Raw genomic sequence first — 72,089 nt, forward strand, 5'->3', positions numbered from 1 at the left:
GGCCATGTGCTCTGCACCTGTCCTGAAAAGCCCTTGTTACTCTAAAAACTTCTATGTCCAGACTGATGCATCTGAATTAGGAGTAGGGGCAGTCCTATCACAACTTAATTCTGAGGGCCAGGATCAACCTGTTGCTTTTATTAGTAGGAGGTTGACCCCTAGAGAAAAGCGTTGGTCTGCCATTGAGAGGGAGGCCTTTGCTGTGGTCTGGGCTCTGAAGAAGTTGAGGCCATACCTGTTTGGCACTCACTTCATTGTTCAGACAGACCACAAACCTCTACTTTGGCTAAAACAAATGAAAGGTGAAAATCCTAAATTGTTGAGGTGGTCCATATCCCTACAGGGAATGGACTATACAGTGGAACATAGACCTGGGAGTAGCCACTCCAATGCAGATGGACTCTCCAGATATTTCCACTTAGACAATGAAGACTCATCAGGTAATGGCTAGTCTTATTGTCCTTCGTTTGGGGGGGGGTTGTGTAGGAAAGTACCATCTTGCCTGGCATGTTACCCCCATTTTTTACTGTATATATGTTGTTTTAGTTGTATGTGTCAGTGGGACCCTGGTAACCCAGGGCCCCAGTGCTCATAAGTGTGCCTGAATGTGTTACCTGTGTAGTGACTAACTGTCTCACTGAGGCTCTGCTAATCAGAACCTCAGTGATTATGCTCTCTCATTTCTTTCCAAATTGTCACTGACAGGCTAGTGACCATTTTTACCAATTTACATTGGCTTACTGGAACACCCTTATAATTCCCTAGTATATGGTACTGAGGTACCCAGGGTATTGGGGTTCCAGGAGATCCCTATGGGCTGCAGCATTTCTTTTGCCACCCATAGGGAGCTCTGACAAATCTTACACAGGCCTGCCACTGCAGCCTGAGTGAAATAACGTCCACGTTCAAGTTCTAGGGGTAACTTACTTCCAGCTGCTTGGGATTTCCCATGCGTCTTGATGGATTGAGGTCACATGACATGAGAAGCAAAGTCTTATCCTTGCCAGAATACTATATAAATAAGTAAACCATTTCATTCCAAAACAACAAGATTTGTTTTGGAAAATAAGACCAGGTGGCATGTCTGGTTCAAAGAGCACAATATGAAACAGCCCAAAAGATTGTGAATTGAGGATGTTGAACCTTTTGAGGTTTAACTTTTACCAGAATAATTGGAATTCTCAATTGTGGGACTCCATTAATGTCGATGGCACCTTTCGAGACTATCCAGGAGGCCCATAATTTAAGTTTCACGGTCATAGTGTGGTTTCAGGTATCTCTTACATTCTGTCAGCCTAGACTTATGTTCATTTCCCTGAGAAATTCTCATCACTAACACTCCTTCTGGAATGTAAGTGAATAGTAGGATTTTGTGGTTGTTCAAAATGTAGTGCAACCAGGGAATCAGTTTTGTACACTGTGTTTACTAGAAGTGCAAGTTGTCCATCTTTAGTCCTTTCCTGCTGTTACACCTTTACATTTTACAATAGTGTTGTGATCAGTTTTCCAGTACTAATAAGATGTCCAGTTGTATATGGATGTGAATTGGTTGTCCTTTAACGTAGAAGAACTTAGATATTCACATTTGTTATTTATTTGCAGTGATAGATTGTTAAATAAATACTGCAGGCAAGCCATGTTTTGGTGGTTACTGTTACTGTCTCCAAATGGAAATCTGAGACTGGCTTAAATTCTTTGAAATCAAACATGTCACCAAATGAAATGAATCAAATCCCTTCAAATGGTGCTCTCTATCCATCACCCCTAAAACCTAAATTAAATGTAGAGCCCCTTGCAACATTACCAAAGTCATTCAAAGTTCCTCCTCCAGCTCCTGCTAGAACGTCCTCCATTGTACCACAAGAAAAAAAGGATATCTCATATGATGAGCCAGACAGTGAATCCAAGAAATCATTGGCCAGGTCCCCGGTTCCCTCAAGTTTTAATCCAAAAGCAGAGGCTAAACTTCTCTTTCCCGCTGGCCCAGATCATATCTCTTTTAAGGAAGCAATAAGCAAAAGAAGATCCATGATTATGATGGAGGAGCCCTCCAGCCCCACTAGCCTGGAGCCTAATGAAACACCTAAACCTGTGATAAAGGGCCCTCCTGCACCTTCTGTGGAACATGAGAAAAACCTGGACTTAAAAATAAACTCCCTTACCATGGATACAATAAAAACAACAGGAAAACCTCAAAATAATAATAAAACTGAAGTTCCCAATTCAAGTAATGATCAGTGGCTCACTGCACACACCAATAGCAAGCAGCCCAGGTCAAGAACGACCTTGAAAATCTTATGTCTAATAAGGGAGAACATTTTTCAACACAACAAAAAAGAATAGATGTCAAGGCTGATGTGCAGAGATCAGATAATTTTAACTCTCCTAAATTAATGGAGCGAGCCATCCCACCATTGCCATTAATGGGAGCAAATGGGAAAATATCACATGATCTTAAAACCATAGTTCCTAGCCCACCTGATTTGTTTAAGGACAAAAGTCAAAATCCACAAGAGGATGTTAGTTTATTAAAAGACAACCTTAACCGTGTATTGTTGATGCCCAAAAATGAGGATAAATTAAGGGACTCATCCACAAATGCAAGGCAAAGATTAGATGTAAATAAAGAATCTGACAATTTTGGTAGCTGTCTGGTAAATAAAGGAGAACCCAAAATACCCAAGCCTCCATTAAAGATTGCTCCACTCCCGCCATTACCCAGGGACAATGAGAACAAAGATGGGGTCTACAGGACATCGAATTTGATTGCTAGTAATAAGATAGGGGACATTGTCCTTCCACCCCCAGATTACGTGCAATCTAGTAGTCACCCAGCCTCCCCTACACTCACTTCAATACCAAAAAGTCAGGTTTCTGCCCTAGTGTCCCTTCCTAGTTCCACAGAGGTCTTCACACCCACAAAGGTGCCTCCAAATTCAAATGAGACTTCATTACAGCAGTACAAGCCACATCATGGAAGGCTAGTATCTGTTAATAGCATGCCTTCTATGACCACTTTGACACAAGCTCATGAGGAACCTGCAAGTCCAAGTATATCCTGGGACAGTGTGTCAACATCTTCAGAAACGTCTCATTTTTATTCGATATCTGATGAGCCACAGAAATCTCAAAATGAAAGCATAGAACTTAAGCATCCAGTTACAGGAGAGACGGTAGAAGCTGGATCACCCATGGCTCTACTACTGGCTGCAAAGGAGCGAGCACAAAAAGCAAAACTCTCAAAATGCAGGGAGCACAGAAATCTTTCTGAATCTTCAAGCTCTGTCAAGCCTGAGGCAAAGGCTGCAATATTTCGGCCTAGCAATTCCACTACAAATTCTTTTGTTGTCATGCCTAAATCTGCCCCACTGATGTTAGATAAAAAAGACAATACTATTTCAGACACATACAGTGGTAGAATGCCCACCTCTATGGAGCAACCGCAAGCAGATCCTAAGCCCTTGATTAGTCCATCAGAAAAACTTTTGAACAGACTGAGTTTAAGGAATGATGAATCCTTATCTCAGAAGGATGACAACAGAGGACAAGTGTTAGGACTTCAGCAGCAAACTGTGAGTTCCAGTAATGCCCATCTCAATAACACCTCTGATGTTCAGATATCTTCTTTTACTTCACCTACACCGTTTACAGTGATGGGAAACAAAAACTGGAGAGATCCAGGTCAACTAGACTTGGGAAGAAACAGTCAGATTCAGAGCTTTCCACAGTCATCTGGTGATCTACATCAAAAAGAGACCAAAGATTTACAAGTCTCCTCCTTTGCTTCACCCACTCCATATTCAGTTGTCAATGATTACAGTGACCAAGACTGTAATGTAGATGTGATCCCACCTCCTCCTGAATTTAGAAATGACCATTTTGTCACATCCTGCCAGAAATCGGAAGCATCCCAAAATGACTTTAATCCTATGAGTCACACACCAGTCAGAGTGCAAGCATTTACCATGAACGCAGAGTCTAATCGTTCGAGGTTTGACCATAATTCCTTACCACAAGCACCTCTTGTTTCACAAACTACTTCAAATCAAAGGAACTATACTCCCTATTCAAGTTACAATTCCACCAGCTTCCCCAATGAACTTCAAAACCGATCACTGATTAAGAAGCGGTTGTATATGCCCGAGCCTGAGAATCCACAAAGCTATGGAAGGGCTCCTGGGACGAGCCGATTTCAAATGTCGAATATTCCTTACAACTCTAACATCGGACATTACAGCTCCACATATGATTCAGATGCTCGGCGATTCAACACCGCATCCAGGACTTCTATGCAGAGAAGAACATCCATGGAGGTTCCAGGGCGATCAATGCTGCCTACCTCTGTTGTGAAGGAGGTCACACAGATAGCACAGAATCGGGATTATTCCCACGGTCAAACAGCAGCACGGTAGGTTTAAGCACAGACATATAAACAAATACCTGAACTGCATATAGAATTCTCGCTGTTTCAGTAATGTGTATATTGTTTATGTCACAATAACTTTTTCTGACATGGAATAGAGGCCTTGTACTATTAGAGATGAGACAGCCTTGTTTGCAGTACTAACGTTGTTACGGTCACAGTATCATTTTATGAATTAAGATATAGTTTTGTCCCAGTAAGGTGACATAGCAGAAGCTAGCTTGCATGTAGACAAAAAACCTGTACACCCTATAGTTCATATAATGAGTTTTCCATAATTGTGGATTTCTAATTCGAAGGCCCTGGGTGTCAGTCTTACCTTCAAGCAGGCTATAATTTTTCACTTGGAAGCTTGTCATTCTGAAGTTCCTTAACTCTACTGCTGCTGCCATTCTGCTGCACCTTCCTCATGTCACCTTTTGAGAAGGTTGATCAGGGAGGCTGCATCCTCTGTTAGCAACAAAGGTGACTGCCCTGCTTATTCCACAGAAGACCCTAAACATAGAGATAGTTGTTACAGTGCAATCACTCGAAACCCGAGGTCACTTTGACTCCCAGAATTATGCAAATAAGGCACTATTTCAGGACTGAATATATGTTTCTGGAGAGTGGGCAGTATTTGAGAAACAGATACAGAGAGTGATGACATGATAACTGAGAGCCCGTCGGTGATCGCAGATCGGCTGTCTCGCGGATCTGGGTCCTAGCCCATGCTCACTTATTTTAGATAGTTACATTTTCTTACTAGTGTTATCTAGCATGAACTGCACTGGGAATGAATGTATAAAAGCACTTTGCAGATATTTTCAAATCCAGAAGATCACATTTTACACAGTAAATGTTGACATATTGTATTACCCAAAATCAAGTTTAAATGGGGGTCTTATTGACCGTTTCTTGGCTTCCATTTCCTGTATTTGGTTATCTAGAACCTTAAATTCGGAATACTTTGTTTTCTCATAACAACTGAGGTTTTCAGTATTTTGGGAGTTAAATAATGGTAGCAAAATGAATCGCTATACGCACAAGGGATTCCATTTAACTTCTAGAGGAATCCAAGCTGGATATTTAAGAGTCAGGGCAATATAGGGCCACATGTTATAGCTTCCCATGAAAGACTAGAGGTAACCTACAAAATTTCAATGAGGTGTACCAATTGAAATCAGGAATTGCTACCTGTTCAGCATTTCCTCAGTGCCCAAAATGAAGCATTTCTTTCCAGAACTGTACGAAAATTCATTTCTTGTAGAAAAGTGTCGGTGTACTAGAATTAGAACAGTGGAAATGTGTAAATAGTTGCAGTAACATGCTGAAGATTGTGAATCACTGAAGGTGGCTCCCTTGATGCAGTCATACCTGTCTTTTGAGCTGGTTGTTGAAAACCAAAATCTATAAATTGGACAGTAGTTTGAGTGTTGCAATGGAATGGTTGTATGAAGTATATTGGAGAGGAACAGTAGCTTCTCTTTAGTGCGGTCAAGTTGATTTAACAAAGCTATGTTTTTTTAATGACTTTGACCTAGTTTTATTAGATTGCATGAACTATTAAGAGTACATATCTTCCCACCTCTCTTTTCCACAATTTTTGTATACATTGGTTTGGGAAAGTCAACATTACAGATGGCCCCAAAAGTTGCATTTTACCATTATATTTATAGAAGGATTATTTGAGCAAGCTCAGAGCAAATTATTTGTATGATTGCTATAAACTCAAAATTAATCTTATAACAAATTTGAAATCTTTTTCTTTCTTGGTGTGAATGTTATCTCTATGTTTTATGAAATTTAGAGTAGAAAATGCAGGATAATGTGCAAAAGAAAAAAAACTGGCAAAAGTAGCCATTTCCATGCTGTTGGGTTTCAGAACGAAAAAGAACTGCTAAATACATTTTTATATATAATTTCAAACGTATTTGTCCAAGAGCTTTGAATGAAGCCTGATACGCCAGTGTTGATTCAAGAATCACAAAGCATCTGAATAGCCAAAGGTATAAGATATTCTGACATTTTACGCTTTCTGCGATTACATCAGCCATTTGTTACTTTAACTGGTATAAATAGCATATGAACTTTTACCATTCCATTGACACTATGGCGTATGACCAGGTCATTGATGCAGCAGTGATATGAGTCCACATAGGAACGGTACAGTCTTCATTTGAGTCTTAACTTTTTAGGCTGTGTGTGTGTGTTGGGGTTTTCTAGAGCTAGTTATGTGTGATCTGTGATCAAACGTTTCTCTTAAATAGGGCTCATGATCGGTCCATTCTCCACTACTACCTTAATCAATATCCAGGCTAGGGCAGACTGTGTAGAGGTGGGATGGGTTGGTGGAGCAGACAGTAGTAGTAGTTTCACTTCTAGCCTCTTAAAGGTTGGTAGGACTCGAGAGCTGACATGCAGTGGTAAGGCTGACTAGGCAGCCCTGGGCTCCATCAGCTTTCCGAATGCATAAGTCAGCTCCTCTGTTTCAAATCTGCCAGTAAGCTTAAAACGTTTTAGGGGACAGGCAGGAAACTATCATCCGAGTGTTGTGTGGGGTGGTAAGTGCCCTGGCAGTGCATATTCCAACGATTTTCTTTGGTCAAGGGGCTGTTTGGCACAGTAACACTTTCCCTAGGATCACCAGCCCTCACTTGGTTGCATCATGTTACTGACAGCTTTTAAAGTACTCCTTGTGACTAATCCTTTGGCTCCAGCCACACACCACAGAGAGGGGGTAATACAAAGTATTAGAGGACCTTCTGCATGGAAGAATTCCACATTTAAAACTGTGTTTCTCACCTTTCAAACTCTTTAGACTATGTCTGATCCATTGACTTTGTTGTAACACAGATGTTCCTTACCTCTTCCTCGGCTTTTTCCACCCTTAAACTGGTTACTTGAATACTTGGGATTCCTCTCCGCTAAAAATCCTTCACATTTCCCCGTGTTGCTCATCTACTTATCTTCCCACTTTTTCCCTTTACACACTCAGTGCTCCACTCTCTGACTTCTCTTTATCCCTCTCCCCTTCCCGCCCTGCTCCTCCATCCCCTTCTTTCTCGTCCCCCTCCCTTCATCTTCCACCACTTCTCCACTCACACCGCGTCCTTCCCCACATCTCCTTCTCTTACTCTTCTGAATACTTTTCCACTTACTTCTCCCTGCTGCCTCCCATCCCTCTTCACGCACCTGTCCCGCCCTTCCCTCATCTTCAAACGCTCCCTCGTCCTCTTCTCCCTCACTGTTACCTCCATACATTCTCTTGCCCCGACCCTCACAACCCTCACAACCTTCACAACCTTCACTTCCCGTCTGTTGTTTCCCCACTTTCCTGACCATTCCCCTTGTCCCTCCTTATGCTGTTCTTCCACCCAACACTCGAGCCTCCCCACTATTTACCTCTCTTCCTCTAATTTGTTTGTCTTTAGTTCATTGTAAAACCCTGTCATAGTGACTGTTCTTTGAAAAGCACAACTATACCTTTTCGATGCTCTTGTGCTGTATAAAACTGTTAAATAAATAGGATGTCATTGGCTACTTGAAGGCTCACAGTGAAACAATCGAAATGCATTTTATATCAGGAGAAGGGGAGAACAGTTGAAAACATCAATGGTTCCCTGTTTTCACCTGGAACGCAGGACAAAAGTACACCTCTTTCCTCCATACACTTTTTATGTTTCAAAGTGGAAATAAATCAACGTGCCCGGGGCCCTCCTTTGTGTCTGCTCATCCAATCCCAGCCACGGTTGGCAAACGTGCATCTGTTTCGGATATTTGCATTCCTAAAAATTATTTGTGCCGATGAAGCTAGTCACATTTTTCTGTTACTGGAAAGTGGGGCAGCGTACTCTAATTCTACATCCATTATTTCCATATGCAAATCTACTCATTTTAAACGTGGAGCCTGGCTCCTTCTTTTAATTTCTGCACTTTGTGTGATTGTATGCAAGTCAGTGTGCCTCCATGTGACTCGGACAATAAGTATACCTAATGTAAAAATGTGTGATGCTAAACCTGGCTGTACTTGTGCTTTCTAGTAATGGCCTCCACCGTGTTGCTATCTGACACCTCTTCTGCTCATTCTTTATTTTCTGTAATCTGGTTTTAACTAAACTCTAACTCAGGGTATTGTACCATGTGCAGCAAAAACAGGTTTGAGATGCCCCAGATGATGTAAAGCCTTTCACCGTTCCTTGCAGTTAGGTTCACACTTTTTAAATAACTAGAAATATATTGTTTTAAGAAACCTCTGAACCGCTCTCTCGCGCTGACTTTGTGCAGGGGGCAGTTTTACTGCCATTGAAACTTGTAACAAGCAGGCTACTCACGGAAAAAAAAATCTCCTAAGCTACCTCGTTGGATATGGAGTGTGTATCCAACAATTGTCACACTTTCCATGGCATATACTCAACTCAGAATTCTACTACTCGCCAGTTCGTGTTATACAACATAGAGAGACCTCAATGCTTGAATAGGCTAGATGGATTTCAAGAATGTTTTTTACTTTTCATAGTATTGTGCTCCCTCCCACGGACACCGATACAACCCACCGAGGGCCTCTTTATATCCCATTTGCCACACACATTCTTGTTATTTGGGTAGACTCTTGTGTTTGTTGGGAATTCAAATACTTGCACACCCTCATCGACGACAGACAGCTAGGAATAGGTAAAGGGGCAGCGTAGGTTGGCAAACCGCAGAAGAGGGCTTTGATAGAAAATGAGGCAGGATGAGGAGGAGCGCAGTGTCGGTAGAGGTGGGCATTTGCCTGACTTAACAAGCTATAATTGGCCGGGCACCGGTGGCAAATGGGGAAGTCCCAGTAGAGAGACATAAACTTGGAGGTGTCTTACCAGGCCTCGTGATGCTCCTGGTAAAACCCAGTGAAGAGGCAATTTAAACGAGACTCGGGATAAGCAATATTGCTCTTTCAGTACAGTACCGTGAATCTTAAATTGAATCTGTTGGATATAGTTGACCGGGAGGGGTCCAGGCCAAGTACTATTGATTGGAATAAACAACAGTAGAGCTGTCCCTTTGTATTCAGCAACATTGTGTTAGAATCCTGTAAGAAGCATCCACTCACAGCAGGGAGATTGTGTAAACAGAGGCACTTAGACTTCCTAAACCTCCCCTTCAGGCTGAGCACCTCCCCAGAAAATCCATTCTTGTTGTGGGATAGTGTGTGCAGGGGAAGGGTCCTCTGTTGGTTCCTCGAGACTAAAGATGCACAAAACTGCCCCTCCATGGGAGTGAGTATTGTAGGATGATCTTCATCATTGGCTTGTAATCACTGGTCTAGTTCTGTTAGGAATGCAAGAGACGTCTAACCTGTGCATTAAATATTCATTAAAGCGAGTCTCTGAGTACTTGTAGTTATTTCATTTGAAGCTAAGTGAACTGGCCCTTCATCTATGGGATGCAATTGGAGAAAACAGGCACTTCATAACAGGAAGAAACTGCCCAGGGGTGGCGAAGGCTCTTAAATTCATGCACTAGCTTAAGAAGCTGATACAGACGTTGTCAGGGTCGGACTAAGAACCAAAACCAGCCTTGGCAAAAATGTTGAAACCAGCCCTGCTCATTTCCTTTCTGTTCCTATTCATTCTCATTCTCTCTAGTCTTCTCATTTCTCTTTCTCTCTCTCGTTTTGCCTCTGGGGTGGCTGTTGCCATAATTCCCTGGAAGATGGAGGCAGGGGCTATTGAACTTCAATTGCTCAACCCCTGGAGAAATGTCTGATGGGATAAATGGCCTGTCCGGCCATGGGAGATGCCTCTTCACGAGGCAGAACGCGCCTAGCATATAAGACTCTTCACATAGGACTGTGATTATAGAAGTGGCTTTGTCATTAACTGAAGTACACACAACACAGTTAATTAGCATTTGGTAATTAGCTCAGCAACATGCAGAAGCAGCTCCTGAGGTGTAGAATGGGGATCAGTGTGCAACCACTAAGTCACTGGCTCAAAGCATGGCTGTCAAAGTTCTTGCTAGATCTAAATAACATTAACGAAGCAGCCTCCCCTTTGTCCAGGAATATGATAATATTCTGCACATCTAATAGAACTGCATCTGTCCCTTGATGTGTTCAAAAGCCTGCCTGTAAATCTCAGTCTTTTATGTTGTTTCAGAAGGGCCAATATTGTATTGTAGTGGCCTTCTCAAGTACTTTTAACAGAAAAGCTATATTAGAGACAGGGTTGATAGTTGTTGACGTATTGTGGATCCTGGCCAGATTTTGTTATTCAAAGGGGGTGGTCAGACTCCACTTTGAACGGCTTATTAACAAAATGTGCAAGAACAGTGACATTGCTTGACCTTAAGACGTAATGAAACTATATGGACAAAGATCCCGGGACAGACAGATGGATTCAGTCTGAAGACACTATTAGACTGTTTTATTGATTTTGATTGGGGTTACTTCCTTAACTAAGAACTGATCAAAATATCCTAGAGGCTAACTCAAAGACAATGGTGTTAGTGTCTTGCCGGATGATCCTAGCTTAAGACCACTAACAAAGGTCTGCCTAGTAATTAAGAGTTTATTGTCAGAATATTCGTGTATCTTTTGTCTACAATAATTTGAGTTGGGAGCTTCATTACTTTTGGAGACCGGATTACCAATGCTGTTATATATCCTACACAGTTCATGTGCATAAATACTTAATCAGAATTTTTAAGTTTTTTTCTATAAGTTTTCATATAGTAAACCAGGATTTTGCTAACCTGTGTTTTGGCACAAAAGCATGGTGTGCAGAAAGTTTTGGTAGGCTCACCTGGTTTGTCTGATCATTCAGTAATAAATCACAACTTGGAAGATCTGGTCATGTTTTGGAAAGATTGTGAAAGCCTGTGTTAATCCCTCCAACTTTAGGAGTTGTGTTGCCGATTTCAGAATTTTCCTGTTGTTGCTCGTTCAATAGTTTTATGTTGTCGTCTTTTAATTTCCTTCCAGAACTTCACTTGGTGGCTCAGGCACGACTTTCACAGTGAGGCCTGGGACAAGACAGCCAATTTCTTACATGCAACAGGGGGGCACTCGCTAAAGGGTCTTACTTCACCTTCCAGCCTGAAGCGAGGAGCTCTGTAGGAATCTACATTCAACTGTCTGCTACCGGGCCAGAAGACCATCCAATGCCACAAGGACTTCTGGAAACAGGAGGTTTCTGCTCTGCAAGATCCCTTTACCCTGGTCTGAGTCTAATTCACCTGAACTCCAGGGTGCCCGATGGTATTGCTAAAAATGGTGACAGTGAATTCCTTTCTAAGTGCCATTTTATGTTTTGTGTTACCCTTTATGTTCGTTGTACTCGCCGGCTAACAAATGAACAGTATCAATTACCATAGTGTGTTTGCTAAATGCTAAATAATGAACAGTTCCCCTTGTTTTAAAGCCGCTAGAAAACCACACGGTACAACTCCCAACATGGTATCAAAAGCACTCCTGTTTTCTGCAGATGTGCTTCTCTCCAGCTTGTTCTCCTAATCTTTTCTACTAAGCTTTCTTTGGTTTGTTACATTTGACAGTGTAGATTTTTTATACTGTCCTAGTACCATGGTGCCTGAGTTGAGGTTAGAGGAATAAGATGTGCGCTTTAGGTTGCTTTTCACAAACTCTATGTCGAGCTTTTCTAGGCCATTCTAGCCGCCAGAGTTATTGCACGGAGCTGCCACATTTGGATCTAGGGTGTTATTCCAGGCCTCCCCCTGGAGCCTCAAAAAACGTGGAAGGAAAAGCCGATGTGGTGTGTCCGACACTCACGCAGCGCTGTCACGAGGCCAAGCTCTGAACTGTCTCTAATTACAACTTGCGACCGTGCAACTTCAATAAATGTCCTCCGAGTTGGCCTCTACGCTAGTGTACACGATTAAAAAACCTGTCAAAATTCATTAGTTTGACAGCTAACCCCACAACTTTGACCGTTCAGTCACCGTAGACTTAGAACTCTGCATAATTTCTGAACTTTATAGAAATTACAGTGAAAGAAGATTGTTTTTGTTCTAGACGGGGAAACCGGTTTGTCAGATTTCAGAAAGGTGGCTGCTCGCTCTGTCACCAGCAGGCCTTTGAAAAAGTGTGTTTAGGCATGTTAGCCTCGTTCTGCTGTAATCATTCTAGTTTTTTTTCTTTCCAAGCCCAGTAAAAACATAATTTCTAAGCAACAATATGTACTACGCCCAAAAGCACACACTTAGAACAAGGTGAGAAACTAACATTTAACTTCTTCGATATACCGGCTAATACTTCACCCGAACGTACATACATACATACATATATATATATCTTATATGAAAATGTAAAAAAAAAATCTGAACATGTGTAAAATACATAATTATATTTGACGTGTGCAAGGGCTAAACAGCATGCTTTACATAAAGCACTATGCAGATATTCTCACATCTTTATATGTTTTATTCAAAGCACTTTTTTCAATGTGTTATGTAAAAATAAAGTCTTAGGAAGATACCTATTAAATATTCCTTAAGTTGTATATATTTTAACATTAATTCTATATTATTTATGAATAAACTGGGAACTTTCCTGCAGCATGGTGCATTTTCTTTATTATCTGAATGTGTTAAAGTGCTCCTGCTTTCAAAAAGAAAGCATAGATATTATGCCTTTATTTTTTAGATGGGCTCGCTGCTAAACTGGTAAGATTGGAGGTGTGATTTCATAGTTTGGAGTTATTTGGCTTAGAGTTAGTGTTTCAAGTATTTTGATCGAGGCAACACCATAGACTGCCTGTGATCTACCAGAGCCTCCGTTTCTGTTTAGAAATGTTTTAGAACACTGAGAAGTACATACACGGTAGCCAATAACGGCCTGATTACGACCTTGGCAGATGGGATACTCCATCACAAACGTGGGATACCCTGTTTGTCGTTTTACAAGTTCTATAGGATATAATGGAACTTTTAATATGGCCGACGGGACAACCGTCACATTTGTGGCAGCGTCCGTCAAGGTCGTATTCAGACCCTAAATGTTTTTTCCAGTTTTGTCTGTTGACCTAAAAAGAGGCTGACTTCACTTATGAATCTTAACAGTGGAGTCATAAAATGATGATGAATCTCCAGTACAGGGATCCGACACCTAAAGCATACTGGTGTCACTCATTTCATCACTGTCCCAGCAACGTAGACTAGACATCAATGCTTTTCTCAGCTCCTGTGAACTTTCATGCCCTGCTCCTGCCTTCCGTTTACTTCTAAGCCAAGGTGCTCTGGGGGCTACTAGAGGTGATGAAGTTTACCTTGACTAATATGTGTCATAAGCTGCCACTATACAGTTTACGCCAACCTAAACCTTAAATTGAATTTGACTCTGGTTAATATGGACTTATCAAAATTTGCAGCAGGCCTACATCAGTCATATGTTTGACTCTTCTACAGTAAGCACTATCCTTTCTGACTATTCAAGGCACTGTTCTGTGTTTCCTACTTCCCCATGAGGCACTCCGTCTCAGACACAGATTGGGAGGGAAGGTTAAAACCTAAGGGCACATAAGCACACTTGTACTCTGAAGCCCCATTATGGGAACATTGTTGTTTTGCCAATATTTGCAGAATAGGAACAGGCTTCGTAGGTTGAACTTCATGAGGTAAATAATGGAATGAAACACTAGTTTGCTGTTTATCAAATGAGAGTATTGGCCAGTAAGTGTTGAATGTGAGCTTTATCTTGAATTGTGCACTTTTAATAACATGACACCAGTGCCTTGAGACACGGTTTTATTTTGGACCGCCTGATAGCAAGAAAAAGTTAACATTCCAGAAATCCCAGAAAGAGTTAAAACCTCAAGGTCTTGAGAGAGGCTGCAGGTCTTCAGATAGTGCAAGCTGCCATGGCGATTTAAACATGTCAAGGAGTTTATTAATGTTTTGAACTGGGCATATTGGGTGTTATTTACTGCAAATGCTTTAGTGGACACAGATCGCCATCCTGACCAATAATAAGGTAAGAAGGAAATTCGTCAGCAACTAAGATAATCTGCCTCAAGAACTGCACATGACTGGTTTAAATTCATTCTCCTGGAAGGGAAGGAATAGCAAATACAACCAAGGAAGACTGTGTTAGAAATCTGTTGTTAAAAACTGCCTTTAATCTGTCCAATTAGAACCTTATTGTTGCTTGGTGCAGTGACATTTTATGTGGACAATTACCGTTGTCTTAAAACTATCCATAAATAAAATCAACTGACACCCCTCTCAATTTGGTATTAAATTGCTCAAGTTTTATGCAGTTGCATCTAATCTCCAGCCTGGCCCTCTCTATGTATGTCGTCCTAAACTTCTGGGCATTTTTTGTTTTCATCAAATGATTAGATTCAGCTTTTGATGTTCTAGTTATAACGTCCCCGATGACTTGACTGGGCGTAAGGGGGGTAACCTTCTCTTTCAATGAAACCAACATTGTTGTTCACTTCCACCCCGCCAATCTTGGTTTAGCGCATTACACACAATTTAATAGCTGGTATGGTCACGCCAATCGGTAATGTCTTTGCAAGGTACATTGGCTTCATTAACATGTGACACCCTTGCTTTGATTAAACAAAAGGTAAAAACAATTGCCTCAATGAAAAGTCGTTGGTATCAGTTTGAAGTCTTTATTGATAGCTTTATTATTCTACACGCTGTAGGCAACCAGTGTTACTGCTCATAATACAAAGTTTAAAGGATGTATTTTGTATTGAATTCATATATTTTTACAAATAGCTGGTATGCCATTGTCTTTTAATGCAGCCCGCATACAGCTGAAATTATTTTCTGTATTCTGTGTGGCAGACTTTGTAGACTCTTCAAATGCCTGTTTATCACACTGAGCAATTTTCTGTTCCCAATAAAATATAAAGAAAGTTGTACATAAAACGGTTAAAGAAGATATTTGGTTATTTACAAATAAAATAGCTCAGAATGTTTATTTTTGGTATATTATTTCAAAACATTTGAATAATTTTATCTTGACGTTATGTAAACTTAGTTTGTATATTTATGAATGTAGCCTGGACAGAGCATTTTCGTAGGAGGATCTGGACGGGACATTTGGGAAAATATACGTTTGTCATCTGCTCCACTCGATAAACTGCAGTATGAATAAAGTGCTGCATGAAAAAGAATTACGAGTTCCGTCTCTCATTGGATTTAATTTATGTGTCTCAGCTGGCTGGGAGTAGAAAACTAATTATTTGATTTAATTTCCAGAATAATTTGAAGTCTCGAACACATGAGTTACTAAGTCAAAACGTTTTGAAATCATCTTTCTTTGCGATTGCAGTCATTTTAAAGCATATGTCTTGTTCGGACTTTTTTGTCTTCTAAAGGGACTACTTTTGACTGAGTGCGGAATTGGAGACATTATTCAGTTCCAAGCAAAGTGGAGGTTTGCTACTGGAACAAGAACAGGGTCACGTTTTAGTGTCGAACTGAAGAAATATGGTTGACATTTGTGTAGCGAATTTAGTAGCTTTGTAAATGAGTTCTATATGATATTTAAATACATGGAAAATTCTCTTATCGAACTTCAAATGTTTGGCTTGCTGATAAAGGATCTGCTCCCATCACAATAACTGATATTACGGTTGAAATGTTACAATATTTGTTAGACAGACATGGACTGTAACACCAATTCCATTTGTTTTTTATTTTCCTCCGACCATATCGGGCTTGAAATTGTGTTCTTTATGCACCACTTTTCATATTTGACCTTTCAGAGTTTAGCAATCTTAATGTAATAAATTATTGAAAATAGAACTACCAGCAAAGCAGACAGGGCCAGCTCCTTCACAATGGTGAAGGAGCGTCACCGCCCCCCCCCCCCACCCCCCCCACCTTTTGCTAAGCCAGCACCTGAAAAATAAAAGGATATTTACTGTCCTTATATTTTTCAACCTCTGGCTGAGCAAGTAGCATGTGCAGGGAGGGGCGGGCTGGGCCATGGGTGGGGGGGAGAGGGAGGTGGAGTGGAGTGCACTTAGGTGCGCATGTGTGTTCGGCCGGCTGTCTTGTGGCGGCCAAACACACATGCACACTTAGATTTCTCCAACACAGCCAGTTTGGAGATATTGCACTGACTCCGATGCAGTGTCTGAGCGACAGACCAATCCTGACACTGCTCTCATGCTATGTTTAGCATGAGAGCAGCACCTGCATTGCATGGGGATCCTGTGCTGGTGTCCCAGCAACTGCTGATACACCAACATCATTAAGAGGGAACAGGAGTGAGGCTGTTGGCGTTGGTAATGTAAGCTGTTTTTTTAAAAATATATATATTTTTTTAAACTTCACTCTGCCCCCTGCCCCTCCACTTGTGATTTGCGTCGGCCGATGAAAGCAGACCACAAAAACTAACACAACACATGAAATGATCCCCTGCGATCTATAACTGTCACCACATCAGTTTGAATGTATCCAAATCTCCATTTTAAAATCACCATGAAATACCCCCCAAAAGTGCAAGGTGTTGATAAGAAAATGTAGCGGTAGTGTCACCATAAAATACCTAGAATATCCGCACCGAGTTCTAAAAATATAATGCCCCCTAAAAACATTAACATAATGTATTTTTAATAAAGCTCTACACTAAAGGATACTCTCCAGTGGCTACTGATTTTTCATTAAATAAGTTATCTAAATAACCTTTTCCCAGTCCTCAGTGGTTGCCTTCAAATATTTGGCAGGTATGGCAACTGAAAGGAAGAGTGGTAGATGTAGTGATAGATGGTCTTAGATGATATAGTTTTTCTCCAGCTTCACAAGAGGTCACTCTACTAACTCACTGTAGTAAAACACTGCCCTGCACAATACATTCTATGTACGACTAATACGATTATTGTGCACAGGCATGCATACCAGTCTACTCACCTTACGTGAAGCAATGAGAGTCTCTGGATCAAAAACCAATTATAAGAAAATACCTGAAATTAAAATGATAGCCTACAAAAATTACTTCATTGTGCTCCAGTGGTCACATTCTCGTAAAAAGGAAAGCTGTAATGAGAACTCTTGAAACAAGAAATAATCCTACTCTTTGGAAATACGTATGTATATCTGTAGATGGGACTACGGGGATTAGCAGGTTTTATGAATTCCGTACTTGACCACCCCAATAGTGTAGCTTGCTTCTGTAAGCACATGCTCAATTATTTCAATGTGTTGTGAGGGGGAAGCAAATCATCATTGCATCCAACACAGTACAAAAGGTAACTTCTTTTTAACGATTTTACTGGTAAGGAATTCAGGTTTGTTGTGTTAATAGCTTTATAGGTTAAAGGTAAGATGCGCAAAATATATAAAGTAAATGTAAAGAACCGATAGAAATGTTCTCGAGAAAATGTTTTAACCTAGAACCCTACATAATATAAGTTGCATACAACAAGAATATTGTGTAGGCCTCTTTCCATGCAGTATTCATTGTTTACCATTCTGTCCTTTTGATATAAAAAAAGTAAGAGAGCTTCTGCAGTACATTGAAAAAGGCAACTGAGAAGCGTGATTGTGGAGAGGCTTACAGCTGTGTGTGTAAAAAACTTCATCATAATTAGCACATTGCTCCCTGATGCAGGAGACGGGTCAATGGATGCTGGCCAAATAGAGGCACTTGGAATGATTTTCTCAAAAGATGTTCTTCAATGAGCTTCGAATGGCAGGTGTTGCTGTACCCGCTCGTCTGGGCTCCATCAGACGTCATTTTTAAAGTCCTCATTGATATTACTGTTATAAAAGTTACATTAATCTCTGTGTTTTTCTCACTATCTTTTTTTTTCTCTCTTATATATATTACCTAGTGGTTGTCGCCACTAGGTGGTTATAGTTAGGACCATGTTTCCATAGAAAAAGTATTTTTTGACTTACCTATACTTTTGGTGCCTTTCACGAATCTTCTTGAAAATTTCCCCAAAAAAGTGTTGCAGTGATTTTTTTTTTTTACGCAGGGAAAGTTTTAGGGTGATCCGTCAAGCGGGGGCCAAGAAAAAGAGGGAGTGAAAAAAGTTGCATTTCCGATGTTAATTCCCATAGGACCTTTAGACACGTCTACAGCCCGAACCACTGTACAGAATTGCACCAAATTTGGCAGAAAGCTAGCTTTTGGTACTCAGATTGATCTTTTGCTTATTTGAATTGAATCAGTTCAGTAGTTCTTGAGATATTAAAGGGAAAATAAATTTCTATATCTCTGGCCGTGAATATTTTGCGAATGTATTGCAAATATTTTGCAGAAATTCAAGAATTTTTGTGAATACGCATGCAAAAAGAGGCGCTGTAATTGGATGACCACAGCCTAACTGGAAAGTTGCAGCCACCATTTTATTTCATGGGACATGGTCCGCGGGGGTAAAATTCAAAATTTAAAGTGGCATAAGGGGCCAGGGTGAAGGTACCCTGATCCCAGGGGTGTGATATAGGTGGGTTTTAGGGATAACTTAAGGGTGTGAAATAATATTTCTTTGCCATGCACGGTATTTGTGGAAATTCATGGATTTATACGCGAATTTCCAAGATTTATACGCGAATATGAAAAAAAAATTGAAAGAAAAAGCACACTCATACACTGATCCATTCACTCATACATACACTCAGAGACTCAGGTGTGCACTCACACACCCACTCAGACACTCGTGCACTTACTCATAGACTGACACACTCACTTTCAGACCCACTCAAACACTCACGCACCCACTCAAAGATTAACTGACAGACTGGCCCAGTGGAGAACCTGCTCTGTGTACGGCCAAAGGACGTGGGTGGTGCGGGGTTGGGTGGTTATAAGTGCCTGTAAGCCAGGCCTTGCGATCAACTCTCCGCTGTGGATAGCCGAAGTCTGTGCGCCGGGGGGTTGTGAAAACATATAGGGGGTGATTCTAACTTCGGCGGGCGGCGGAGGCCGCCCGCCAAAGTTCCCCCACCAAAATACCGCTCCGCGGTCGAAAGACCGCTGAGGGTATTTTGGGATTTGCCCTGGGCTGGCGGGCGGCCGCCAAAAGGCCGCCCGCCAGCCCAGGGCAAATCAACCTTCCCACGAGGACGCCGGCTCAGAATTGAGCCGGCGTAGTGGGAAGGTGCGACGGGTGCAGTGGCACCCGTCGCGTATTTGAGTGTCTGCATAGCAGACACTGAAATACTTTGTGGGGCCCTCTTACGGGGGCCCCTGCAGTGCCCATGCCATTGGCATGGGCACTGCAGGGGCCCCCAGGGGCCCCGCGGCACCCCCTACCGCCATCCTGTTCCTGGCGGGAGACCCGCCAGGAACAGGATGGCGGTAGGGGGTGTCAGAATCCCCATGGCGGCGGAGCGCGCTCCGCCGCCATGGAGGATTCTGCAGGGCAGCGGGAAACCGGCGGGAAACCGGCGGGAGACCGCCGGTTTCCCGCATCTGACCGCGGCCGAACCGCCGCGGTCAGAATGCCCTGCGGGGCACCGCCGGTCTGTCGGCGGTGCTCCCGCCGACCCTGGCCCCGGCGGTCAGAGACCGCCGGGGTCAGAATGACCCCCATAGTAATTAAAATGACTTTACATAAAAAAATATAGAAATTTGCTGAAAAAAACAAAGTTTACGAGGAGGTTATAGTTAGGTTCTGAATTTACTCATAAAAAACCCATAGAAATTCAACAGTTATAGTTGGAGTTCTTTCAAGTAACTATAACTCGCCCCCTAAGGTAATTATAACTCATGCCAAATTTGGCAGAAAGCTAGGGCCTGGTCCTGAAAGCGACCTTTTTGTGATTTGGTGTAAATCTGTTCAGTAGTTTTAGAAAAATGAAGGAAAATCCAAACTTGTATATATATAAGGACATGAAGGGTCCACGAACCATGCTGATCTCGTGTTAAGATCTGATTGGCGGCCAACCGCAAGGAAGTGTTGGCAGTCATTTTGGAATTTGGCTTCAGCCGATACCCAGAAAAAAGGTTAAAAATAAAGAAAAGGAGCCATGGTATGGACACCCTAACGCCTTAGATCTAGTGCTGTGGGCCCAGAAGCACCGCCCACCCCCGGCAAAAAAGCATTAAAAAAAAATCAGTGAATCTGGCAAAAATTATTTTCAAAACAAAGTTTGGGCTCCTGTGCTTGCTTCGTTATTCTCAAGCCCCTGGGTGGGTAAGCCCGGGGGCATTGTTAATTTTAATTTTGGGAGCCAACCCGCCCCACCCGCTGCAGTCCCAGGGACCACGACCTCCCCCGGGCTATATTGTGATTCAGTGTGGGGGGGTCGCATGCCCCCCTCCCGCTGCAACCCTAAGGACTACCACCTATCGGGGGCTACCTGGTCCACCCACCAACCTGGGGACCACCACCAATGCAGGGAAGCCATGCCCTCCCAACCCCCTGCAGCCCCAGGGACTGCCACCCTCCTGTGGCAGTAAACAGTGCAGGGGCGCATGGTCCCCCCCCCTCCAACAGCCCCGGGAACCACCACCAGTGTGGGGGGCTGCGCCCCCCCCTGCATCCCTGGGGACTACCACCGCCCCAGGGCTACAAAAAAAAGTCAAAGGGTCTATTTCAGACTCCCACAGCCCCAGGTACCACTACCTCCTCTGGGCTATATTTGTGGGAGGGGGCCTGCACCACCCCCTCAAGGAGCCACTGATAGGCCTGGGGACCATCCCCCACAGGATGGGCTCCTTCTGTGTCCCAGGTGCCCACCCCCAGGAGATAGCTGTTGCTTTTGCTTGGTGGGAGCTGACGGCACCCACAAAACAAAAGAAAAGTCCGCTTTCTGACAGCGAGAGCTGTCAAACAGCCACTGCTGTCAGTAATCAGAGTTTTCAACTGTCTTCCCTGCATTCAAATATGAGTGCAGGGAAGGCAGATGAAAACCATGCTCCTACAAGCAGGAAGCTGCTATAAAAAGAAGCTCTCTGCTTCTGGAAACAATGCCAACTCTTGAGGACGTGGGAAGCCGGCTAGGACCGCGGGGCATTGAGGCTCCCCCCTGCAGTTAGGGTTTTGTTTTGTCACACACACACAGACACAGACACAGACACTTTTAAGAATGACTTGACCTCATTGCTAACCCAGTTTGAACTCCTTCTTTCAAAAATGTATTCATGCCTTCACCCGGACCATTGGATGATGGTGAGTAAAGTGCAACCTTTATGTGTGTCATTTGATGCTCAAATTCAAACTCATTCATTTTGTGTGACACAAAATGAGTTCCACTGTCTGCCATAATCTCTTGAGGCGCACCTTCAATAGAAAATTTGCAACAATTTAATAATTGAATCTGTGTCTGGATTTGGATTCGGAGTAAAACCAATATACAACCATTTGGAATACTAGCCTATTAACACTGTCATGTACTTTTATGAAGATGGAAGAAGTTCAAAAGGTCCCGTAAAATGTAATGCCACTTTTTGCTAAGTCATTTCAGGATATGGTACATTATGAAGAGGTGTCTGATGGAGTCTCCAGTGTTTACTAAACACCAAACAAGTGGAACAGTCACCAATAGAACTAGCTACCTGAGTCTCCATAGCCGGCCACCAATAAAATTCTGTAAGAGTTTTACATGTACTGATTATTCCTAAGTGTCCTTTACATGCTTCCTCAACTAGTAGTTTTTTTTAAAGACCATAGAGTTACACATAGATCAGTGCGTAACAACACTCCATTCACTAATGACAATTCATTTGAGACTTGTACGTATGAGTGTAACATGGCTTCCACACTCCTCTCTCTGGGCTGTTCATTCTTTATGTATGAAGTAACTTTTGTTAAAATGTGATCTTTGCTTGTAGCTTCTACACACACTTTGTGTGAGTGTGTGCCAGAATCATGTAAAATGTCACCTACCAACACTTCAACACATTCTTCTTAGGCCCATCTATAAATGTCTCATCGGGAATAGGTAACCTTGACAGGCAATCAGCTCAGATACTCTTTCCCCCCCAGGAATATATTTCATAATAAAATAAAATTCTTGTTATTTGGAAGCAATCTGACAAGATGTGCAGATTCCTTACTCTGTCCCATTACCATTAAGCAGGTGGTTTACTGGTTTGTGATCATGATCAGTATATATGTCAAACTGGGTACCCCAGATGTCGTTTTTAAATCTCTCCACTGCCCATGAACACTCCAATGCCTCACGTTCAGTTTTACTGTAATGTAATTCAGTAGTATTGAGGGATCGCGAAGCAAAAGCACTGCTGTTTTCCTCACCTCTAACCCACTGTGAAAGCACTGCTCCTAAACTCACTTGCTTAGCATCCACAGTGACTTAACACCTTTTACCAGCCACAAAATATGGTAATGCAGGGACAGAAATGATTAAATCCCTCAGTTTTTAAATGCCTTATCAACTTCATCTGACCAAATGTATTTGGTGCCTTGCTTTAAAAGGTTTCTTAACAGTGTACGACATATCCTTACCCTTTGACAAAACGTGAATAGTATTTTCCTAGGCCAAGGAATGACCTAAGAGTGTCTTTATCTCTGGGAGGTTGTGGATCCTGAATGGCTCTTACCAAAGATATTTTTGGGGAGATGCCATTCAGACTGATGGTGTGGCCCAAGTAATCGAAGTACATTAAATCTGAATTTTTCAGCACACTTGTTAATGCCAAAACCTTTATATCTTTCAAACACCACAGATAACATTTTCTTATGTTTCGTCAACGTCTCTGCAAAGTTGAGAACATCATCCTGGAAGGCCTGTACACCCAAAATGCCCTCCAAGACAGTGTCCATCAATCTCTGAAAATCACTCTCTGCCAAAGCCAAACCAAATGATAGCCTTGTAAATTTAAAGCCACCAAATGGTGTGATAAATGTAGTGAGCTTTTGAGATGCGTGATCCATAGGAATTTGACCCCTATTGACACTGATTTGAGATCTAGAAGAGAAAAGTAATTTACATGTCTAATACTGGCTAAAAGGTCTTGCACCTTAGGTAGGGAATGACATTCAACAATAATATTTTTGTTAAGACTGCAAAGATCAGCACAGAGTATTATATCACCATATTTATTTCGAACAATAACTGTGGGGATCACATATCTGATGAGCCAGCCTCCTTAATAATCCCCTCTTTAACAATCTGCTCAAGTAATTTTTTTTCAACTCTGTTCTGACACTGAAAGGTAGTTACAGGGTGGACTTTGAGTTACTTGAATAGAATAGTTTTTTTTTATTTGATTGAATGAATATCGTTTTTTTTATGCACCCAATGGTGTTATCAAGGATTTTAGGATATGCCTCATGAATGCCCCATACAGTTAATTTATCCAGAACCTGAACAAGTGAAATAGGAATATTAGACACTCTCACCAGAGGTTCTTCACCTGGAACCAGCATAAGTCCCAATTTAGCCAGATCTCACCATCCAATAATGTGTCTACCTTTAATGACCACATAAACTTTGGTAAATGCAGTCCTGCCCATTTGATTTCTTTAAATCTACTGTACCTTTCAAATGGGAACTAAACAGTCTGTCTGAAATATTAGTGACTGGTGTGCCCGAATCACACATCATATCAAAGGTAAGTGCGTTACCTACAAGCACTTGACAAACCATGTCTTTGATTCTTTAGTCAAGCTGAGGCAAGTATCAATTTCTAAGTTGAGAACCATATTTGAAAAATCCAATAAATCTTCATTATCCGTTAGTTCAATACTGTCTACTTTTATATTTTTGCCCATCTTAAAGACACTATAAAAATGACCTTGTTTTTTACTTTTGGTTCAGCGTTTGCCCAAAGCAGGACACTGGAAAATTGCTTAAATGTGATTTTGAGCCACACCTGAGACAAACCTGATTAGTTTTCATAGAATTAAAGTTAAAATTTCTCTCTTTAACGTGAACTAAATCTATATGTTCACTCTCATTAACTGCATTCACCTGTTTCTGCATTCACAGAAACAGGTGAAGAAATAGCATATTCCTGTGACATAGCACATGTAGAGACAATTGAGTGCTCAATGCTTTTAGCCAAAATCAATACTTAACAAAAGACCCCTACAGCTCAATTCCTGCTCTTGATGTTTTTTTTTTAATAGCAACTGAAAAACACATTGATCACGTAAGTACGTATCAAATGCTGCACCAAATTTGCAAGTAGCTGCTAGTGATCTTATTGCAGAAATAGTCTTCTACAGATTCATCTTTTTGAAGAAATCAAATCTCTCTAGCAGAAGACTTGGTACTTAAGAAAACTTTCATTCCAGATGTGCAACTCGTCCGCAAAATCATTCCAGTGACCTGATGCACCTGTTGGAGGGATTACTTTAAGTAAGTTATCAAATACCTGTTGACCTTCGTGACCCAGATGGCTGAAAAGAATAGCAGCTTTGTGTTTGGGTTCAAAATCATCAGCACCGGGGAGAAAATGGCAGCCCGCATGGAGGCAGGTCACTAGAGCGCATCTTCGACTGGGGAATCTGGTGACCTGAGGAGCAGTAGATGTGCCAATTTACAGAGTGTGGTTCGGCGAGGCAGGAGGCTCGATCTTGCAGGGCCCTGGCATGGTTCTGGGACCTGCGGAAGAGCTGCAGAGCAGCTGCACGCTTTCCTCTCCTGGGAAACGGGGGCAGCATCATTACAGTACAGGCGATTGCCTCCGGCTCAAAGGTGTAGGCGGGCTGGCAGTGAGTGGAGTCTTTGCCATTAGACACACAGAGCTGCGGCGGGACCTAGGAGAGGCACTGAGGACCCGGCAGGGATTGCAGACACTGTATGGAAGGGGAAAGGGATGGCAACGAAAGGTAGGCTCTCTGCAGGAGGGCAGAAAAAGTCTCATTTCGACAGAGGTCAGTGCAGAAAAGGGGAAGGATTGGAGAGCATCTACCTCCGGTGGGGGAACTGGAAAACGTTTTGTTTTGAATTCAGTAAAAAATCTGAGGATAAGTGAAGACAATATTATCTACCAAATAAGTTAGGTAAAACAGGAAAAAGGATTGCCCCTATTCCCACTGGTAAACCTAAAATAACAACTTTGCTAAGGTCCTATTTAAGGGTCCTTCCATTGATAGGTGTGTTTAGTGGGCCCCGAAATATAGTTGAGGAGGAAGTGAAAAAGGAGGTTTCCCCCTCGTATATTATGGAAAATGGTTCAGGAGTGGCGATGAATGGAGGAATAGCGGGGAGGCCGAGACTGTGAGGAGTGCGGAGACTGGATATGAAGATGAGAGCGGGGCGCCCTCTGATTGTCAGCTAACTGGCTGTAAGGTAGATGCCTCAAGAGGGGTTACTCTCAGTCAGGCAGAGCGGCAGGGGTCCATGCAGGTTTCTCCGGAGTCCATTACTGGTCCTGTTTACCTTAGTGCCCCCCTGAAGTCGATCTTGGCATTGTCGGATGAAATTAAAAAATGATTTGCAGTCTCTGAGGTAAATCAAGGGGAAAAAAGAAGTTCGATTCAATGGTTACAAGAATCCAGGTTCTAGAAGAAACTGAAAGTTGTGAAAGAGGATGTAAGGAAAAATAAAGAGGAAATACGACTGTTGAAAAACAGGGAACAAGAAATACAGGACAATTTAGAACGGCTGGAAAATTCTGCAAGAAGAAATAATCTGAGAATTCTAAACGTCCCGGAAGGGGCAAAAGGGGACGATTTAAAGGCTTATGTAGCCACCCTGATCAAGGATGCTGTGCAGATAGAGGAGAATGCAGAGATTATAATAACAGATATTTAGAGGGTTCATAGAGATCCTTTTAGGAGAGACACTAGTAGAAAGAGGCTGAGAAAAGTTGTGTTGAATTTTCAGACGCATGTTTTAAATGAGAAGATCCTGGTTAAAGCATTAAAAATAAAGTCACTGAACGGAAAGGATTTCTCTTTTGAGATCAGATCTGTCCAGAACAACTATAAGCAAACAGTGGGAATTGGGGAGACATCTGGAAGAGTTTTAAAAATTGGGCATCCCAGCTCAACTCAAATTTCCTGCCTTACTCTGAGTTATGTACAATAATACAATGTGTAATTTGAGAGATCATAGGGCAGCAGACGAGTTGCTAGGTGATTTCAAGGGAAAAAGTCTGGAAGGGTGAAGTTGGAAGGTTGAAGATCTGTTCCTTCTTTAGGCTGGGCTCCCAAGAGGCGCTCTAAAATCTAAAATTGGGCTAACATTCAGCCCAAGCAGATGCAGGATGGTTTCTGCAAGGGGGGTGGAGAGCACAGGGTGGGAAGCATGTGGGGAAAAAAACATAAAAATCCTCATTCATCTTATAGTTCGAAGTTGGGCTAGGTGTGGTTGCGTAAATGGATAGCGCTGTCAAAGATCAGGGGGCGGATAACAGCGTGATTAAGATTATATTGTGGAGTGAGAGGATCCTGCAGTATTTGAGGGATGCCCCAGCTCATATAATAATCCTGCAGGAAAATCATGTATCCAGAATGTATGGAATTGTTTAAGACTAAAAAATGGGCCCAATTCTGTGTATGTACAAATCATAATTTCTCTACTAAAGGTGCGGTTATTTTTAGTCAAACAGAAGGTAAGACTGGTGCTGTTGGGGGCAATATCTGACAAATCAGGGAGGTGAATCACAGCTAAACTCCAATTAGTCAACACTGTGTTTAATGTAGTTGGATTTTATGGCCCAAATTGTGACGATATTGACCCTTTCAGTATGGTATTTCTTCGCTTATTGGACTCAGTAATAATGGCAGGAGATTTTAATGTGATTTTGGACAGTAAAATCAGTGAGATGCAGATCAGTAGGTATGCTGAAGTCACTGGCATATCTTAAAAAGATGATGAAAGATTTGGGTCTGTGTGATCTTTGGAGACAAAGAGTAGGGAGACAGCAGGTTTTCTCATTTAATAATAAAAAGTATGGGCATGCTTCACGGACAGATAATTTTCTTGTGTACCAGACATTAGCGGAGGCAGTCGTTGATGTATTATATTGTCCAGCCCATATATCGGACCATGAGGTGGTGGTGTTAACAATTAAATTACTCTCCTAAGAGGAAGCAAGGAGGTGGACTTTCGAACAGTCGCTGCTGCTAGATAATGACATAGTATTGCAACTGTGTAAGGAGACAGAATAATTTTTTTAAGTCAATCTGGGACCCCTATTCATGTAGTTTGGGTTGTTTTTAAAGCATTTACAAGAGGTAAAATTATTTGTCTTAAAAGCTTTAGAAATAAGAAGTATAGGGCAGAAGTAAGCTCTGTAGAAGCAGAAATGTTAGGACGCGATAAACTAATAAGAGGTGGAGTGGAGGAGTGGAGGTGGAAGGAAAGCTCAAGGAAAGATTGAGGGGGTTATTCTAACTTTGGAAGAGGTGTTAATCCGTCCCAAAAGTGACGGAAAAGTGACGGATTTACCACCAGCCGTATTATGAGTCCATTATATCCTATGGAACTCGTAATACGGCTGGTGGTATATCCGTCACTTTACAGTCAGTTTTGGGACAGATTAACACTCCTCCAAAGTTAGAATAACCCCCTGAGTCAGCTGAGATTCCAGCTTCAAGAAGTACTGCAAGCCAGACTGAGAAAGAGATGGGAAGCAAGTAAGCTGGCCAATTTTGAATATGAAGAGAGTGCAGGGAAGCTGCTGGCATGGACATCTAAGGCAGAGCAAGTTCGAAATACCATTAGGTAGATCACTTGTGTGCAACGAGAAGAGTAGTGGACAAGTAGTGCTGATATTAAGAAGGCCTTTTAGAAAACAATTTCTGAGCTTTATACAGAGGAGAAGACAGTAGCAGAGGAAGAGGTGAGGGAGTGGTTGGGGGAAGATGTCATACGTAATTTACTGTCTAAATAGCAGGCTCAATTGAATAAAAACATTTGACAGGGAGAAATAAGGGCAGTTTTGAGATTAAGCTAGAGGGATAAAGCTGCAGGGCCGGACGGCATCCCGATGGAGCTGTATAAAGTATTGGGGGAGTCTGGTTCCTGCTATGGCAGCTCTGCTTGTAGAGATTTTTTATGAGGGGGGTGCAGGTGCCAGCATCTTGGAACAATGCAATTATTACTCTGATTCTGATGCCAGAAAAAAACCTGTCATGTTGTGAGTCATATAACCAATTTAACTCTTGAATAATGATTATAAAATCTTTGCAAAGGTATTGACCGATGGGTTAAGCGGGGTGATGGCAGGACTCCTGCATCAGGACCACAAGGGTTTCATTAGGGGTTTCATTCCTTCATGAATTACCTTTTAACCTAATTGGTGTTTAGCGATTTGGGTACTATGTATGACCCACCTCTTGCAGTCATTACGTTGGATGCCATGAAGGCTTTCTGTAGAGTCAACTGGGTCTATTTGGGCACAATCCTAAAACAGTATAATCTGGGTGAAAAGTTTTGTAGGATGATTAAGCAGATCTATCAGTCCCCATCTGCAACAGTACTGGTCAATGGGGGCCTAACTGCCCCCTTTAAAAGAACCAGAGGCACAAGGCAGGGGTGTCCGCTATCTCCAAAATTGTTTAGTCTTTATATCAAACCTTTTGACAGGAGGATTAGGCATGACCTGTTGATTTCCCCCTTTAGTTGTTGCGGGTGGGAGAAAAAAGTCTCCCTCTACGCGGATGACCTTATGGTGTATTCGTCGGATGTTAATCCAGCCCTCCTGGTTGTGTTGGATATTGCAATTGCATTTGGGTGAGTGTCAGGTTACCACGTAAATGCAGGGAAAACAGATGTCATGGTCTGGAATCAGAGGAAGGATGGATTACAAACTAAAAATGAAATTAGATATTTGGATCTAAAGATCCTACAGGATATCGAACAGATCCCTGTGGTGAATATGAAAAAAGTTTTGACGGACTGCAACAAATTGACCTCCCCTTTACAATTGGGGGGAGAGTAAGCTTGGTTAAGATGGTGATCCCACCCTCAGTGAGTTTTTTGTTTAATACAGTTCCATTACAAATTAAGAAGATGGAGGTAGAGAAGTTGCAAAAATCAATCAACTCGTTTATATGGGCTTATAAAGGGCCCAGGATCTCCTGGAAAAAGCTGTGCAGAAGTGTAGAGAAGGGGAGGTCTTGCACTACCGGATCAACAATACTACGCTTGGGCTTTCCAGCTTATGAATGCGAGAATGCTTTTTGTCTCACCATATCTCTCTGAGACTGGGCTCATGTTTAAGGCTATGCTAAGAGATATAAGAGGTGCAGGGGTGTATTTCATGCTTAAATTTGGAAATCCAAAATTCTTCAAAAAAAGTGAAGCTGAAAGTACTGCAAGACATGTTAAAATTGTGGTATAGTATAAGGGGAATAATGAAAGCTGAGAACTGCAGTCTTTGGGCACCTATCTGGGATTCTCCAGGTACTCAGCTACGTTATGAATATGGACATGGCTGGTGGAGCTTCTAGAGCAAAACGATTTTGGACACCTTTGGCCAAGTGGCTGAGAAACCACCCTGGTAAAGCAACAAATAAAAAAAAGCGATGAGAGATTGTGGTTTTTCTTTTTTTTTTCTCTGTCCAATGATTACACCTTCTTCCTGCTCTCTTAGCTGAGATGGCAATGCGGCGCCTCAATTGGGGATTGGTGAGAGAGGGTAAGGCCTCCCTTGTCAGGATCTGTCTATGCATATGAGATGGTGCCAATAAAGATGGCTCAAAGACGATCTGGAGCCTGAGGTGAATGAGGACTAAACCAAAAAAAAAAAAAAAACAATTATCAGCACCTAGAGCAACCAAGTAATTTTCAAACGACCATAAACAGATGTGCCATTTAATGGGAGGTTTACCTGGTTGCACAAATGGAGTAATATGAACCAAACAAATAGCCGTTAAGGATGTCCTACTAAAACATAAATTTGTTACTCAGTAGGATGAATACAAGTCAGATAATACAAATGTACATTTCAAAATATTAGTAATGCAAAAGGTGTGCCTGTCAGCAATGTGTAAGTATGACAAGGTAATTACCTTGAACTGTAGGTAGGTGTGACTATCACAGAATAAACAGCCAAATGTGAAGGCAGCCAGTAAAAGATTTAGTAGCGACTAGCAGAAATTTAAAAAGGCGAAGGGTGTGCCTATCACCAATGTGTAGACACCATCAAATTAATTCAGAAGCACTAGCAGTTTGTAGCATGCAATAGCTGAACAGCCGTTACTCCATAAACACCCCATAATCCTCAGCAGTATCGTGTTGATGGGAGGAGCTTCACTTATAACCTAACCGGGATTAAAGAAAAGGCTTGTACGCAAGGGCACCAAGTACCACATTGAGGAGCCAGGACTCAAAGAAGAAGCTGACTTTGGAAACAGCTCCTATGCTGATACACAGAGGACACTCCACACATCTGAAGAAGCACCGCCGGTGAGCAGCGAGCCTCCAGACAATGTGCTGGCCATCACTGCCCTCCTGAAACAGCGGTCCGAAATAATCCAGTGTAAGCCAGTGCGGACAGAACGGCAGAGTAACATAAGAATAAGGTGAGTCGGCTGTGGGCTCCAAATTTTAAAAATCCTCAAAAGTGTTGACATTTTCTTTAATCTTGTCACCAAATGTTTCAAAGTGGAAATCTCCAATAAAGCGATGCTTGGCAGGCAGATAAAGTGTAAAGTTTCTTTATTAAGATTGGAAGAAGAGAGCTCACAGCACTCTAGCTTTCTGCCAAATTTGGTGTAATTCCACCCAGCAGTCTGGGCTGTAGTCGTGTTCAAATCCCCTATGGGAATTAACATGGGAAACCCATGTTTTTGAACCCCCACTTCCCACGTTTTTTTTTGTTTTTTTTTGCAGCACCCGCTTGATGGATCACCCTGAAACTTCCCATGCAAAACAAGAATCATCAGCATACTTTTTTCTGGAAAACTTTGTGAAGACTTGTCAAACTGTGCCAAAGATATAGGCAAGTGCTTTTTCTATGGAAACATGGTCCTAACTATAACTACCTAATCTACCTAAAAAGGTCATATATATATATATATGTTAAACATCAAAAAACAACTTCCAAAGTTACGGCATCAGGAGATCAAATGTAGAAAAACTTTATTTTAACACAACGCGTTTTGGCTGACAAGCAGCCTTCCTCACGCGTATAATCAAACCAATACATCCAAACCTTAAATACCCTGTGATCACAGCCATAGAAACAGGACTAACACATTTTTTTTCCTTTTTTTCTTTCTTTTCTCTCCTTTCTACCAAACTGAATTTTGTTCTTTTTTCTGTTTCATTTTACTTCTATACTTTCCTTCCCTTTTCCTTTATATAAATACAGATACAAATATAATTATACATGTAAACAAAATGATATAAAACTAAATAAATAAGTAGAAAATGCCAAACTAATATGTATATACCTATATGTGCAAATCCATCAAATTCGAAATAAATTGCTCAAATAGAATATCAGGGAACATTCATATAACAGTAAAAAATGTCAATATAAATATATATATTTATAAATATGGCTATAGATATAGATATAAATATAAGTATAAATACATCTCATTTCTACATCCCATAAAGAAGAGAGATGAAGGAAGTATTTATTTGTGGCTCCTTCTGGCCGGCCGTTTACACGGTGAAGAGTACATGACGTGGATTGAGACATTCTCGTATTTTTAACCGATTACGAGAACATCCGTGATACTGAGATTATCTTTTTATTTTTATTTTTGTATTTTTGAAGTGTTCGCTTTTGGACTGGTGGCCCCGTGTAATTTGGACGGTGTAAAGTTCTGAGAGCGCGAGCGGGACCTTTGTTTGCATACTTGACGTATGGCGGAAGTACAGGGTTTTGCCCGGTGAAGCCGATATCAAGACGTTGAGGGCTGCGCAATTGGGAACGCACGGCGTGGATGGTAATGTTTTGGATATAAACAGTGATACAGCAACTAAGTAGCAGCGGAAGGAACCCGCCATATTATCCTTCAAATTACCGGTATTTGTGTTTGAACACAATTATTGGAGTGTTTGGGTAAATGCGAGGATTTATTAAGTATGCAACTTTGGGATATAAACAACGGTTCTAATTGACGTGGGGTTAATAGTTTGAACTTTTAGTGCAGATCGAATAGCAGGATAACAATGTAACAACGGATTGAATTTCTGCAGTAATCCCCCGATTCCCGCTTCCTTTGGAACTCGATTAATACCCAGGATTGGGTTTGATTTTGGAAGGTTTCTATAATTGGGGAAATACGAGGAATTACTCATCTCGTGATAATAACGAAATATAATAATTCTAATCTGCACTTTGATTTTTTTGGAACACACTTCTTGGATCGAATCTCAGTATATAAAGCACGTGTTGATTTATTAGAACTAGTCTGTCTCTCCAAAAGATATGACAAAGTATTTAAGACGGCATACAATATCTATTGTGGTCTGATGTGTTGAGGCAAGGGGAACTGGGTACTTTACCCAGGGGATTTCATTTGTTAGATTGAGTTTTATTTTTGTTTTTTTTCTATTAGTGTTTGTATAATTTTGTTTTTTACATTCAGATTTTGTTAATTAAAATGGATGATGATGATGTTGAGAACCATAGGAAAATGGCTGCTCAGGCACTGTTTTCTAAGACTACTATAAGAGGAAAAGTGTTTGGGAATGATGCAGGTCACAACAATGATCTGAATACACTACTATATAAGTTGGAAAAAATGTGTAAACAAGAAATATCTAAATGGTGGGAAGCTACTTCCTTACAGAACTATATTGATCAAGATATGGTCCTGAGAGGATTGAGAATTTTTATTACACCAGCATATGAGTCATCAAACCCTGAGATGTTGAAAGAATGGGCGGAGAATTCAGCAACAAGTTCTAAACACATGCTTGAAATTTTGGTAAAATATGCGTGGCGTGACAGGGAGATTTTATTTGCAGATATTAACAGAATAAAAGAAGATCTTGCCTCTAGACCTGAGAAATAATTCATCGCTAGTTTCTTTGAAACCATGAAGACAAAATTGAAAAAATATGAAGATGATATAAAGATTAAAAAACAACAAAAACTTCATAGGGACATAGGTGATTATGAAAGAGGAAGGATCTTGACATTTAGCAGGAAATATGATCACCTTTACAAACCAGGATTAAATTATTCTACACCTGTGGGCCAGCCCTTAACCTCTGAAAGTGAGCTGGAAAGTGCAAGAGAGATTGATTCTCTGAGTTCAACAGATAGTGAGATCTCTAATGTTGAAATTACCAATAAGCCGGCTACTTTTTTAGACGAGTATCGCCTGCTGCGACATGGCAGGCAAGTTCAGTACACACAGAAAGGAGAGGGACAGAGATACAGAGGCAGATCAATGGGACGAAGAGGAAGGCGAGTCGGAGCCAAAAGAGGAGAGAGAGATCAAGAAACCGTATTAAGAAGAGATCTAAATCTGGAGCAAGTGGGGAAAACAACAAGAGGCTCCAATGTGTCGACATAATGGATAGTGAAACGGTGAATAAGACCATCATTAATATATCAAATCATCAGTTAACAGAGGAAGATAAAGAAACATTATGTCTAGGTCTTTCTTTCTGTCCCAATGTGCGATTTAATTATGCTGAAACCCGTATTGATCTGTTTAAGTTCATAAGAAAATTGAAACTAAAAAAATGGTTTAAATTGAAAGGAAATATTGGAAATGGTTTAGACCTTCCTATGTCTAGTGATAATGGTGAACATGTTCTATCTATTGGTGATGTTGACACTTTTCTAACCCTCCATGAACAAGAACAAGGAGTAGAGATTAATGGAAAAGATTTATATCAGACCTTAGATGATTTGGGCATTGTATATGATCTGGCAGCCCTGTCTGGTTTTAAACCGAAGTCGACATTTTTCCCGAATATGAATCATGACAACATTGATACCTTTTATGATATGACAGTTCAAAGTCTGACACATTTTCAACATCAAACATGGTCTAAACCTAGGTGTAATAACAATATGACACAAAGACAAAGTGAAACTATTAGATTGTTAGCAGAGGATAGCGATACTATTATCTGCCCTGCTGACAAGGGAGGCAATATAGTGCTTTGGAAGAAACAAAGATATATCGATGAGGTTATGCGCCAATTGAGTAACACGCAATTTTATAAGGTGGTAACTAAAGATGTATACATGAATAGTGTTACGGGAATCTGGCACCTCTTGACTGAGTGGAAGGACAAGGGCCTCCTATTATGGGAAGAATATTGTTTCTTGATAAAGGATTATCCTAAGTTACCTATACTATATATCCTTCCTAAAATTCACAAAGACAGAGACAACCCTCCGGGGAGACCAATTGTTTCCTCATGTGGGAATGTTTTGGAAAATGTGTCTAAATATGTAGACTTTTTCCTGAGGGAATTTGTTACTAGCTTACCCTCTTATGTTCGAGATACCAAAGATTTTTTAGGTAAACTAGAAGGCATTATCTGGAAAGATGAGTTCTTGCTGATCTCTTTAGATGTCAATTCTCTGTATACCATCATTGATCATGAGATAGGCATACAAGCATGTAGACATTTTCTGCAGACAAGATCTTTAAGATATCTGGCACACACTGATATGCTCCTTGAGATGATAAGATATTGCCTGACCAACAATAACTTTTTATTCAATGGTGAGCTTTATAAACAAGTTCTTGGGACTGCAATGGGAACTTGCTTTGCTCCCAGTTTTGCCTGCTTGTTTATGGGTCTGTAGGAAGAAGAGATTTTCAAAGATGAAGAGAAATATCCAGAAATCAATCAAGCTATACTATGGCTTAGATATATTGATGACCTTTTTATAATTTGGAAAGGATCAAAGAATGAGGCTATAGGGTTTATTGAGAAACTTAATGAAAATGAGTATAATATCAGATTGACATAGAACATTATTTGCTCTTCGATTGATTTTTTGGATACTAGGATTACGATTAAGGATAAGAAGATCCACACTGAACTTTTTCGTAAAACTACAGCAGGTAACAGTTTATTGCATGCTACCAGTGGTCATCCTGATAAACTTAAATGGAGTATCCCTTATGGAGGATTACTAAGGGCCAAAAGAGTCAGCAATACAGATGAGGCATTTGCACGAGAACAAAAAGATATGATTGTAAGGTTCAAACAAAGGGGCTACCCGGATTGGGTGATTAAAAAGGCCACAGATAAAATCAAGGAAGTAGACAGAATTGAGACACTTTTTGACAATACTAGGAAGGTTGAGAATGAGAAGAACGAGGGCATCAGATTGGTCCTAACCTATAATGAGGATATCATTCAGATCAAAAAGATTATCTCTAAACACTGGAATATTTTGAAATGTGATCCTATTATTGGCAAAGAGATTCAGAAGTGGTCCCTAATTACTTATAGAAGAGGGCGCAATCTTCATGATAAACTGAGATCAAATGATGTCACGTCTACTTCTCAATTAAAGCAACATAACTTACAGGGATTTTTTCCTTGTGGCCATTGTAAAGCATGTCGTAATAGTGTGGCTAGGAAACAGTACCTTACAAGTAAACCAGGAATGAACAGACAAATTAAGCAGTTCCTGACATGCAGTACTCCCTTTACTATTTATGTACTGGATGCCCTTGTCATCTTGGGTATGTGGGGAGTACTAAACATGCAGTGAAAAAACGTATTCTTGAACATATGCGGGCCATCACAACAAAGGATCCACACTATCCTGTAGCCAGACATTTTCAGGACAGTCACAATTCTGATATTACCTTGTTATCTTATTTTGGTATTCATCATGTGCCTTCACATCATAGAGGGGGTAACAGAGAGTTGACTCTACGTAAAAAAGAATCCCGATATATTGTGGATCTAGAGACTAAAACACTGAGAGGATTGAATATGGGTGAAGAGCTGAATACCCACTTATTTGATGATTAATATGATGAATTTTCTGACATAGGGAATTGTTGTAACTGCATCTTACATTTTGGAGTACTCTATTATGATTAATAGTGGTTTTTAACTAGTTCTTATCTCTCTAATTAGTTCTTAACTTTAATTCATCTATTTTTATTATGTCTTTTCAGAATGGTGGGGTCCGGATGGTTCTCCTGATTCCTGAATTGATTATTGTTTGTTTCTTCACATGGTGAAGGGTATTGGCTATATAGAAACAGTGTTGGGTTCTTTTTTCTAGAAATGTTGTAATAATTTATAAAAGGAGAATGAATTTTAATTTTCCTAGATATGGAATAACATTGATATTATTTAATAATTGAAGGATTTTGACCTAAAGAAGAGATCTTAGATAATATGTATATAGTAGGTGAAATTTGGGTACCTTGAGTAGAAGGGAATGAGATTTAAAATCATAATATTGGTTTTATGTATAATTATAGTAAATAATGTCTTTAAGAAAATTCTTCTTTATGGGATGTAGAAATGAGATGTATTTATACTTATATTTATATCTATATCTATAGCCATATTTATATATATATATATATATATTGACATTTTTTACTGTTATATGAATGTTCCCTGATATTCTATTTGAGCAATGTATTTCGAATTTGATGGATTTGCACATATAGGTATATACATATTAGTTTGGCATTTTCTACTTATTTATTTAGTTTTATATCATTTTGTTTACATCTATAATTATATTTGTATCTGTATTTATATAAAGGAAAAGGGAAGGAAAGTATAGAAGTAAAATGAAAGAGAAAAAAGAACAAAATTCAGTTTGGTAGAAAGGAGAGAAAAGAAAGAAAAAAAGGAAAAATAAAATGTTAGTCCTGTTTCTATGGCTGTGATCACAGGGTATTTAATGTTTGGATGTATTGGTTTAATTATACACGTGAGCAAGGCTGCTTGTCAACCGAAACGCGTTGTGTTAAAAGAAACTTTTTCTACATTTGATCTCCTGAGTGTGCGGTAACTTTGGAAGTTGTTTTTTGATGTTTAATTCAGATTAACCGGAGTGCTCTGCCGGTTGCCGCCGCACCACCCCTCTAGGGCCGTCTGGAGCCCGTTTACGAGCACGTTTTGATGAAGATATATATATATATCTATAAGCCTAAGGTTACAGGGATGTTATAGTTAGGATCTGAATTTACATACACAAAACCAAAGAAATTCAGAAATTATATTTATGGGTAACTCAAGTAACTAGAAGTCGTGCCCTCGTCATACACAGTTTTTTCCTCAATAGTTTGACTGCTAATGTTTCATTGATAGTTTTAATGATGTAAAAAAGTTGTCATGAGTACTGCAAAAGTTACAGTAATATTATCAATGATTACATAGAAGATGTCATGTGTGATGTGATATCTGGGGTAATTACTAGTGCATGGCGAGGGTGCGAGTTTCAGTTATCTTGGGCATGAGTTACAGTTACTTGAAATAACTTAAACTATAACAGCTAAATTTCTATGGTTTTGTGCATGTAAAATCAGAACCTAACTATAATGGTTCTGTAACCTTTGTTTTTTTATTGAATTTCTAAGTTGAAAAAAAATGATATTTCCTAACTATAACATCTATGTAACCGTTTGTTTTTTAAAGTGAATTTCTAGGTTCTTGTTTTAACCTTAAGTAAGATGCCCATCACAATGCACGGTGGAGGTGAGGATTGGATGCAGGGCCTGGCCTGCCATTGTGTTGCCCCCACCCAAGCTTGCTGCTCCTGCCCTCACCCCCTCTGTGCCATCCATTGTTCAAGTCCATGCCCTTGCTCCTTCATTATTACCCTGTGTGGCCGTTGTTCTGCCACTGCTCCTCCCGCCTACCTTCAACAGTTAGCTTGCTGCCCATCCACCTCCCCCAACCCTCTGTTGGCCAGGTTCATGCATCAGTCACTCCCTCCTGCCCTGCGTGGTTCGCTGTGCTGTCAATACCCCCTCCCTCCTATCCTTCATGGTCCGTTATGCTGCAGCTGTCCCTCCTGTCTGTTCTGTAAGGTCAGCTTGCTGCCTTTGCCTCTTTCCGCTCTGTTCTCTGTTGTCCATGTGCATGGCCCTGTCCCCTCCCTATTGGTTCCCATGGTCTCATTTGCTGCACTGCCATTCTGCTTGCCCTGTGTGGTGTATTATGTTGTTGTGACCCCTGATGCTTCCCTGTAGGGTCAGTTTGGTGTCCCAGTCCATCTCCTTCATGCCCTCTGTTATCGAAGTCCTTGTACCCTACCCCATTCTTCCTGCCCTCTGTGATCCAATGTACCAAACTTGCCAGCATTTTGAACTTGGTAAGAGGGACATTTTGAAGAAGAAAAAAACCTTGAGGACTTATTTTCCCCATTGACTTATAATAACAAAGCAGTAGATTTTAGACAGGAGGCAGCCCTTTTGGGCTTGAAAACTTCTGTCATCTCCTGCTTGAATCGTGCCTGTTGGCCTGTATGGTTGTACTGCCACAGCCTCTTCCTTCTGCCCTCAATGGTCTGTTATCTTGCCACAGCCTCTCTTGCTTTTCCTGCATGGTTGTTTTGTTGCCCCTGCTCCCCTTTCCCCTGCCCTTAATGGTTCGTTGTGCTGCCACTGCCCCTCCCGCCTGCCCAGCTTTGTTGCCTCTGAACCCTACTCTGTGTCGCTGACATCTTCCTTCCCACAGGATTCTAATGAGCAACTAGATTGCTAACATTTTATATTTATTACAAAAGTGTGGCACGCCTGACGTCATCTTGATGTAATCAAAACTGTAATACCTAAAGCATTAGAAATTACAAAAATGAGAGGGCCCCACTCCTATTGAAATTATGGTTGGTGCTCTAAAAAAACTAAAATGAGGACATATTTTTCTGAGTCAAATAGTGACTGCACTTTTAAATTATTTACTATTGTTATGTTTTTTATCCAGTTATCACTTGATAATTTTGTTACACTTAGGGGAGAGGATGTGGAATTATGGCCAGAGCTGCAGACTTTGTTACTGGGGAACCATGTTTGAGTTTTGGCATCATTCCAACATCCTGTGATAATTCTGGACAAATCACCTGGTTTAGAGTTCGGCGGGCAGGTTACTCTGTCACAATGGTTCTGAATATCCCATCCACCAAACTATAAATGCCATTGGATATAGTGAGATTTATATTTTGGCAGACAGGTTATCCATCACCGTTGTGACAGAGTAACCTGTCCGCCGAACTCTAAACCAGGCCCTTATTCCCCCCTCATGCCTAAATCCAAAATGAGTGTGTCCTTGTGTAATGTAACTGATGCGCATGTAAAATACTCCAATACCTTTGGGTCAAGTCTGCGCTATACAAAACTGAAGAAAACATTAAAATCAAGTGTTTTCACACTTCTCTCATTGGGCTGTATTTGTGCTACATTTGGATGATATTTGTGCTACAATTGAGCTCTTTGTTTCTCTGGTGGCCATCATGGGAGACTTATTTGTTATGAAGGTCCCTAATTTCCTCATTTACTGCAGTTTCCTCAGTAGAAAATGCTTTCGGTTTTCCACTTTTATTCCATCATGATGGCGTTCAGATGTGCCACCGCTTTGGCATAAATTCGGAAGTAGTTGCTCATTAGAACACGGTAGTAAAGCTGCTGATCAGCAGGGAGTTATCTGGCAGTCTGCTGCTGGTGTTGAAAGTGCATGTTTCAGTCTGCATGTCAGAATGTTTTAATGAAATAGAAGAGGAAGAAATTTGAGAACTCACCTAAAACATGTCCTTATTTTTCTTTCTACAGCACTTACCATACTTTCTATAACAAAATCAACCTCCTCATTTTGTTGCTTTCTAAATTAAATGTTTTAGTTTTTACCATTTTGATTGAATCAAGATGGCTTCAGGTGTGCCAGACGCTCATCATAAGTAAGACTGTTAGTGCTGTAGTTATTTTTTAGGACACTCTGGGAGGCAGCAGTAAAACACAACGGAATTCTTGTGCATGTTTTACTGAGAATGTCAGACTTAATTCTCATATGGCTGAGAAAGGTGGCATGAATGTATAGACAATATGCTCTCATTTTACCTTCTGGAGCATCTTCCATAACCTCTATGGGAAAATCACGAAAAAAACTTTTTTTCTCATACATGATTCATGAAAACCCAGCAGAAGGCTTTTCACAGAGTAAAATCACCTTAGAACACAACCCAATTCCTAAAATTAGTATGGTACCATCAACATATTATTTATATTGTAACTAAATCCTGTTATTGCTCTTTATACTTTCTCCTTTTTGTGACCTACAAAACCTGCCATTCACTACAGTGCATTTCACTGGGTTCCATGTCCCTCCCAGAGACCAGTAATGGCTGCCACTGCATGTTTATATATATATATATATATATATATATATATATAACAACAAAGGTTACAGGAACGTTATAGTTAGGAATTTTAAAAAAAAACATAGAAATTCAGCAGTTATAGTTAGCTCAAGTAACTATAACTCGTACTCTAAGGTAACTATAACTCGCTCCTCCGCCATCTACAGTTTTCTCCTAAATAAATTTTACTGAAAACGTTACATTTATATTATCAATTATGTTATCAAAAATGTCATGAGTGCTGTAATATGTGAGGTAATTAGCAGTGCATGGCCAGTGCCCGAGTCATAGTTATCTTAGGGCACGAGTTATAGTTACTTGAGCTAACCATAACTCCTATCCTAACTATAACGTCCCTGTAACCTTTGGTTGTTTCCGTGTATTTCTATGTTTTTTGATCATTTAAAGCAATTTTAATTACTGTACTTTAATCCAACCATCATCCATTCAACCTTTGGCCATGTGCGGTGGGGGTTGGCTGCAGGGCCTGGCTTGTGGTCAGTCCTTGTGGCCAACCCACTATAGCTACCCAACCATGTGCCACGGAGGCCTTCGGCCGTGTGTAGCAGGGTTTGGCTGCAGCCCAGACCCTGCGGCCAGCCCCATATAATGAGTCTTGCGGAGGTTGGTGGGAGGGAGTTCCAGGCCTTGGGGGCGAAGTAGGAGAAGGATCTGCCTCCGGTGGTGGCATGTTGGATGCGGGGGACTGTGGCGAGTGCGAGGTCGGTGGAGCGGCGGTGGCGAGTGAGAGTGTGGAAGTTCACTCTTTCGTTGAGGTAGGACAGTCCAGTGTTGTGGAGGGATTTGTGTGCGTGGATGAGGATTTTGAAGGTGATACTCTTGTCGATCGGAAGCCAGTGAAGGGATCTGAGGTGTGACTAGATGTGTTCATGGCGTGGGAGGTCCAGGATGAGGTGGGAGGCTGCGTTCTGGATTCTCTGGAGTTTGCGTTTGAGTGTGGTGCCGGCGTAGAGGGCGTTGCCGTAGTATAGCCTGCTGCTGAGGAGTGCGTGGGTGACGGTCTTTCTGGTCTCTATTGGAATCCATTTGAAGGGTTTTCGCAGCATGTGGAGTGTGTTGAAACAGGAGGAGGTGACGGCGTTGACTTGCTGGGTCATGGAGAGGGAGGGGTCCAGGATGATGCTGAGGTAACGTGCATGTTTTGGAGGGGTTGGTGGGGAGCCTAGGGCGGTGGGCCACCAGGAGTCGTCCCATATGGTTTTGTTGGGGCCGAAAATTATGATTTTGGTTTTGTTGGAGTTGAGCTTGAGGTGGTTTGCTGTCATCCATGTGGCGGTGTCAAGGAGTGCAGCGTGGAGGTTGATTTTGGCGGTGGTAGGGTTACGGGTGAGGGAGATGATGAGCTGGGTGTCATCTGCGTAGGATATGATGGTGATTCCATGTGGTCGGAGGATGTTGGCGAGCGGGGTCATGTAAATGTTGAAAAGGGTAGGGCTGAGGGAGGACCCTTGGGGGACTCCGCAGATGATTTTGGTGGCTGTGGAGTGGAAGGGAGGGAGGCGGACATTATGGGTTCTTTCGGTGAGGAAGGAGGTGAGATAGTCTAGGGCCTTGTGTCGAATCCCTGCGTTATGGAGGCGTGTGCGGAGAGTTTGATGGCAGACAGTGTTGAAGGCAGCGGAGAGGTCCAGGAGGATGAGTGCGACGGTCTTGCCCTTGTCGACTCTGGTTCTGATGTCGTCAGTACATGCGATGAGGGCGGTCTCAGTGCTGTGGTTCTTGCGGAACCCAGACTGGAAGGTGTTGAGTGTGTAGCTTTCCTCTAGGAAGTTGGACAGGTGGGTGTTCACTAGTTTCTCAGCGAACTTGGTAGGGAAGGGGAATAGCGAGCTAGAGCGGTAATTGGTGAGGTCATCAGGGTCAGCTTTGGGCTGTTTCAGGAGTGCGGTGACTTCTGCGTGCTTCCAGGGCTCTGGGAAGGTTGTGTCGTCAAAAGAGCTGTTGATTATGTTGCAAAGCTTGGGGGCGATGGTTGGGTTGGCTTTGTTGTAAATGCAATGGGGGCAGGGGTGTGAGGGGGAGCCTAAGTGGATGGAATTCATCGCTTTTTCAGTTTCTTCGTCGTTAGTAGGGGCCCAGGTTAGTAGTAGGTTGGCGGGGTGTGTGGAGGGTCTTTGCTGGTCGAGTCGGAGGTGTGTGTGGCGGGTGCGTGTGGTTTGAAACTGTTGTGTATGTCTAAGATTTTGCAGTGGAAATGGTTGGAGAGGGAGTCACAGAGGAGTTGTGTGTGCGTGGGGTCTATGTTGCTGGCTTTGGGTTTGGAGAGCTCTTTGATGATGGTAAAGAGTTCCTTGCTGTTGTGAGAGTTACTGTCTATGCGTTCCTTGTAGTATGCTCTTTTGGTGGTGCGTATGAGTTGGTGGTGTTTGCTAGTGGAGGTTTTGAGGGTGGAGAAGTTGGTGGTTGAGGGTTCCTGTCACCAAGCTTTCTCTGCTTTGCGGCATTCACGCTTGGAGACTTGGAGTTCAGTGGTGAACCAGGGGGCGTTCTTGATGTTGCAGGTGGTGATGTTTCTTCTGAGAGGGGCGAGTGAGTCTGCGCAGGTTGTGATCCATTGTGTGAGGTTATGGGCACCAATGCTGGGGTCGTTGGTGTTGTGGGGGTTCTGCGCAAGTTGGGAGTTCAGTTAATCTGTGGGGATCTTGTCCCACATGCGGTAGGGTGTTGGTAGTGGTGTGTGGGGGGGTTGGAGAAGTAGAAGTGGACGCGGTGGTGGTCGGTCCAGTGTAGTTTGGTGGTGTGAGTGTAGGTTATGTGGTTGCTCGATGTGAAGATTGCGTCTAGTGTGTGTCCTGCTGAGTGGGTGGGTGCTGTGACCAGTTGTTTCAGTCCGAGGTTCATGAGGTTATCTCGAAGGGATGAGGAGTTGTGGCCATGCGGGTTCTCCAGGTGAAAGTTAAAGTCACAGAGGAGGATGTAGTCTGTGGAGGTGAGGGCATGAGGTGATGGTGTCAGCGATGGCGTCACAGAAGGAGGGGGCGAGGTCCTGGTGGTCTGTAGATGTGTGTTCCTCTGAGGGTGGTGGTGGTGTTTATGTGAATTAGGAAATGCATATGTTCTGCGCTGTCTAGGGTGTTGTGTGTGTTGGTGGTGACCTTAATGGTGTCTTTGTGTATAATGGCGATGTCACCTCCTGGTTTGTTTAAGCGGTCTCTGTGGTGGAGTTTGTATCCATCAGGGGTGGCTGTGACTATGTCTGGCTCAGATGAGTGGTTCATCCAGGTTTCCTTGAGGAAGACGATGTCTGGTGAGTGTGATGTGATAAGGTCCCAGAGTTCGATGGCATGCTTGTGTAAGGAGCGGGTGTTAAGGAGTATGCAGTTAAGGTAGTTGTGGGGGCTGTTGTTGTTGTGGTGCACGATGGTGTTGGTGTGAGGGGTTTTGGTGTTGCTGTGGGTAGTGGTGTTGTGGAGTGTGTTCGGGTTGTGGGGTTTGTTGGGGTAGGGTCTGTTGGGGTGGGCGGTAGATGTGTGGGAGTCTTCTGCGTTGAAGTTGTGGTGTTTGTTGTGGGGAGCGTTGGGGTTGGTGTAGGGCATGTAGGTGTTTCTGGTGTTAGTGGGGGAGCAGGAGAACTGGCAGGCATAGCCGGTGAAAGGTCCCTGAGTGTGTTTGGGGTTGGCTTCAGTGCAGGCGGTGAGTAGTCCTGGGTTGACGGAGTGTAGTGCGGTTGTAGAGTAGTGTTGTCTGGGGGGGTCTGGGTTAGGGGGGACCACGGGGACTGTCGCTGGGCGCGGTCCAGGCGTGGACGGGTGCAGACGGGCTTGCCTCTGGCGCGCCAGCGGTGCGGCCGCCATTAAGAGGGTGGGGTGGGAGGGTGGAGCAGCTGGGAGGAGGGAGGGAGGGCCAATGGGTGTGCGCGGGAGGCGGGCCGCAGGGGAGGCAGCGGCAGGGGAACAGTGACCGGTCGGAGCCGGTAGCAGGAAAAAACGGGCAGAGAGAACCGGGTGAAAGCGAGAGCTAAACAGGGGGGGGCAGGGGGTTAGAGAACGCGCTGATCTACATGGCAAAACAAACGGCAGTCTAAATCACCGAAACAGATTATGGCAAACACAGAGGATTACTCAGGGAAGGGAAGACATGGCAAAAAACTAACGGCAGTATAAATCACAGAAACAGATCATGGCAAACACAGAAGGATTACTCATGTGAGGGCAGCAGAAAAAGCCTACCACTAGGCACCCGGGATGAGGCGCAGACAGGTGCCTGCGGGTGGAGGAGGGCCTCAAACTGCTGTCCAGACGGCAATCGCACAGTATCAGGGGCACAGGGGCAGGCTGGTGGAGCCAAGTGAAACTCCAGGCCAGAACACGATTTACAGCTGTGTGGGAGAGACTTGGGCTCTACATGCTCCAGCCTCACTGCATTGATGCAGTCTAGGGATTCAACCTGCGGTAGAGACATGTACAGTCTTGAGTTTACCAGCAGATTCATTATTGAGTGCAGGTGCCAATTCTGTGCAACCATGTTCCTATGTGATTGGCTCTATATGTGTTTTTCTACGATATCTATGCCATGACCATGTGTTTTTCTTTGTAGACGAGAGTGTTACTGTGTAATGTATTACTTTGCATCTATTTTCTTGCTAGATGTCTCCTTTCTTACAAGCCCACAAACAGATACACATAGATGAGGCTCTAAGAGAAGTGAAAACCCCTTACTGGTTATTCATCCGGCTAGAGGTTAAATTGTGGTCTCAGATATGTAAATGGCGAATTACACCTCCAACCAGCGGCAGCTCCTCCGTTAGGGCAGAGGAGCGTCACCCCCGCCCCCTGCCAGCATCGGCAACTGCAAAACCTTTACAAGAAAATGATAATGAACTGCATTTATTATTGTTTTCTTGTAAAGGGGTGGGGCCACAGAGCGCATGTGTGTTTGGCCAGCTGTCTCGGGCTGGCCAAACACACATGCGTAGTTGGCTCCCTCCAGCCAAGCACTTTGTTGCCAGGCTGAAGAGAGCATGCACAGGCTCCCAGTATGCCTGGGAGCACCCTGGCTGGGTGGTCCCAGCCAATCCTGACGCTGCTGTGAGCAGCGTCCAGATTGGCAGCAGGGCAGGCTTGGGTGCCTGTGCCTACAGCAGAGGAGATTGAGGAGCTGCATGGTGGCGTGCAGGTGTTTTTTTTATTTGTTTTATTTAATTGAATGTTTATTCCTTCTCCCCCCCTCCACGCGCCGCCCCGCTCCATCCACAAGCTGCGACTGCCTCCAACCCATAGCTGGTGCAAAGATTGAGCATATGCTGGATAAAGAACACCATATAGTCACTTGTGAAACAACTTTCACTCACCTTGCAAGCCTGAATCACTGTTAAGATCTGATATGTGTTATTCAAGTGTGCCATCTCTCATACCATCAGTACACAGGATCAGAATGCCTGGTAGAGAATCCGGCGTGTGAATCCACGCCACTTCCAGGCTTGAAACAAAGAAATGCTATAAGGAATGGGTGAAAATACATCTGTCAGAACCCAGTTCAGAGGGCGATGAGGCAAGCAGCATTTACGGGGCCTAACTGTGGTGGGTGAGACCTTTTACTCCTGATGTCCCTGGGTCCACCCTATTATGGATCCCACTGAACAGAGCTAAGCATCCCTTTCTGCAATTGACTTGCAGTTGGGTAGCGCTGAATGAGCAGTCAAGGCTCCATTGGGGGGGAAGCGCAGATCAGTGAACATGATTCATAACTCAACAGGAAAACAGTGCGACCAATAAATCAATATTCAGTCAAATACTTGTTGTTATATAAAAAGGAATATTTTAATTCTAACTTCACACATTCAAAGGTAAATGACATTCAAAAGCAATAACAATCCACCTTGAGGTCGGGGCTCTGGTAGTAGTCAGCCAACCTCTTGATGTCATTTCCCATTCACTGCTGACTGCATCCAGGGAATGTAAACTATTAGGGCATACTCAAGAGTTCACCCCTCGGACTCATCTCGTACATTCAGTCACTAGAGTCTGTGGGGTTGCAGTACCAATGTTGGTAGTTCCTCTGGAGTCCAGTTCTTGGCTTACCCACTCTGACAGTATGGAACCCTTTAGCAGTGCAATGCAGTCCTGCTCTGGATCAGCAAAGTCGGGCTGCGCCCACTCATGTGTGGCAGCGCTTGGCATGGCAAAGGCTCTCTCTCTCAAGCCACACTACCGGCTGCTTCTCATGATCGGGGTTGTTCCTGTTCCAGCGATTGCGGGGTAAATCACTTTTATCTCTGCACGGATAGGGGTGGGGGTCTCCTTGCACCAGTGATATCCTGTTGGTGCTGTCCACAGATTGCAGGCTGTTCCCACCTTGTTCATAGCAGCAGTTTCTCAGTCTCTGCTGATGACCCAGACCTCTGGCCTCATCATCTCTTGTGGCTCCTCGTTGCATACGGGGTCGCTACCACATCATTTGAGTCTGGTAACCCTGACCTGATGCTGGCAGCCCCTTCTGACATATGGGGTAGTCGAAGTACTCCAGCACATGGGCGACGGGCAGACCGTTGCAGGAAAGGGTTAGTCCTACCTTGCTCCTTGGCTCAGTCCTCAGTTGCCATTCCTGCATCTGTCCAGAACACTGGCTACAGTGGAATCAGTGCTGGAGGTTTTTTTTTCACACTGCACTCCTTATCTCAGTCTACGGTGGCCTGTCCTGGCATATGGGGTGGCAATATCATTCTGGCACACTGGCTACAGCCACATCCATGTGGGAGCAGATTCCTCACACCTCGCTCAAGGAGTCCTCACATCAGGGCTCCCCTCTGGACCTTGCTCCCTCCAACACTTTCCTTTCCCTCACAAGACACACTGGTCTTGGTAAGCAGGCAGGGTCTGGTGCTACAGATTCCAGGACAGGTGGCCTTAGTTTCCCTGGATGACGTCACCTCACCTAGTGGGCTGACTAGCAGGCTTGGCCCCCCTGTCTTAGCCACACGCAAAAATCTTGCAGAGTTCCCCCTCCTCACACAAGCCAGCTGGCTGTTCTGCAGATGGCAAAGTTTTAGGGTCTCAGACTCCCCTACTTATACTTACTACTTAATATTATATAGTGTCTGGGTGTTTTACATTTTATGTTGGGGTTCTGCTTCTTTGAAATGGACTTCTTTCCCCTTTCTTCTTTCTCCTAAAGTATGTCCGTCAGAACAGGCAGGACTCCAAGGCTGCTTAACCCACATCAATATTGATGGGAGTGACCAGAGACCGGAGTTCACACCTGGATGTCAGCCACAGTGATATGTGCATCAAAAGGTTATTCTTGGGCCCTTAGCACCACTCACTATGATTCCCATATCGGCCCCCTCTCTCTCTTCCTAAGATGTGTCCAGGCCCATTCCTGGCGATCTATCATTGAAACAAAAAGCCCTTTGAAATGCAGAGGCACAGTCTAGCTCTCCCTTCCTCCAGTGCATGTCCCACCCAGTTTACAGGAATGCAGCAATACACAAATCTGTCTGGGTGGAGTCCTCTACTCTTCATGTTCTCATCAGGCAGGCTTGAGCTTCCCAAGATGGAATCTAAGGTCCTCCATGTAATGTACCAGTGCAAGCACTACTGCACTAAGTTGTACATCCACAGCACACTCACTGCCCAGAACTGTTTTTCTCATGTATTATGCCAACACCAGCATACCCACATGCAGCATAAGCACTGTGTGTGCACTTTTCAGTATTGCAGTCTCTATGTCCTGTACCAGAGTGTTATTTTAAAATTGCACACGGCCAGCACACATATTTACCATGTGCACTGTACCACACTTTACCCTTTGTGGGGTGTATTTTTTCAGAACGTTCACGCATTCAGCACATTCCCATCACACACTTCCACCTTAACCTGGTGTGGGCCTGAGATCAGTTAAACACACAGCAGGCCATCTTTTAAGAGGGTGAGTGAGCCGTAGGTCTCACCCCAGTGACACAGGGTAAAATGGACATGTTCACTACTACTGTACAGTATGTTGCCACCGCCGCACTTGTGCTGATAAACGCCTGGTGAAGGTGGTAGCCTCCACAACTATGAAAGCAGCCCTATGGGTGCCTCTCCCGGTCCAACAAGATTGCAATCCGTGAATCAGTCCTGTGTCATGGTGCACACATATGATCCATGTTCGCCTATGACAAACAATCAGATTTAGGGATCCAGACTACCACACAAGTGGACACTCAGGACAGAGGTACACATCTCTTATCATGCAGAGAACCTCTCTGTCCCAAAAAAGAGTCCTTCTCTTGCTATGCACCGAGGATCTGGGATGTCATCTGCAGGGGCGCAGCTTCAAGGGATGCTTGAGGTGTTACACACCCCTAATAAATGTGTTCACTACTAAATAGTTGCTTTCAGTTGGGCAGTTGGGCTTTCAGTTGGGCATGGTGAAGTGGCTATCGGTTTTCACCTATGATATTGACATGCGCACGCAGAAAAAAAACATACACATAGACACACTCTCTCTCCTCTCTGTTTTAACATTTTTTTTACCTCTTGGTTATTTTACAACATATTGCCTTTTAATCCGCACTGCCATTCCTTCACACTGCCCCTTAAGCCCCCTCATGCTCTGCTTCTCATATGATGTGTTTACCAAGATATGTCAGAGTTATTGTTGGGAAATGTGAAGCTTGCACACCCCCAGTCTTACTGACAAAGCTACAGCCCTGGTCACCTGAATACAAATCTGGCAACCACCTTCATTTCTCCTGTATCTGATTAACCCAAAGACCCTCCTATACATGGAACACTTAATCAAGAAGTTACCACTTATAGTGCAAAATCCACATGAAGGCCAATAAAGAGAACTCTAACATTTGTAAGTCTTACTTGCCCTTACATTGTACTCTGTTTTATTTTACAGCACGCCATTGCACCCTTGCCTTAAAGCAAGGTTCACACTATATAAATAGACATACAGCCTGCAAAGTGTGGTAGTATTCCTGCAAGTGCTAAATTGGTTGCCACAGAAGAATGTAATTTTCTGTAGGTTAGGGCCAGAACTTTTTATCTACGGCAACATAAAAAAGAATACCTGCAAAGGAATGAGCTATCCAAACTTTATAGGCTGGACTGGTTGTCTCAAAGTGATGGCTGGAAGGACTGTATGTACTGTGTGGCTTAGCTCATGTAAGGGACGGAGTGATTCTCTCAAAACAATATGGTCTTGAATAGACAACTGTAATGGTTGCCTCCTCTCCAGTAAAACGTGTTATAATATAGATTAGATCTCATGTAAACGCTCGAAAGTTTGCTGCTAAATAATGCAGTATTCTAAAGGTAAAGGGAAGAGTAGAATAGTACAGGTAATCGCTGGAGTGTTGGTCTTCTCGGAAATGTGCTACTCTGCTCGCAGTGTCAGAAATGGCGACCTTATTCAGATTATTCACTCAAAATGAGGTATCCTACATGTATGCTGTGGAGTATTTCTATGAAAACAAGATGGTCTATTTGGAGTGTTTATTAAGAAATGTGGCTACATGTCAAGGCTGGGGTGGCTATCTTAAAATCATGTTGTTTTCTACAGGTGAGTGGTTGCCAGGGCAGGACTGGCCATAGCGGGCCTCGGGCGTTTCCCCGGGAGGCTGGAAAGTTGGGAGCTGGTTTTGTTACTGGGGGCCGGTTTTGCAAGGGTGCTGCAATATGTGCCCCCAGTAACAAAAGCAGCAGTGTTTCACTTTGCGTTCCTCCCCCCACGCACAAAATTGCCAGGGCTGCTTTGAGTTCGCAGTCCGGTCCTGATGGTTGCCTCCTCAAACAAAAATGGTACTATGCAGATGAAGACTTAAATATGTGTCTCGTCAGAAGAAATTTATTATCTACTAACATCGGGTAGATATGAGAACTTCTTGTACAAATAAATAATGCATTCAATCATGGCCGCTGTAATGTGTGCTATCTTTCAATGTAATTTTTTCTTTTTAAAAAAAAACATTCAAAGAAGGCTGCATGATCTTTGTGTAAGTGTGCAACTGTGACATAATCGATCAATCAATCAATCAAAGAGACTTATAGAGCACGCTACTCATCCGTGAGGGTCTCAAGGCGCTGAGGAGGGGGGAGGTGAGGGGAGGAGGGGAGGAGAGATCACTGTTCGAAAAGCCAGGTTTTAAGGCTCTTCCTGAAGAGTAGGAGGTCCTGGGTCTTGCGGAGGTGGGTGGGGAGGGAGTTCCAGGCTTTGGGGGCCAGATAGGAGAAAGATCTGCCTCCAGTGGTGGTGTGTTTGATGCGAGGAACTGTGGTGAGAGAGAGGTCGGCGGAGCGGAGGTGGCGTGTGGTTGCACATAAAGATGCCCTACTGATGCATGATGAAGCCAACGTTTTCTTGTGCGTGTCAGAGGTGTGCAGTGTTAGAGTTAGTAGTGGATGCCTTCTGACATAGTTTAGTATGCAGTCATTTTTTGAAAATATTACTATATTCTTTTTGTATCAAACAATAGATATCTGTTATTGAAATTATCAAACAATACTAACCCGCAATAGACTGTATTCAGATAAATATGTATTGTTTTATTTTTGTTTGTGGTGCAGTCTAGAGTGTGCGCTGGTCAGTGCCGGGGTAGGTGTGCGCTGGTCAGTGGCTAGCCTAATGGTATGGTGAAATTGTAAGAGGGCAGAGGCCAATTCTTCTCTCTACTCAAAAGTGCCCATCATGGGGGGTAACATTTATTGACGCTTGATAACGCTGCATCAGAGCGAATGTGTGGTTTGTGGCTGCAGAAACAAGACCTCAGGATGTCTTGGATCCAATGTCTGGTGAGAGTAGTTCACTCAGTTCTGTTATTTTGTATAATGTTGCAGGTAGTTCAGTTTCTTCCTTACAAATTCAGGCTCTCATGCATCAGAATGCAAAAACATAACTCGATGGACATAGGATAGCTTCTGGTCTCTTTAACATTGGTGGGCTATATGGTGCAGAATAAGATGCTTCAGGTTGTTGCACTCTTTCTTTTTATGCCTGTATTTAATCTGTACCGCAAAATGTCATGAGGGGAGAGAGCTGCCAGGCCCTCATAAAAAATATATTTGTTAAAAAGAGGAGTAGGTGGGAAGTGGGACGGGGAAACAGGCATCCATTACTGAAAAAAGGGATGAAGCGCATTGGCAGCATTTCGCAGTTGCAGGCCCTTCCTTAAAAAAAAAAAAACATTAACACAGGAAGTGAGTGGGAAGTGGCACAGGGAGTGTGACGGGCAGCTTGGGGAAATGCGATGAGAGAAAAGAAAGCCTGGTGGTGAGAGAGATCTAGGAAACCCGCACACACTTCCCTGGAATACTAAATGTGAAGTAAGGAAGAGTCCCCTCAGGTGTGAAGTGGAAGGATACAACTCATCCATTCAGAACATTATCAGTCCATAATGTTCCTGGTTGGAACAAAGATAAGAATAAGGAAGATAGAAGGGCGCTTAGTATGACAGACATTTGTCTGTAATACTCAGTCCCGCAAACTCCTATTATACGTTAAAGGATTTTCAGGGATTGAGGCGAACCATCGATTCACAAGGAGCTGTACCTGTTTGAGGGATCAGCTCTGTGGGATTATTGACAGGAAGCTTGGTTTCCCAATTAATTTCTAAATCTAACTGTGGCAGTCTTTAACTGCTAGTGTAGAAAGATAAAGTGGATGAGCTTACTCAGCAGAGTAACTGGTAAAACCGCCTATAGCATGGCAAAATACTCAGAAAGATATGGGCGTTGGAAGGTTTCCATCTTATTGGTATTTCAAACCACCACTGGGATCTTATTGGTATTTCAACGGGCAGAATGTGGCAGTCCAGCCATTTCAAAGCTTTTGGGATGCTATTGGATGAATTCTGTATCCATTTCTTAAATTTTTTTTTTTTTTTTAGGTATTTGCATCTTCGACACACACATGAGATCGGTACAAAGCCAAATTGGCTTCCCTCCCAGAATTCAACCTGCTAAAGGTCAACTTATCTGTAGAAGCTTTACGGAAACATTGACTATCACAGAGCTAACATTCCCTTACAAATAATGCATCACACCATTTCATAGCTCTAAGATGTGCATGGATACAAGATTGTGGTCCATTAAAGAAAGAAGAGTGGGTTCACGCAAGACTGGCACTATGGAAACTGGACATATTAGCACATGTGCCTCATTTTGATCAAATCCATACACAGTTGTTACTACTCTGCCAATAGACTACAGAAAATAACATAAGCTCTGCATAACACCCAAATGGGATTCAGACCACTACACAGCGCTGAAACTGCCCTGGTGGCTGTTACTGAAGTTACTAGACAAAGCCTAGATGCGGGTGGATATGCAGCAATCATCCTACTTGATCTGAGTGCTGCTTTGACACTGTGGATCATAAGGTCCTATTTCACAGGATTTCTCAAATGGGAATTGAGGGTATCTGCCTTAAATGCGTCACATCTTATTTGAGTCGGAGGGCTTTTCAAGTCCTTGACCGGACACACTATTCTGACACTTTTTCTCTCACCTGTGGGGTTCCACAAGGCTCGTCCTTAAGCCCTATACTTTTCAATATCTATATGGCCCCTTTGGCAAAGATTGTGGAACCCCATGGTTTATCCCTTGTTTCCTATGCCACTGATACCCAATTAGACTTTTCTTTCTCCACTGGCACCAATTCAGAACATGCCACCCTATCCTCCTGTCTATCGGATGTTTCCAGATAGATGGCAGACAGCAAGCTTAAGCTAAATGACGAGAAAACAGAGGTTATGTTGGTAGAGAATTTCCCCCGCCTTAAGTGCCTTGCTCCATCCTCAGCAGGAATAAACGATCTCCCCCACCTAAAGATAACATAAAAAGCTTAAGCTTCTGGCTGGACTCCCATCCCACGATGGAATGTCACTCACAATAACTTGCTGCCACTTGTTTCAATTTGTTGAGGACTTGCAGGAAAATGTTTAAATTCCTTCCCTTCTTAGCTAAAAGGCATATCGTTCAGGTTCTCATATTGTCTCGCCTGGACTATGGGAATGTTTTATTGATGAGCTCTCCATCCTATTTCTTAAAGAGACTGCAGGTGGCACAAAATGCTGCTGCCCGCCTTTTGATGGGTACTCCCAGAGACCATTCTGCCAAAACAGCCCTTGTTGCTCTCCATTGGCTCCCCATTGAACAGCGCATCAGCTTTAAGGCCATTTGTTTCATTCACCAGCACTTCAGAAAAAGAGTCAAGCCTTTCTTAGGCAGATTATAACCCCCTATGCTCCCCAAAGATCACTTAGATCCTCATCTGCTTCCTTGAGTAACATATGTCATGTTAAGAAAGCAAGATGGGGAAGCAGGTCTTTTGCCTTTAAAGCATGTAATTTATGGAACTCCCTCCCACTGGAACTTCGCCTAGAGAACTCGGAACTTTAATTCCGTAAAACATTTAAGACTTTTCTCTTCCCTTTATAGCCGGTCAGCTTTGCCTGTTTAATGGTCCTGCATCAGCGCTGGGAAGCCTTCAGGTAGCCATGCGCTCTATAAGTTTAATAATAATAATAAAGAGTCTTCTACTCACGGTGTAGGATTGAAAATGCTAATTGTCTCCGTGTGGCCAGAAGAGCCCAGTGATTCATGATTAATTGCAGAAAATATACATGATATTATCTTGTGTTCTATGCCAGTCAAAATTGTTTTATTACCAAAATGGTGCCTTTTGTGGATGATTGGAGACTGGGATGGCTCATGAAAGGCACACGTGGTGATAGGAATGGGCTGCATTGTATCAAAAAGAGGCACTTTATAGACCAATGTGCAATCAACGAAAATGCAGTATACAAGGAGAGAGGCTCTTAAAAGAACAAATGTTATGGTACGATATGGGAGGCCTGGACAAACTATTTCAGCTTAGCTATAGGGTGAACACAAGCTCACTGAACTGTTTTTTTTTTTTTTGTTTGTTTTTTTTTCGTTTTTTTTTTTTTTTACAATGGTCATTTCATATCCTTGTGCAATCTTGGGCTCATCCCTGCAGTAGGTGTTGCTGTATAACATGTTAAACCAATACAAAGTTTCTATATAAAAAATAGGGAAGATAACCATAGAATCAAGAGTTCACAACGAAGATAAACAACCAAGCCATTTAATGATGAGCTAGTGACATATTCAAATCTCACCCTAAGTATATGTTTTGTGTTGGAAACAATATATCTACCTACACTGCTAAAGCTGTCTGCAGCAGAGACCTAACAAGGTGAAACACTGTACTAATGCTGGCACCAACTGCTGTATGTGCATTTCTTGCTCCTACTCAGACTTGACTATTGGTCCACTGACCCCTAATTGGAACCTTTAGGCGTGTACCTTTATCTAGGGTTTGCACTTCAAATTATGATGCTGCAGAGGTTGGTGGATTTGGTTTTAGGTGATCAAGGGGACGGTTACCTTTTTCAAAATATTCTCAACTGCAAGAAACTATGCAGTTGTTTGTTACAATGCATGTGATGCAGTTGCGTACCTCTTGTGGTAATGAGGACTGTAATTGTCACAGGTCTGGTAAGAAATGGTTTGCTATTCTAATTCTACACAGTGCATACCACATACTGAACCATTTTCTTGGCAACTTATTGGTACACATTTTCGTCAAACTTATTCTGGCTAGGGCCGTCTTCAAAGATTCACACTTGTCGCCTGTAGGCTGCACAGTCACAAGGCCCTCAGGTGTTGTACCAACATGACTTCAGATCCGTGCCTCTGATACTTAAAGCCAAACACAGTTATATATTTATCTTTACCACTGGATTTCATCGAGCTGTGTCAGTGGTAATTCTGGAACACCAGGTCAGTAAGCTTAGCTAAGCCATGCTTCAGCCATTTTCCAAAAATAAACTGAGGACACAGTCAAAACTGGGAAGTCACCACTGCTTTAAAACAGGCACAGCTTCTACTGGGAACCAGCACAGAAAGCAGTAACAGAAATAGCATTGTCAAATTTAGCAAGTCCACTAACAAGTAAACTCAAAATGCGGTCTCTTTTAACCTTGGTGTCTAGATTTTTTTTTATGGTTCTGCGGAAATAGGCAGTTTTCTGAGGACATGTCCCACCACTCCCATTTACCTCTGATAGAGGTAAATTTTAGCTCTGCCCTCATGTCACTAAAGTCAGCAGGCTGTGACAAGTTGAAGTTTATGAAAAGCTGCACTGACACGCATTTTAAAGGTGCAATTAGCTTGTATTTCACAGATGGACACAGGTGCTTTTCTAATTAAATCACATGCTAGAAGGTTAAAGTTGATGCTAAAATGTGATTTAGGTTCTAAACTAATAGTTTGTCAAAACAAATTTGCATTTCTTGTGTTTAATGAAAGACTACTGACTGAAATCATGTGCAAATGAGAAAAATGCACTTCACTGTAATATTTAATGTAATGCAATAACAATGCTTTTCCATTGAAATGAAATGTATTAATTACACTGATCATATATTAATGATGAATTAATGTTTGCATATTATGCATTTCATTAAGTGCAAATCAATTGCATTTGATATTTTCTTGCGTGAGGCCTACAGATCTTGCATTTCAAAGTCATGTTAACGTGCTGAATTGCTTTTTCATAACATGAAGTCTTCTTTCATATTTCTTTCCCAAAAGAAGCAGTCCCATTAGTAAAAAATGTATTGTTTAACTGCAGAAGAACTGTACCCAGTTTCCCTTGCAATTGATATCATGCTAAAATCATATACATTTGTTACACCACATTGGAGTCACATGGAAAAGGAGATGTTCTCATGACAGACCGGGGAAATGTCAAACTGTTGCAATCTTTTGCTAATAATTTATGATTGGATGATGCCCCTTCCTGATAACATGATCTGACCCTAGTGACCAAATGGAACATTTCATGTGGCTTGATATATTGTTGGATGATCGAACTTTGCTCAGATGCATAGCAGCCCTCGCCCTGTCTTGATCAGAAACAGGCATTTTCCTGATGCTTGCAGATGCCTCGCTGATCAGATGCTTTGCTAAGATTCCCTGAATTCTGTATCCCCCGGAGAGCTACCTTCCTCGTTGCCATTTGCCCTTGCCCCCTGAAATTCTCTTTTAGGTTAGACTCTCCAACCATGCTGACACTTATTTTTTCCCTTATAGTTAGTGTCCTGTAGCCCAAGTCAATTTTTCCAACTTTTTTGTCCCTTTTTGTATTTTTGTAATGTGCCCACATGTGTTACTCACGACACATGTATGTCCCTAATTTGGTTATCCGTAGGGTTGACCTTTGCCCAGCGAATGATTATTGACTTAACTGAATTTGAATTGACTAAATGATATCTGAAGCACTGTATGATTTCTGTGTCTCGGATAGTTCTATTGATTTTCTGCCTCATTCTTCTTCAATGCTTAGTTTTGCTAATGTTCGTAATCTTGAATTTATTTTGTCACCTTGGACAACCCTTGGTGATTATATGTCTCTATAACTTGGTTTTGCGCATAGTTTACATGACTTTGAGCTTGTGTTTGCAATAAAGCTATGAACTATATTCCTGATTAGAGTTTTCCTTCCGTGGTCACATTGATCATGGTGTCTAAATTGTTGGGGTGGTGTTGATGTAATTGTTGATGGTTCACCACACATCTTTCTGGGTCAAAAGGTCTGTTGACCTCGTTGAGCATTTGATTCCTGCAAAGGATGTAAAATTTGTCAACACCTCCAAACACCATGATGTTGATTATGTTGGACTATATTTGGGTCTTTGATAACCTATTTTCTCTCACATATTCAACATACATTTTCAAAACTTGGAGGGAGATGACCAACCTCAGATCAACATACAAGTGGAATCTGGGTGTCTTTATGTACATGTAAAAAACAGAGACCCAGGGAGCATATTAGTCAAACTAACAACACAACATATGTTTTCTTTTGTTTTTTTTTAAACTAAGCAAGACCAAGACAAAACCAAATGGTAGGTCACAGGTGAGTAATTTGGTCTTCAAGTAAAAGCAATGGAACTATTAGGGTGAAGTCTCAAAAGAATCCCTTGAAACAGGTTAATACAGCCACATTAAAAACAATCCTCTGCTGCTTATTCAGCTGCCAAGTCTGAGTTGTCAAATGCTTCAGAATCATGGAACTAGATAAGACCCACGATACCATCAACATCAAATGTTCGAGACAGCAGATAGCACAGACTTAGTGCTGCTGTGCAGGCAGGAGCTAACCAGCCCTTTGTACAACAAAACAGTTGTCTTTAAGGAAGATCTTGCTGGTAGTGCTACCTTAGCCTCCAATATCTTAGTTGCCATTAGAAGCAGAGAATTAGGTTCATAATGGTCTGCCTGGCAGGGATCCAAAGTACATCTTTTTTTAATAAAGAGACACTACCAAGTATTTGAATGCTTGAGGCTCAACTCCAGAAGTTAACAAAAGCTCAGAATCCACATCAGAACAGGGTACCTGTAGAGGAATTCAGTCCAGACATCAGTCACAACGCATTAAGGGATGATTGCTGATTATCCAGCATGAACAAAAAAAAACAAAGCCTTCAAGGATGAATGTGCGACCAAGATCGTATTTGAAAAGCCATTATCCTGATGCTTCAAACCAGGGTGTCAAAGGAAACTGATAGTTTCTCATAGAGGTCCTCCGTAGGAGTAAGCCACTGCACTGCAGACAGGAGTGGCAGCAACATCTACTCGAAAGAAATGATTATACCCTCTTGTAGCTCTTTGCATCTTTAATCTGGGTGGGAAAATACTAATTTTGAGTCTTTATATATATAGTTGTGTAAGCTATTAGAGAAGAATGCGTTTAATGAATGTGTTCAGAATAACAGGCTCGTCATTACCTCTTGGCCTTCCTACCGGTGCTCTGACATTCTGCCACGGCATGAGAGAAGTCCTGAAGAACCTTCACAAGGACTGACTCTGAAGCACCCACAGCCAGCAAAAAAAAGCTCTCTGCTGGGTTATAGCATCAGAGACATCTGAGATACTAACCACTGGCAAACATCTAAGGCCCAGTCAGCCCGCATCCTTACTAGGTCATGCTAACAGCAATGAATATAATATAACAACATGCCGTACGATAGCATAGCATTGTCACTTGCTGATCTTAAATTCACAGCGGCATTCTTTAATGACCCCATCAGAGGTTATTCAAGTACCCACAAGTCCTTAGGCCATGTGCCATGCTGCTCCCACCTCTGGCACACAGTTTACACACCGGGGGACTCCTCCTAATCGACTAATCTTAATGGCAGCGGGCACACCCACCCACAGGAGCAGGACATTAAACATAAAATGCACTAGTGGTCAAATGGCATACACTTAAGATAATTGCACATGTATTACTCTCTGATGCGTAATTGTCAGAGAGAATCCATTAGCATTTAAAGTTAATCTTTTGCAGATCACTGTCCTATACTTGCACGTTCATTAGCAGGGCAAGAGGCTGTTTGCACTACGCCCTGGTCGGTGACAGAGACAAGCTGCAGGCGACTGGCGGCCGCCTGATCATGTTTTACTTTTATTTACCTCTATGGGCCTGACTATTCCCTTTGAGGCTTCAGACCAAGCAATTAGCTCAAAAATTACAAGGCCCTCCGCTTTGAATCAATACCCCTAAAAAAAGCCAGAGGTGTGCAGGGTGTTTTTTTTTTGGAGCGTTCAGTGTCCTCCTTCAAATAACATTTTTTAAATAGTACAGTGCATACTAGTTTAAGACGTTGACCACAAAAAGAAAGGCCTTTTAGAACGTTCTGACGTGGCACTAAAGGAATACATAAAAAAAAAGTGCTGCCATGAGGCCAGTGCTTTAAATGGGCTGGTACTGAGTACCGGCACTTATTTTTATTTTGGGAGGGAGAGTACTTGCACTTCTCAGGAAAAATGTAATACTTTTAACTAGAGAGTACCGGCACTTCTTAGACACAAGCAGTTACTCTGATACAGAGTGCCTGCGCTTCTATTTTTCCATTTCAAGCACTGGCTGAGGCTGTCCTACGCCAGCGGTGTTGCCAGGCTCCCTTTCTTTTATTCTTAACCCCTCTTTTGTTCCTACTTGTTGGTCTCATCTACTTACTTTTTGTTTTTTCACTTTTGTCTGTTCCCTGTGCTCTGTGTTTCATGTCTCTTCCCCTTTCTCCCCAATTTTCACGTTACCCTCTGAAGAGGGGCAGCAAGCAGGTCACTAAGCCATTGCACCAGACATCTTCATTGTTGGTGACATTTTAGCCACCACCTCTTCCTTCCTTGTGAACAAGAGTCTCAGAGTCTCAGCCTCACGGAGAGGCCACTACTGGCTGTCAATGTGTTACTCCATTTATAGATCTCTTCCTAGCCCTGGCGAGCCGAAAATGCTGTGAGTTGCAAGCAATTCCCCGCACCCCTGCAGCCTGCATGGTTGATAGGATATCTGCTGTAATTTGGTCTATCTGGGAGTAAGCCATGTTTCAAACAAGATGTGGTGAACTTAGCTGCGTAGAGTGTGTGAGAGTAGAATCGAATGTGCATACCTTCCATTTCAAGATTGGTCAATTTCCTAATGTTGAGATATCATGAATAGGTGGAGTTCCCCTGGGAGTACATTGTGTGGAGAACAGGCAGAAGAGACAAGAGCCAACATCCGGAGACATTGTTAACCAACCAGGACACATAACATGCAGGGTCTACCAGAAAGCACAGCTAATGAAGGCATTGTTACACATCAAGTGTGTACGTAGTGCATTTGGGGAATTAAAGCTTGTAGGCAGCTACAAAGCACCACCCTTGCCAAAGGCATCAAGGTGGTTGGTGCATTTAAACTAAATGGTGGCTATCAAAGAAGAACCAGTTATCTAGAAGGGGGGGGAGTCGTCACAAAGCAGGCATACTGCCGAGTGAGTAAAGTAGTACAAAGTGGGAAAAATGGCAGTTGGAGCAGCAATAAAACTTGGTGACATGAACAGGAGTCAACTACCTGTTTAAAGGTTTGGGCGTGGCCTGCAAGAGAGAGCTAATGCCGCTGGTTCAATATGGACAGGGCTGTGGTGTGCCGACCTATGTGGCACTTGGCCTGGCTTCCAGGGCACGCCCAACCATTTAGCGCCTACCTTGCCACTGCAACTAAATCAGCCCTGGACATTTGGGACAAGCTGGCCTCAACAAAGGAATAACCACCTTTCCCTCGCCCTACATGGCACTGGCCTGCAATCCTGCGTTTACTCCAGCATTACCTCCACACACCTTTGCTGACTGGACGGCTAGAGGTTGTCAGATGCTTCAGGATCTCTTTCAGGGGGGAAAAGATGAAGACCTATGATCAGTGCAGAAAGGAATATAATTTGGCAGACGTTGCCCGCCTACAGTATCTCCAACTACATCTTTTGAAACATGAGCTAGATGGCTCACGGGGGCTGATATGGAATGCATACCGCACGCCGCACCTCCTTACAAACAACCGTACCTACAAAGGTGGGAGAACACACCTACAGGGGACATAGCGCTTGACCAGTGGGAGAAGCTTTGGCTGGATATCCCTAAAATCTGCGCAGTGTTTCACTTAGAAAAACTGCAATCACACTCATGTATCAGTGGTACTATACACCCTCTCGCTTGTCAGCTATGTACCCTAGTGCTAATGGTCTTAGCTGGCGTTGTAATCTAGACCAAGGGGACTTGCGACGCATATGGTGGACCTGTACACCAATCACCACATTTTGGAAAGAAGTCCTGAGCCATATCAGAAATACGTGGGATTTCTGCTCCTGGCCACATACTGCTTAGTGATCCCTGGGCTGTGTCCTGTGCATCTGAAAGAAATGACCACTGCTGAGTGGACCCTTATTAGTTATATGTTATACACAGCCAGGCAGTTGATAGCACTATCCTGGAAACAGAAGTTGCCCCCCACTACGGCCCAGTGGTACACGCATCTCTGGCATGTGCTGGCTATGGAGTGGATCTCTCATAGTCTGAGTCTCACAGATGCCAAGTTTCAGGCAACCTGGCAGCAAATGATCTAATACCTCTCCTGCATTGAATTCACTTGATTCTCCCCGCCGACAATGCAAGCGCTACAGCTATTCCTTTGATACTGCGATGACCGGCCCTCGCTCATGCTCTGCCTTTGCCCAACCCAGCACACTGAGGTTATCCACACACCACGCTAGGTCCTCGCACTTTGAAGTCAGACGCCCTACCCACACTTCCAGATTGATCTGGAGACCTGCTCAAGTTGTCTCTTTTCAGCTGATATATACAACCAGCCCCAATCTTGATTCCCCTTCTTCTCCCTCTTCCCTTTCTTCCTCTTTCGGCTCGGGTTGATGTATATATTGTATTCTGTTTTTGAAAAATGCCTTTGTATTTGTCTAGGCATAGGATAGAGCATGTATGCATGTATCTTTGCTTGCTCAGAGCTAAATCTATTGTACACCCGTAGTATGGCGATGATGTCCCTCCGCCTGTAGCTGTATGTTTTGTTGTTAAAATCAACAAAGAGATTTCAAAAGTAAAAGTAAGGGCAGGGATAGTGTCTACTGCTGTACATACACACGGCATGAGTGGGGTAAGAAGAAGAACAGAAATCAGCACTGACAAACGTGAGAAGAAGCTACACAAATATTAAATGCCCTAATTTCACCTACTCCTACTACTTTGAAGAAGGATACATTCTGAGCAGCGGTTTTCACCCCAATCCTCTTTCATTGTGCTGCGGGCTCCCAAAGGCAGACAAGCACTAGTCCTGTGAGCCCAGGCAGGTGAAGGCTAAGCACTCCTACCAGACTGACATCCTGCACATGTGAGGCTGAGATTCGAAGCGCATAGAAAGTTACTGTGCTGACACAATGAGACTAAATTAGCTCACCTTTCATTACTCCCCTGTCCTCATTCTACATTTAACCAAATTCTTTCAGTTCACAGAGAATCTTGATCTTTCTTTGTTAACCGAGGAGACATTCATCCATCTCCTTGCACCTCTAATATTTCCTCCCAACATTTTCCACTTTCATTATTAGTACATAATGACCCTTCAAGGCAAAAAGAAACAGTTTGGTGACACGGGACTAACCCGTCATGTCAACTATGACTGGCCAGGTCACACACTTGGTAGGACTAATTTATTCAGTCTTAAGTCAGCACTTCTCTGCATGGTGCGCTTGGAAAAAGGGTTGTTTAATATAGTTAACTTACCTTTTGTTCCACTCTCTCTTTTGATTGACCCCTTCCAAGTCCCCCCGCCCCTCCCAACATTCATTAACCCATCTTCTATTTTATCCAACTCCTGAATCAGTATCTCTCAATTCAGACTCCAACCAGCCAGTGTGGTTATTGAATCTGCTGGACACTACATCTCATGTCTGCCCTGGGGGAGACTTTTTACTCTCATAGTCCATCCAAGAACTCTGGCCATTGGACCCTTAATGTATTTTGATGGTAAAATCAATCTACCTCGGAGGGGGTTTGCATTGTCTACGACTAGCCTCTCTAATTCCAGACCACATGATACATGGGATGTGTTTAGGAATCTTAAATAACAAATTAACATAGCTGTTCAACTGCAATAAGTTACTACAGTTGATTTTTGATGTTATAATGCATGATGCCAGAACCATCAGCAAAAGTGAAAGGTAAGTCACAGAGCATAATTTAAGTTGCAGTATAAACAAGGAAAACTGCAACTGGCTTTTTTGTGATGTGTTTTTTCTCAAATGAACAATGATCACCCGTATAGGAGTTATGTTGTATCCTGTGTGTTCCCATTCCCTGTATGTCTGAGCTAGTTTATGGAATGTGTGTAATAGAACATTGTGGTGTGAGAAGGTGCAAGGGGAAGTACCCCATAGTGTGCTAAGTTGGGCGAAGAGTAGTACCCTATTATTAGAAGTTGCATGGGAAATTACCCACTGGTGCAATGTGGGAGAAGTGAAGTACCATGTTGCTAGAGGTTGCAAGGGAAAGTACCCCTTGGAGTAAAAATATGGGTAAGTGTAGTACCCCATGATGTTGTTGGGAATAGCCAAATGTTTTGCCTGAGTGTTGTAGGTAGTAGCCACAACTTTCACCTGTCGTCATCCTATACAAACAGGAAGTATTGAAAGGAGGCGTAGTACATTTGTATTTGTTTTGTGGATATGTTATTTAGTTTGCATACAATGGAGTTTGTCAGTGCTGTGGTTAAATGGTGGTGTAACATTAGTGTGCTTTAGGTGAGTACTTCTTTACTTGCAGACATGGTCTGGTAGCAATGGTTGTATTGTTGGGCTGCTTTATTGTTTGATTGTTGTGTTGTGTCAATATTTGTTCAGTGTGCATCTATTGGAGGCTGTCGTCATTGTGCTCAGAAGATGTCTGAATTTGTTTTGGTGCAGTTTACAGAAAGCATGGTACTGGTTGCAGATTAAGTGCTTTCTTCGGCCTGGCACTTGATCATGTTGGTTTAGCCAGCTGGTATCAGTGGGTGTGGGGCATGTTGAAGTGCTGTTATGTTATGCTATGCTATGTGTATTTCTAAAATGCCCTGTCTCCCACCCTGCCTACGGTAGGTAGGTTAATACAAAAGCAATGTCTCCAGCTTTTAGTGGAATTCAGGAAGAGTGGAGTAGGCTTTGGTGTGGAGTGGTAAGTCATTCTATGCCTTTGGAATAATGGAAGCGAATGCTTGTCCTCCTGATTTGGTTCTGTGTATGCATGGGATGTGTGTGAGTAGGAGTGCTCCGAAATGGAGTTGTCTGGGTGCTTGGTGGAAGGAGGTGCGACTTTTCAGGTAGGAGGGGCCTAAGCTGTGTAGTGCCTTTAATGTGTGTGTGAGAAATTAGAAATTAGAGCATTTGTGTATCAGGAGTCAGTGCAGCTCCCTGAAGTATGATGTGATGTGAATTATTTGTGGGAGGTTGAAGATGAGTCTGGCTGCTGAGCTCTGAATAGTTTGTAGTTTTCTAGTGAGTTGCTTGGTGGGGGTGTTTCTGTAGTCTATTTAGATTGCTGGTGACTAGAGCATGAGTGTTGCTTGGGAGCCATTTGAAGATCTTCCTCAGCATCTTTCGGATGTGGAAGGAGGATGCAGTGGCAGTGCTGAATTTTGCAGTCATGTCTAGTTTGCTGTCTGATCATTCTGAGGTTCCTGGTGTGGGTCTGAGTTCAGCTAGCCACCAGTTATAGTCCCATGATGAGGTGTTCTTGCTGACTTTGGTCATGTAAGGGGAGGACTTTTTTTCTTGTGTTGGGGATTTTATCTGAGAAGGAGAGTAAGAGCTGTGTGTCTTCGACGTAAGAGAGGATGTTGATGTCATGTGCACTGATGATGGTGGCCAGAAGGATCATGTATGCATTGAAGTGTGGGGCTGAGCGATTCATTTTGAGACACACCACACATGAGTTTGCTGACTTTTGAGGAGTAAGGGTCCATGATGACAGCTTGTATTCTAGCCATTAAGAAGGAGCAGATCCAGCAGAGAGCAGGCGCTAGGATGCCAACCTTCTGCCGAAGCCTCACGAGGACAGGGTGTGAGACCATGTCAAATGTTGAAGAGAGGTCCAGGACATGTCTTCTCTGTCAAGGATCATGCCGATGTGGTCTGTGGCAGTGATGAGTGCTATTTTTGTACTGTGTTAGGGCGTGAATCAGACTGTGAGGCCTTGAAGAGATGGTGGTCAGTGAGGCATCAGTTAATTAGTTTCTCTAAGTGCTTTGCCGTGTATGGTAGGAATGATATAAGTTGGTAGTTGGAAAGCATGGCTGAGCCAGCAGGTGGTTTTTTGATCAGGGGCATGACAGTGGCATGATTCCAGGTGTTCGGAAATGTGGTTGAGTCAAAGAAGGCATTGATGATGGGTGCTAGTGCTTCACTGATTGGTAAAAGTCCTTTGGTGAAGGTGAGGTGGGGCAGGGTTAGATGAGGCCCCCGAATGGATGCTCTTTGTGTTAGCAGCGATTTTGATGGTGGTGAGAGCAGCCCAAGATAGAAGAATTTGTTTTTCAGCCTTGATGAGGTGAGTTGTAATGGTGATGGTGTATTGCTGAGGACTGCAGATGCTATATATATACAGGTGATTTTGTTATAGAACAATTCTGAAAGTTTGTTGCTAGGCTGCACTTTTATATGCATGTGTGTTTTGTCCTTGTGTGGATGTGTGTGTTGCTTGTTTAGTCTGGAGAAGGTATGAGAGTTTGTTATGGTTTGTAGTTTAGTAAAGTCGGGTGGATATCTCTGGACATACATACTATTTACAGGGTATCCTACAATTGTGAGTAATTTACACATTGGATTTACTCTTACACATTTAAAGAACTGTACTACAATTCACAAAATCTGAGTGTAAAGTTATTCAAAAGTGTAGACTTACATGCCTCTAACCCCTGAAAAAGGGAGTTGAGCTAAAATTGAGTGTAAGTGAATACTGCAAAACAAAAAGAAATAGTACAAGTCCAGCCCCACACATTAATAACCACTAACACTGCAACACCCTTCACTAGAAAGTAATGGGGACAGGGTCTTAAAATAAAAACCCATAGCAAGTAATGTTAAATAAGCATAGGCACAGCAATAGGTCTCACCTTTGGGACCTTATAAGTGTTTAGCCATGCAGCACATTATCCTGGGGGATATGTTGATTGATTGATATTGATATATTGTTGTCAACATGAAAATGACTTGTTTCCAAAGCGATGCCATTATTGATGGCCCCAGCATATGTGCTGGATTTATTTACCTCCTGTACCACTGTGATAAATGGAATAATAACACATTAAAACCTTTGTTTAAAAAAATGCACAGCTAAAGAAGTGATACTAACAAACACATTACAGTATTAGTATAAAATGTAAATGCACGTGATAAAAGTGATCAGACCAAGAGGTGCCTACCACAGTGATTTAATCTCACAATCGGAGATGCAAAGTATATACATACCAATACTGATAATCAAAATACAGTCAACAATAGCTCCAGCTATAAAAATGAAGTTAATCGGGGGTGGGGGCTCTGCAGGATCGGTGGAACCCAGCAACAGATTGGAGCAAGTGGTAGATAGGACAGCAGGCAGTAGTGTGGGTGCGCTAACCTGGATGGTGCCTGCAGGCAAGCATCCCATTTGAGCTTATATGGGAGCCCTGTCCCTGGTAGGTTATCCTCAGAGCCAGGGTGAAAGGAAGCCCCCCCTAGCCTCCTCTCTCCACTCAGCTTCTAGGACAGGCAAAGGACATAGAGCACACTGACCGCTCAGGAGCTTCCAGCTGACATGGGAGCAGGTGAGGAGGCTGGAGTCAGAGGAGGAGTTGGGGGGAGGTGACCTCAGTGCTCCACTGCCACCTGCCCCACCATCATAGGCTTGAGCGCCATGTGACTAAGGGGAGGACAGAGCATGTTTGGCTATTTCATGGCATATGGGAGTGGAGGAAAAGAGGCAGTTGAAGGCAGAGAGAATGAATACTGCGGTCAGAGCCAGAGTGATCAGAGAGAGCAGACAGGTTCCATTGTTGCTACCACGCCTGGCTGTGCAGCCAGATTTCAGAGGTGACAGGCTTGTGGTGGTGAATAGCTAATTGGTATTGCTGCGCTCACAATCGTACAATTCTAAATGGCTCATTTATTTAGTTATTTATGCATGTTTACATTGCGCGGCCTTTACAGAAAGGTACTAGAACGGTTTACAACATGTCATACAAAATAAACAAGAAGCCCGTGCCCGTAGGTTCCCGGGTCAGAGGCTTTACATACAGAGTCCTTGTAGTGTTGATGACCAGCTCTAAGGTGCCATAAATGCGCACGATGATGAAACATGAAAGCGTGTGCCATGATAATAAAAATTAGACACAAGATTTACAGGCCTGAACTCTGTTTTAAATTGTGCTGGGATTTGTGAGGCAGGGAGAGCAGCTGTGTGAAGGAGAGCCTTCTCATGCTGCCCAGACACGAACAAAACAAACAGCTTCAGGCACAGGAGCAGGAAACAAATTTTAAAAAGTCCTTGCAAGGAAAGGATAAACACAACAAAACGTAATGATACTTCTAATTAGTCCATGCCCTTTGGGAGGGACGAAACAAAAAAAGGAGAGGCAAAGAGGCAGGACTGACCACTAGCAAGCAAGGATTTTAAAAGGACACTGAAACAAACAAATGAGCGGGGGGGCTTTAAGCTCACAAGAGAAGTATATTAAAGTATAAAAGAGGTCTCAAATGCTCAACCGAAAAATTATTTAAAACAGCTCAAAACATAAATGAATGTAATTTAATGTTAAAAATACAAACACAAAACATGTATTCAGTTATAAAATATCATAAAACCTTTTTTTGAATTTATCCAATAACATAACATTGATATTAAACATATACTGGAACTAGTTTTAATTAATTCTATACAACACTTTTATTATTTAATATTGCATAGTAAAAATACTTAATGTAGAAATTTATTTTTTTAATTGAACTTAAAAAAATATTTTTTACTCTAATCTAATATATTTAAGTTAAAGATTTACTACAAAATTAAGTTAATAGTGCTGCAGCATGTGTTAGGTTTTGTTCTACATTTAAAATAAATATATACAAATAATTGACTATAATATTTAACATAAAAATATCTGTACTAATTTATTCTGAAAGTCATCAAACATTTTCCATACACTTTACCATAGATAGATGTCCCCCTCGAGCTTGGAGTCTCCCTATGGTAAAGTTGAGGGACAAGTAAAAAATGTATTTAATATTATATTATTTATTTATATTTTTAACTGTCTTAAATAATTTAATTTAACAATATAGCCTATAAAGTTTTATTTTAAGGCCTTACCTCCATTATTTTCTATGGAAGACTGTTGTAGTACCATTGATTTGCCATAATGGGTGCTGGACATACTCCAGCTCTGACCTGGAGCAATTTACTACTGTTTGTGAGTGCGTACATGTTTCTCCCTAAACCCCACTTTATGCCTCCCTAAATGTAGGCCATTTAGTATTAAGTATGCCCTTTTTCCAGCTGCTCCCTCTGGTCTCTCCAACATTTACTAATAAGTAATAAACTTATACGTGTGAGGATCTTCTCATGGTTTGTGAGCAGATACTAATGTAGTACTAAATGTAGTTTGTGAATAGACCCTATTGAGTTTGTGTAGTTGTAATGACCGGTTTTGTGTAGGTGCCTTATCAAATCAATTCAAATTTTTGAATTGAGGTGATGTATAGTTAAACTTTCCATTTTAACTTTTGTGCTTTGACTGTGTAACCTTAGAAATGACAAGGAACTCATTGTCGAAGGAAGCCAGTGCGTTCCGTGCCCTTGCTGTCACATAACTGGGCATCTTTTACTACATCACATAATAAGTGATGTATGGGGTCATTGTAAGAGTGCAGACATGTAGTGGTAGGGCCTCACATGTGAGGGGGTCATAAGATGTCCATACTTTGGACTGTGGTGCAGTCCTAGTCACAACCTAGTTTATGTCTTGTTTCTTTGTTTAAAATAAGGTATGGGGAGCCTCATGTCTTAACCCATTGCAAACCTCTGTGACTGCTATTTGCTGCCTTTGTGCGTCTGCATGAGTATTGGCGAGATTAACACGTTGTTGTTGGGTGAATATGGAAGCAAGACATGTTGTAGATTTAGTGATTGCGAATGATTGCCTGTACATTTGTATGCAAGAAAATGACTGTTCTTTGTTTTTTGTTTTTTTGGTAAGAAAGAGAGATCTGTAGTATCATGTATGTTTCCATTCTCTGTATATCTGAGCTGGTGTCTGTCATGCCGGAAGCTAATAATGTCATAGAATATTGTTATGTTATGCTGATTTGTATGGCACAATGTTAGATATTAAGTCTCTGGTTGCCAGAGGTTTTCATTTTGTCGAAATAGGGACCACAATCCAAGTTAGGGCAAGTATGATACACACTAAACGTTTACCTGTGCTCACCCTCAGGGGCATAGGGCAGTCAGGCCAAACTAAAAAGGCAATGTGTAAAGTATTTGTGCACACAAACACTAACACAATTAAAAGACGACAAGAGGACTCCACACCAGTTTAGAAAAATAGCCAAGATTTATCTAAGTCAAACAAGACTCAAACAACAAAAATCAAACACACACAAGTCAAGTTATGAATTTATAGCTTTAACCAGGGCTATCTGATTACACTGGACCGGGGCAAATCCTAACGTTCAGTCTGACCACGATGGGGCATGGCCTGGGTACAGGAGTCATGAAGACCTGCTGACAGTACCTAGGTTGCGTTGATGCTCGGTATAATTTGTTGTTCCAAAGGAAGGGATGCGTCGCTATGCAGATGATGTGCCCTTTCTTGCTTGGGCAACATCATTGTTGCGTCAATGTCCAAAAGCGATGTGGGCCAGTTTTGATGCACGTGTTCTGCGTCGGCTAAGTCAGGGCTGCATTGAAAGTCTGGGTCATTGCGTCACACAGTCAGGGAGCTTCAGTGTAGCCAGTGGCAAAGTGTCATTTCTGCAGTGGGATGCATTAGTTCCAGTTGACGCACCGGTGTTGATGCGACGGTTTCTTGTGTTGTAGCACCACACTCACCTCAAAGAGCACATGACTGAATTTGGCACCACTTAGCAGAAATGGACTCACAGTAGAGGAGCCCAGGTGCTGGTAGAAAGATATAGATGATGTCTTTGATGTCCCTGAGACTTCAGGAAGAGCTGGCAAGCTCAGTCAAGCCCTTGAAGAAACTTTAGATTGCAGGATGTAGAGTTAAGTCCAATCCTCTCATTCCCAGGCAAGAAGCAGCAGGCTAACACAGCAAAGCAAAATAGCAAAGTGGCAGTCCCTCCTGGCAGCACAACAGTCCTTCCTCCTGGTAGAATGTCCACAGTCCACAATTTTTCTGAGTGTATGGTGTTAGAGGCCCAGTACTTATACCCAAAATGACCATTTATGTAGGGGTAACTTCAACAGAATTCTCTGAAGAGCTCAAGGTTCCCGTATAACCACGCTCTGAATCCAGAGTACCAGTAGGGAGCAATCAACCCTTTGTGTGAGAGCAGGACACAGTCTATTCAGAGGTAAGTGACCTCCTCTCCCTGCCCAGGTTGACTATCAGTATGCAGATGTAGTTCCTGTCACACCCAGCCCTTCCTGTTTGTGGCTGTCTGGAGTGAATACATAAATGTAGCTGTCACCTAAACCGAGATGGGTATTCAGAGGCAGGCTGAGGCACAGAATGTTTAAAGTAAGAAAAGGCCATCTTTCTAAAAGTGGCATTTTCAGACCTGCAATTTAAAAAACAACTTTACCAAAAGATGTGTTTCTACATTGTAATTCCAGAGACACCAATCTCCATTTGTCTATCTTTTCCCAATTGGAAATTACACTTGGAGATGTTCCAAGGTAACCACTACATTATCCTATGGCAGAGATAGACCTTGCAATAGTGAAAAACGCATTTAAGGGGTTTTCATTACTTGGACATGTTCAACCTAAAAGTGCTTGTCCAACTTTTTAAGTGGACTGCACCCTTCTCTTGGGGCTATCCAGGGTTTTCCTTAAGGGTGACGTACATGAAATAAAAAGGAAGGTTCGGGCCTGGCAAATGGGTGTGCTTGCCAAGTCGAAATGGCAGTTTACACTGCACTCACAAGCTCTGCACTGGCAGGCCTCAAACATGTTTATAAGGCTACATTAATGGATGTTGCAACCAGCGCAGCAGACCCACTAGCAGCATTTGACCTACAGGTCCTGGGCACACATTGTGCACTTTAATAGGGACTTACTAGTAAATCAAATATGCCAATCATGGAGAAGCCAACATTACCATGTTTTAAACACAGAGCACATGCACTTTAGCACTGGTCAGCAGTGAAAAAGGGCAGAGTCCTAAAGCCAACAAACTCAGTGTCAGAAAAAGAGAAGGAGGAAGGCAAAAAGTCTGGGGATGATCCTGGGGAAAAGGCACAGTTCCAACACAAACACCCTCCATCCTAAAGCCTGGGTAGACTAATCAATACCTCGTTGGACTTCCCTGCTTAGTGTTATAGAACCTGGACAATGGCCCACTACTGCAGGGGCACTTGTCAGTTCTACACCTCTCTGAACCAAGTTGGATCACTCTGTCTATACTCTCGGGGCCCAGTGAACTGACCCATGGGGGACCCTTATCCTCATCTGTGGACCCCATCTGTACAAAACCTAACTGTAATTTGCTCACAGGTGCATGCCAGTAGGCAGACAGTAACAACATGGCCAACAAAGTGATGTGGCCCGTCTGGGGAGGTCCCTGCAGGAAAGGGCCATTTCCGATACACAATCTATCACTTGCAAGGGTATCCTGGCTCAGAATATTGGTATATGGTCTGTAGTGGAAGTTAGGAAATGTGGACAGTTGGAGGGTGGATGGAAACCTGAAAGTGCTTACCTGCTATTGTTGTCGTAACCTAATGAACTAACATGAAATAAATAACTTGCCTCCCACCTGAAGGTCCCAGGCTCTTGTATGAAGATCCTGTCCTGTAATGTCAACAAAATATAAATGAAAACATGTTTATTTTTGTCATGCCATAGGTCATTATAGGAAAGATAAAATCTCTCTGCATGTTTCTACCCATTCTGAGCTGCAGATGTTTTAAATGTACCTTACATTAAACTGATTCTAATATCTTTAGGCAACAAATTCCGGTGTGTTTAATTTCACACAACAGGTTCTGCTGTTATTCTTCATGTCTACATCCAT

General features: G+C 42.5%; 1 protein-coding gene across 1 annotated transcript; it reads left to right on the top strand.

Annotated features, from left to right (window-relative positions):
• The first annotated feature begins 1,664 nt into the window (after positions 1 to 1,664).
• On the top strand, positions 1,665 to 15,482 carry LOC138299925 (uncharacterized protein C6orf132-like). Its single transcript, XM_069238643.1, is given in 3 exon segments — positions 1,665 to 2,340; positions 2,343 to 4,408; positions 11,367 to 15,482. Coding segments are annotated over 3 exon segments (2,790 nt in total). The 5' UTR covers positions 1,665 to 1,707; the 3' UTR covers positions 11,458 to 15,482.
• Positions 15,483 to 72,089: the final 56,607 nt, after the last annotated feature.

Source organism: Pleurodeles waltl, chromosome 6 (assembly GCF_031143425.1).
Source record: "Pleurodeles waltl isolate 20211129_DDA chromosome 6, aPleWal1.hap1.20221129, whole genome shotgun sequence".
Lineage (NCBI taxonomy): Eukaryota > Metazoa > Chordata > Amphibia > Caudata > Salamandridae > Pleurodeles > Pleurodeles waltl.